The 72,089-nt window shown below is 44.0% G+C and overlaps 1 protein-coding gene across 1 annotated transcript; it reads right to left on the reverse strand.

Annotated features, from left to right (window-relative positions):
• Positions 1 to 23,816: 23,816 nt before the first annotated feature.
• ADRB1 (adrenoceptor beta 1) lies at positions 23,817 to 27,014 on the reverse strand. The gene has a single exon (XM_066622006.1). It carries the CDS (start codon positions 26,831 to 26,833, stop codon positions 25,514 to 25,516), a length of 1,320 nt encoding a protein of 439 aa, XP_066478103.1. The 5' UTR covers positions 26,834 to 27,014; the 3' UTR covers positions 23,817 to 25,513.
• Positions 27,015 to 72,089: the final 45,075 nt, after the last annotated feature.

Consider the following 72,089-nt stretch of genomic DNA (forward strand, 5'->3'; position numbering starts at 1 on the left):
CAACCAACTGCAAAAAGCAGTGTTACTGGGAACAGCTTACATTTTGCAACAGTATTTATAGCAAAAAAACAAAAACACCATGCAATCCAGGTCCTTGGGAAGGACTCGATTTCTGGATTTAAAAAAACAGTCAATAACACTTCATCTGAATATACGAAAATCTCTTAATAATAATAGAAGAGTGAGAAAAATTTCACTTTTTTCACAGAAAAAAAAAATAATAGAAAAGAGTGAGAAAAGTGAGAAGCCCCAAAAATTGGGCTATCCAGAACTCCTCATTCCTCTGTTATTGCTACTTGTGGACTGCTCTGGTACCTTCTGGTGCTGCATCAAACATCAGACCTCCAATCTCGAGACTCAAGAAGGCCACTGGGACCTGAAACATCCCTGCAGGACACATCATGCATGCCCCTGGCATGGCTGCATCAGTGCACGGGGATGTGGGTGGGAATGGGCTGTTAGTGTTTCTTTTCCTTCTTCCTGTGAGTGTTGTGTGTTTTGGAGTCCAGGACTCTCTTATACCATTTAGCGGGGAGGCCTAGATGATATCTCCAGGCTTCCAACATATGGTTCTCCTTAACCAAACCTTCAAGGACTATGTTCTCATAGTCCCTGCCACCACTAGCTTTTCCTTGGTCTTTCGTCCCTGCACATATAGTCAATTTCCCCCTTGTATACATTTTCATGGGTCTTAGAGCTTACCCGGTAACAAGGTGAGCCCTCTGGATATGGGCCCATGCCCCTTGACAAGGACCTGGACTAACTAAACCCTGATGCCCTTTGTGAGGCAAAGCCAAGTCCTTCCCTTGGTGTCATTCACCTCTAGGGCCTTTCCAACTGGACCAACCCAGGGAAGTCAATAGAACCTTACGCTTCCTGAAAAATAGAAACATAAATAGGAACAAAAGCAGAAAATAGTACATGCTGTGCAATTGGGTGTGGCTCTAGAGGGATGTGGTAGGGTTAGACGTAGAATGTGATGAGGGGCTCTCTGTGCCCTTTCCAGAGCTTTCTCAGCCCGGAAAAAAAAATTAAGACAAATAGGCTTTGTTTGGCTGTGGCTAAAGCAATTTTGGCTTCTTTCTAGAAAGAAAAGCTGGATATAAGGTTAATTTAATTATTTATTTAGACAACCAAGTCGCCAAAGGGCTGAATATATGTATTTCTGTTAGTTTTTCCTTTTTTTGGACCAACTAGCAGCACTTCTTTTAGATGTATCTTATTAAATAAAAAATTAATAGAAATCTTGCTCAACACCAGTTTGTACTATTTGCTACTTTTTAAAAAAATACTAATTAAAATTCCAAAATATGAAAGCATATTTATTTATTTATGCATTTTTTATTATGCATATTGCAATACAATGCTCCTGTATTGAACAGGAGCAGGAGAGAAATGAATTGCTAATTCATTTCATCTGTGGGTGTGTGACTTGTAGAAGCAAAATAGACATCCATATGCCGATATCATCTGTCTTTGTCCTATTTGTACAGACAGCCTGATCCTATGGCCTTGCTACTCCAGCAGTTGCTGGGCCAAGACCAGTGCCTGAGGGGAACAAATGGGAGTGGGCTGACTAGCCCCTCTGCTCCAGTGCACTTGCTGACCATGCCCTCAGGTTTCAGGGTATTCTGAACTTGTCTGCAGAGGACAGTACCACTTATCTGAAGAAAGCAGCATCAAAAGTCCACAGAAGCCCCGGTGGTATAGTCTGCAAGCACTTTGGCACAGTGGAGATGCTTCCCTTTCTCATGTGCTGGTTCTATGTGGCGGCACAGCACTGCATATTGCTATGGTTGCGATCCATTCCCCTTCCACCATCAAAGTGTAAAGCAGTGTTCTTCAGCCTTGCAGTCGTGACCCTAACAGGGTCACAAATCCTCAGTAATGGGGACGTGGCAACTTACAGGAACAAAATAGGTTGAAGATCACTGAACCAGAGCACCACCAGGTAAAAGGAAAGGCATCTGGTGTACCCTTTCAGGTACCAGAAGATTGTGTCCCAGTCCTGCGTAGGTTCTTAGCAATTGTGCTAAAATAGTTTTTATGAGAGCCAGGCTTCATAGTAATTTTCCCTGCTCTCTCTGATAAGAATATTTGCTCACAGTGAACAGTGCTGGGAGGGCACGAGGGAATGGGGAGTGGGTGACAATGGGGGTGGGGTGGGTCCCAGGAAGGGGGTAGATCAATGGTGGGTCCCAATCCCATACTTTGTTTGTTTTTGGTTCATAGCATGAAAAGGGCTGAAGACCACCAGTGTAAAGCACAAGAAGATATGTAGAAATCAGCATAACATAGCAACTCCAACAGCTGTTCCTACTGTGTCCCTGAGAAGTTTTCTGCCCACCTGTATTTGGCCACTCTGCTCAGGCTACATTATGCCGATATTTTATTTCTTATTTATGCTAGTGTTTAATTTTATGTATAGTTTAATTTTTAATTGGTTGGAAATTTCTCTCTGTTGTGCTGCTTTAGCAGTTCCTTTTGTTTCCACGCACACACACACACACACCTCTCTTGTTATTAAAAACTTATTGCAAGCAAGCCTCAATTCCTGCAGAGAAGGGTGTATAAAAACGAGAAAAATAAACAAACATGTAGGAACAGTTGTGCACTTACACAATGAGCTTCAAGATGAGGAGAGGTTTACATTGTCAAGCAAGTTGAATTTTGCCACTTAGGGCACAAGCCTAACCAGGTCTACTCAGAATTAAGTCCTATTTTGTTCAATGGGGCTTGCTCTCAGGAAAGTGTGGTTAGGATTGCAGCCTTAGTCCCTTTATCTTCTTTATCAGAGGAGAAAGACACCTCTCTTTCCATATGAGGTTTTTTGTTTTTTTTTTAATCTTGCTTCATATGAATGAAGAAAAATAGTAAAAGTCTGAAATTTTATCAGAAAAATGGCATCTCAAAAAGAGCAGGTATCTAAGAAACAACTGGCTCTCCTTTTTTCCATGGCAAATCTCAACATTGAAAGAAAGAGGTCACAAGAAGTTCAGACCATTATTGTTCTTCTTCCAGAGGTTTTTTTTATCTAAGGAGCCAGGCATTCTGTAGAAGTCAGCAGTAAGATTATCCACAATGAGTGTTGATGACAAGAATGTGACAGCATCAAACCTTTAATTTATGAGGCGCCTCCTAATGCAAAGACAAAGGAATGGCCCAACTTTTGACAGTGAATCTGATGCTTCAAAAATTAAGATGGATATTTGAATCTTTTAGCGTATAGCATAACCTGTATAGAAAATTTAGCTTGGATCACAGTATGTATAAACAAGGGGAAAAGTAAATTTAAGGGGCCCATTCCAGCAAGGGACCATACATACATAAAAACCAGTTTCCACATCCATTTTTCTAAATAGAAGGGAATTACATGCACAGATTCTTGCTGCTTGTTAAATTTCCCAGCCTGGACATTTGTCAGAACTGTGCACGCGTTGCCAAGTTAAAGAAAGGTGGATTCGCACTAAACAACCATTCAAGAGGAGAAGCTGTAGGCTGGATTCAGTCTGCCTCACCACCCCCCCCTTTCCAGATGTTTGGAATAAATGAAGCTCATTTCACTGAGCTTTACACGTGTAGCCACCTCCTAGCTGCTTTTGACAGTGGGATGGCAAGCACACAGCTGGATTGGGGCCACCAAATACAATACTTTTGTTAACATCTAACCCAGAAGCAGCAGTGAATTTAACAAGCCTATGCCTGCTTGGATTATTCTACGTGCTCACTGAACATATATTTTCATTTAAACCAGGAGTGGCAGCTCAATTTCTTGAGTCTCTGGCTGGAAGCTACTGTGGATCAGATGAGGGTAAACAAATGGAAGCATGATCCAAAGTAGAGAGAAGGAAGGAGAAGCCAATTCTCAGTGGTACAGAATGCAGGACATCCCAGGTTGCAGCTTATATGTGGCTGCTGCTACAAGTGATTGGTTACTCTATGTAGCTTTAGCTTCCTGCAAGCCATTAGTCAACATCCTATCCTCCATTCTGTGCATGGACTCTTTTCACTGGCTTGTGATCACCAAGTTTCCCCCTTCCCTTTTATGGTTCTCTAGTGCTTGACTTTATTTTTTTCAAATTATATCCTGCCTTTCTGCATTTCTACTTCTAAGGTGACTAACAAATAATAACAACAGGTAACAGCACACTGGAACAACAAATAATAGATTATAAAAGCAAAAAGACAATACAAGCCCAGCCTTGTTATACACAGATTTTTTATACACGAATTTGACTCAACATGAATGGCCCCTGCAAATAAGAAGAAATGTGCTGATCCCTGGAGAAGGGGAAAAATGCACCTCTTTAAAATCACAGTTTAAAAAATGACTTTTTACTGTTGGAAAGAGACAGTCATACGATGATTACAGGTATATCCTCAGTATCCACAGATTTTTCTGTTTCAAAGCTGATGAGATTATTATCACCTTCTCTGTTCTTTCCCCCTTGCTGGGGCTCCTGGTGAAGGGAGGGATTGCTGCCTCCTAGTGAAGCCTAAGCTCCTGGAGAGAGACTGATTGACTCTGTGTGCATTACAAAGGTCAGCAAGGCTATTTTTAAGTCACCAGAGCAAAGAGACATTGTTTTTTTAAATTGATTTGCTTTAGTGTGTTTTTTTGCCATTCATGTGAGTTCTTGGAATGGGAACCCTTTCCAATAAAGAAACTCAACCTGTAATAGCTGATCAAAGTTGCAGGATACCAGGTGAGATGCCCTGGGGAAAAGCATTTGCCTCACTTTTGAGGCAGGGGCACCTGAAACAGGGCTGCTGAAGAAGACCTCCTGTGTCCTCAGTGCAGGACTTATAGGAGAAGGTTCTTCAGAGTTGCTTGTCTATTAGTTCCACTTTCCTTGTTTTGTGGATATTTTTGGTCCCATGTCCCCAGCAGGTTGCCACAGAAATGTCCTCCTACCCAACCCCCCTTTTTCTGTCCAACACCAAATTCAGGAATAGTTTGTTAGCAACTCATCTCTGCTCATGCCTCACCCATATGTTTTCTCAGTTCCCTTTTTCAGTTCCTTGCCTTATGTAATGTCTCTGTCTCTTTTCAGGCTGTGGGCAGACTGAGTTTCTGTTTCTCTCTCGGCCTTTCTGTCTGACTTCTTTAAAGCACCCACTATTTTTTAAGGCCTAATATAGGGCCTATAGATAGCCAAGGGAACCCCTAGCCTTGTTCTGAGGTGGTAGTAGTTGCCTGTTACTATCACAGCTCCACATCACTGAACTTGTTCAGGTTTATTATCACCACATTCTACACCTATGAGTAGTAGGGTGAGTTTGGTGTCACTGGAGAGATTTGCAATATAGGCAATGTCAACTTCCTGTTTTTCAGTGGTGTGGATCACCCTTATTTCACTCATAGTTGGAGTTAGCTGAGATCCATTTCTCAGCAATGAGCAATTTTCAAATTGTGTGAGTGAGCATGTTTTGTTTTTTTAAATGAATTTTGAGGCAATTAGAAGCTTCGGTGCAAAACTGGAAAGTAAAGATTTTGTGACTGGTGACATTTTTCAAACCTGAGATGTGGCCAACTAGATATGCAATTACCGCACAATCGCTGGAGGACTATAAATTGGTTGTATTGGTTGCATGACCTGAAAGTGATTATGCAAATATGCTGAAGGTTAGCAAATTTGTGTTAACTGATTTCAGTGGCTTAGCCTAATGCCAGAAGTGATGGTTCTTGTGCATATTATGAGGGAACGTGAGAGCAGACTGACTGTGTGTGTATTTATTCCAGAGTAATTCATGTGAAATAATAGAACATGGCAAATTGAATGTCTGTAGGTGATTTGCACACATTATCAGAAGAAGGAAACTGAACCCACTTCTCAAGGCATATGAGCCTGCAATGATTCTGAAAGAGGGGCATGGGGTGAGATGGCCCCCGCTTTAGGAGAGATTAAGTACGTGCAATTGAATACTGACATAGTCCAATGCCGCTTTATGAAGCATTTTAAACATGGATGTCCATCTTTGCAGAATTAGAGCCTGCAAGTTTTCTACCTTTGGAGAACAATGATGACAATATTGTTGGCACATATAAAAAGGTAAGTGGTTCTTGCGCATATGTGATTTCTGTGCGTGTGACAATTCATCCTATATTTTTATTTTCAGAAACTCTAGTGGTATATGCCTGAGATTATGCCTGCAGACTTTTAACTCTCTAATTGCAGAGCATTCCCATTGAGATGAAATGCTGAGGAACTGAATTTTCTACTTGTGACTTAAGTGTCCCCTGGGAAAAGATGTTCAGAGGCTCTTCCCCCACAATACTATAGCACAATCCTCTAGTCTTTTACATTTGAGCATGTGATACAGTTACCACGTTACAGTTCACACATGAATGTTTTTTACACATGGAAATAAACTCCATGTCGGATTAAAACGAGTACATTGTCATTTGTCAAGTGAGATAGCATCAAAGCCACAGATATTGGCAAATTTGTATCGGATAACAAATGTAATCATGTTCATCACCACAATTTTGTCTTTTTGCTGTAGAACTGTTTGGAGCTCGGGGGGCTAATGGCTTTGAGCTTTCTTCATTTCTAGGAGGAATAATAACAAAGACATTGGAAATTCAAACCTGTATAGCTTGCTTCTAACACTGAATTGCATACTTTGTGCTACCTACTTATTATGAGAGTTAGTGTGGGTGAGGTGTTGAGGTTGTGAAGACCATGTTAGCTCATTTTAGGACTGAAATAAATGTTTTAAAGGAAGCTGCATTTGCAAATTCAGGAAAGACATTTGTCAATGGAGAAATAATGGTCATTATCACAATCTGCTGAGGTTCTTGTCCCAGAGAGCTCTAGCAGAAAACTCTTAGGGCAGCTTCATGCAAGCATGTTTTTTAAACATGGAAATGATCTCCATGCAAGAGAACTGAGAGCACCACCATTTGCAAAGTGAGGGCAAATGTTCAATGTGCCACAGGTACCTGGGTCAGAAAAATGATTTGCATAGTGGCTTCCTGACCCTTCTTGTGCAAGATAAACACTTACACACTCTGTGAATGACCATGTCTGCATTTTTTCATGGAGGTTATATCCCTGTAGGAAAAACGTTGTGTGTGAAGTGGTCCTACATGTTACATGGAATTAGTGTATTGGCTATTTTTGGATTGTTGCCCCCCCTCCCTATAATAGACTGCAGGGCACAGTGAAACCACAGTTGGGGAAGGAACCCTTAATACTTTGTCCACACTACAGTTCAAATCAGGACTGCCCATCCCTTGTGTGCTATTTCCAAACACTTCCCTACCCATCCTCACTGTGTTGGGGGGGGGGGGGTTTGCAGTGTCCTGCATGCTATTTTAAGGTACAAGGGAAAACAAAAGTGGCCAAAACATGTGTTACATTTAGACCTAAGGGAAGCTGGTTCCTTTCAAACAAAGAATAACAACTTTTTATAAACTTTTGGAATAGCTCTTTGTAGTAGAGACGCTGTTACTTCTAAGCTTCTTAAGTCCTATTCACTCCTGGTTTTACTAACTCTATTCTGTACTTTTCACTAAATTGTAATACTTGAAAAAGGTTTTTTTTTTTAAAAGCCACTGTTCCATCCATCAACTGATGGATAAGTTCCTTTCACACTGTCTATTAACATAATTTGTTTTGCTCATTTCTCCTAGAGAATACAGATGACTGCTTCCTGAGGGGTATCCTTACTGCAGCAAAACCAAGAGAGTTGCTGTAGGATCTTAGAGATGAACAAATGGATTTCAGCACAAAATTGCATGGACTGTAGTCTATGAAAGCTTATGCTGAAAGAAATGCGTTCGTCTAAGGTGCTACAAGACTCTGTTGTCCCAGATGACAGTGCTGCCAGACCATTCCAATCCAGCTTCCCATGCTGCCCTCCAATCTTTTGAAAGACCTGGCTTGTGTCAATTTCTCTGATTTTAAATGCAGTTGTAGCACCAGCCTGTCCAATATGGATGACAAAATGCTGTTGACCTATCTGGAAGTAGGAAGGTTCTCTTAGGCCCCAATCCTATCCCCTGCCATGTTATAGCATACAGCCACACCATGTTATAGTGGTGGGGACAATTGGACAGCCTGCAGGAGGTAAGTAAAAATATTTTTCACTTACCTCCTGGTTGGCTGCCCAATCAGCTATGGGTTTCTTCAGACATATGCCAGCCATTCTGGTGGCGTATATCCAAGGAGAAAAAAGGGGTGGGGAGGTTTTAAAAAGAGGGGGTAAGAGTCAGTGTGCATGACTCTCTTCCCTCCCCTGCCCTTGGTTCCTCTCTCAACACACCCCATTCCTCTGCCTCCTTACCCACGAACCATCCCCTGCACCAGCCTTCCTGTTCTGGTGCAGGCTGCTGGCCTTGGCAGCAGGTCTCCAATGCTGATACTGCTGTTTTATGGTGGCAGGTCAGAAATGGCTGCTGCTGAAGTGCTTTGCACATTGTCAGCAGCTGATCTACAACAGAAGGAGATTTTCCCACTGACATTCCAGCAATAGGATTAGGCAGTTACACTGCTCTCCTAGGCTCACTTACCTGTGAGTAAGCACCATTGAACCACAAGGGAACTTCCTTCTGAGTAAACATGCATAAGACATGCAAAAACATGCAAAGTTGGTAACATGGTTGATAATGACTGGCAGAGTTTCTTCTGATTTTAAAGTTGCTTCTGCACCTGCCGGCTACCATCCTTTTAATTAGTTGCTTTATACTCCCTATGGAGAAGCTCTTTAATTACTGATTTCCTCTTCCTGTTCATTAAGAAAGTTTTTATTTTGTCTTCACTAAGGTGCAAGTGTATTAAATAAAAAAATGAAAAATAAATGAGCATATGCTCAAGCAAAGAAGAGGAAACAAGTAATTAAGTGTCCATCAACAGGGAACAGGAAAAAAAAATACTAATTTAGGACTAAGTCAACAAAATGTGGTGGTTTGGTGTAAAAAACAGGAAACAACTAATTAAAAGGTTGGTTGTTGGAAGAAGATGTTTCTTTTAAATACGACAAATTAGAAGACATACAGCCCAACCTTATGGTTTGCCCTGCAATAGCATGCAGCCAAAACAGGTAGTTGTGCTGCATTCTATGATGTGGAGGCTGGGGGATAATATTTCCTATACCATCCCTGTTAGCCTCCAGATTGCCGGTGAGTCTCCTCAGACCTATGCCAGCTCTTTAGCAAGACCAAATCTGGCAGCTCGCTCCAGAGGGGATCACATCTGGTGCAAGTTGCTCTCACCAAATGCCACATAGTAAATACAAGCAACTGCACGTTCTGAGACGTAAGTGCATGACCGAAATTGCCCTGAGTGGTGGAAGAGTCGCTGCTTTGACATATTTAGAAACTTGTTGTGAAGATGTTAGAAGTTATTTTCTCTGACCTTGGCAGATACAAAGGTATTTCATTTGCTCAGAAGTAAATGTAAGACTGCATACGTGTTGGGAAAAAGAGGATGTTTATAACACAGTGGACCAGAAGTACGCAGCTCTGTGTACTTCCAGAGCAGAGTTCATAATGTCTTCCCAACACTAGTTCTGGCAGCAGCAGCACAGTTTATTATTAGGTTGTCAATTATACTTCTAATGGACTGTGGAACAGCAGTGACTCGGGGCCCAATCTTATCCAACTTTCCAGCATTGGTGCAACCGCAATGCAGCCCTGAGGTAAGGGAACAAATGTTCCCATACCTTGAAGAGGCCTCTGTGACTGCCTCCCCACCACAGGACGTGGTGCATGCCCCATTGGCACGGCTGTACCGGCACTGGAAAATTGGATAGGACTGGGCTCTCAGCAAGCTAAAGAGCCCACTGTAGAAAGGACCATGATTACTTTTACCCAGTGTATCTTTACAGGTATTTATCTAACTTTTCATAGCTTCCAGTGACAGGTACACAACTCATATCCCAAGGTTCCAGACCCCTGCTGGGATGTGGAGGAGTTACAATTCTCCACAATAGGTCTACCACCCATCCTCAGGGACTATGGTCTTCATTCTTTGTTGCCTTCCGTCATTGACTTCTTGTTGGAATGTCACAAGCTGTACCAGCAGGTGGAGGAGGAAAGTACACAGATGGAGAAATGTAAACCTGCTGTTCTGGCACACCTGTCCCCGTAAAAAACTTCTTGCAACCTTGCTAACTTGTCTCACTGCCCAGTTATTCAGCAAGGATGAAAAGCTTTTCCAAATATTTAGTCTTAAGTTTACTTTTGAGCAAATGAAACACCTTTCCCTGTTGAATCTGCCGTGGACAGAGAAAATAACTGCTTTTTCTCTTCTTTATAATGAATTTCTATATATGTCAAAACACTTATTCTTCCACCACTTAGGGCAATTCTGGACATGCACTTACCATGTCAGAATTTGCAGTTGCTTGTATTGCTGATAACATACCAAAGCATAAAAACAACAAAAAAGAAGCTTGCCTTGCCTTCTCCTCTTCTTAAAGTCAAACCCGTTCAGTGTTCTCACTTTTTCAGTTTACAGTTTTGCTTTTTAAAACCTCGCCTCTTCCATCTGTTTATAGCTGGTTTACTGAAAGCAAGATTGCAAGGCCGGCCCATCCCTGAGGCCAACTGCTGCAGTCATCTCAGACAGCAGGTCGGGGCACCCACCTCTGTCAACCTGCCTCCCTCCACTGCTCTTCCACTCCCTGGATTATAAAAGTAAGGACTGAGAGGAAGAGGAAATGTAGAAGGGAGGGCCGAGCTACACTGAAGTGTAGGAGAAGCAGAGGTATATCATTGGGTAAGGGGGGGAGTATTTGGCATGCCCCCTCAAGCAACAGGAGGTCTTTGACTGTCCACATATGACTGAATCTCCCAAATTTAATGTTACATTGAGAAGAAACTAGGAAGGAGGGGGCAGGTGATGGGGGGGCGGTTTGCTCTGAATTGATTGGAGTAACTATGCAGGAGGTGGGAGGTGGAAAGCAGGTTAACTCTTTCCCCATTTCACTTTCTGAAGCTAAGTTCTTTCCCAAAAGCTATGAGTACCTTACAAGACAGTGTTGAGATTCCTGTATTTGCACTGTATTTCTTGCAGGGGGACTCATTGCAGCTTGAGTAGAATGAATTTGACTTGGAAAACTGCATAGGGGGAAGGGCTACCCCCCACAGCACTGTTTCTCCAATCAAAATCAAAACTCCTGGGGTTGTTTTTAGGGGAAAGAAACAAGTCACTGGGAAATTCATTTGTTGGTCTTTTGCATCACATCTGCTTCAGCCTTAGAGAGAGTTCATAAGTTTGAGGGTCAGGATGATGGACAACTGTTATACTCAGATGAACATATAGGTCTATTAGTAGTTCTGATGTTGGTCTTGTTTTCTTGAAGGGCTGTCCTTCAGCTTTGGCAGCTTCGGTGATCAAAGTAGTTATATTTCCCTACTTCTATTAGGTTCACTCCTTTGGTGTTTGTTGGGCACCAAGGTTATTGAATTAGATGAGTGACTCTGCTGTTGTTACTGTGACTGTTTCCTTTGGAGGGCTAGACAGGGGAGATCTGTTTTAACAAAACCACATTGATTTCTTGTAGAAGGCAATCATAAGAACCCTGCTGTTGATTTTCAAAGAGCCACAAGAATATTTGCACAAAGGCAAGTGTACTTACTTCCTCCTTAGCCCTTTTAGATGTTGGCAGCCTCTGAATGCAAAGCAGTGAGGCGTGCAAACGGTCATTCTGCGGGAAGAAGACACTTAACACCATTTCAGCAGCACACATTATTATATTTCTGATACACTCAGACAGAAGAGACCAGCAACTAAAGCCTTTCTCACAGTGATCCCAGAGTAATAAGAGTGTGTGTGTGTGCGCGTGTGCGTGTGTGTGTGTGCGCGCGCGCGTGCGGGCACTGTGAGAATGAATGAATTTCACTTGTTGGTGTGGCTGTTTCAGGACTATTTTTAGCTGCCTAATCCTTCCAGCAGAACATGTCTTCTCCTTTCTGATTAGTACAAAGCTGGCTGCTAGTCAAATGATAATTACATCCCAACCCATCACCTACCACAGGCCAACAAACAAGATGAGAAGTTATTTTAACCATTGCCTACCAGCTCACATTTGTGTCAACGGTTTGGAATTGAACTATAGCTGTACTTTGGAGATACAAAGAACTATTCAGCTCCCAGTCATTCAGGGATTGTTCTGGCAAGGCCAACTACTTCTCTGACAGAAGACAAAGGTGGGGTACAGTGCTGGCATCCGGTTTCTAGAGACCTGGGGCAAACCCTGCACTGCCTTTCTCATGCTTATTGTTGGTAGTAGAGGACAGCTCCTTCTATCTGCTAGCCAATGGGAGCTTCCCTCAGAATCCTTGTTATGGCCTGTGGAAGACACTGTAGATAGAGCACAAGTCTCTCACCAACTTGTACCATCACTACCATGGGTACTGGTAGGGGAGGGGTCAGTCTGACTCTGTAGGCTCTCCAGTTGGCATGGGATCTTGACTGGTGCCCAGCCTGGGCACCATCAGATGCCTGCTGCTCATGGAGTTAACTGGCAACCTGACTCTTGAGTTCTTTAAGAATAAGCACTGGGTGGGTAAATGTTGGGCAAGTCTGTAGATTCAAGGAACTATGATGTTTCTTGGGTTGGATGCTTTGGAATGATAAACAAATTCCTTTCCCGGGATGTTTACCAATGTGGAATTGCCCCAGCATCATTATCAAAGCTCACCCAATGCTAATGAAGATTTGCATATTTTAGTGCCATTGAAGGCCCAATCCTGTAGAAGGGCCTGTACTGGCAGAATGCGAGTTTCACTGCTGCAAAATTGCGACTCCACCAAGATTGCACAATAAAAACTCAAGGCAGGATTTGTTTGTGTCTGCACAGTTCAGGGCTCTCATCCACGCAATTTGATATATTGCAAGAGAGAGGAAGCTAGCATATTCAATCAGATAGGAAATTACAATAAATTAGGGAAGGGTGCAGAACAAAGCAGGTTTTCACAGTTCATTCTGAAAAGTTATTAATAAATCAGCTACAGATAAGGCTCAAGGAAAGAACAGAAATACTAAAAAAGTTGGCCTTTGTATTTTGAAAATATAGGACAGCCGTTCCTGATGAAAAAGAAGCTTGAAACCCAAATATTGCCTGCTGCTGGAAATAAATGACTGATTGGACTGCATGCCATGGACAACACACAGGCCAGACTGCCAGAACTTCAGATCTCTGTGTGTGGCTTAGCTAAATGCCTTCTCTACTCACTCTGATGAGTTTTGCAGGTACTTGCCCTGTATCTTCTGTGAGTGGGAGACTAGTTAGGGGTGCAGTGCTCTTCTAGTGTTTCAGTGGTCTCTGGTCAGGAAATGCCCTGGAATCTGGCCTCATTGTGCTACCATCTGGAATAAAGCAATGCAATGTTTTCCAAGCCTCTTATCTAAACAGAAGTAACTTTTGGGAAAACTCAAAAACTGTGAGAAAGATGGTATGGGTGGACAAGACATGTGATAATTATGTTCCATTCCAAACAATGCTTTAGATTTCTCCCTTGGAAAGTTGTTTAATTTGCCCCATGTCTTTTTCCACAAAATGTGAATAGTAAATCACTACCACTAATTCATAGTTAGGAAGAACCAGTTCAGGGATGCCTGTCAGATGAGTGGATACTGTGCTTAATAAGCTCTTTAGAAGTCCCTAGTTTGACAAAGTCAATGAGGTACAGCTGGAGGGATTGGATATTGGTGGTCACTGAAATTCAATCCAATAGTATGACATCAGAATCCTAACTTTATGCATTGTGGCATTATGCAGACTGTATTTATTGTATGGGATATTTTCAGTATATGTCCTGCATCAGTGTAATGATTTGGGTTAGAACAGGGATGTCCAAAGTTTTTGGCAGGAGGGCCACATCGTCTCTCTGACACTGTGTCAGGGGCCGGGGAAGAAAATAATTAATTTACATTTAAAATTTGAATAAATTTACATAAGTTTACATAAATAAATATATTAAAGATGAACTTATATGAATGAATGAAAGTCTTGCAATAGCTCAAGGCCTATAAAAGGCCTTGCACAAAGCTAGGCTGGCCTTTCTTTTGCTGCTGCTACTGCATCACAGATGTGAAACAACAAGCAGTGGAGGGAGCCCTCATCCCACAGCTCATGCGAGAGGTCAAACAGTCACCCTCACACTGAGAGCAGTTGCGTCAGGCTAGTGTGGGCTCCAACAAATCTCTGGAGGGCCAGAGGCTCATTGGAGACTGGGGACTCCCTGAGGGCCGCACTGAGAGGCCTTGAGGGCCGCAAGTGGCCCCTGGGCCAGGGTTTGGGCACCCCTGGGTTAGAATCATAGGTTTGCAGAACTGGGGTCTGCAATTAACTCCACTCAGACACATGGGAACTATTTTTATTTTTTTATCATATATGTTGACCTTTCTCCTTTCAAGCTTGTTTTTTCAATCCTGTATCTTTCTCTCTCTGTCTTCCTTTTCCCTCTTAAAAATCAAAAAAATGGTTGGCAACCTTCAGTCTCGAAAGACTATGGTATAAGCCTACAGCACCTGGTATTCGCAGGTGATCTCCCATCCAAGTACTAACCAGGCCTGACCCTGCTTAGCTTCCGAGATCAGACAAGATCAGGCTTCTCGAGAAAACTGTGATGGTGCCACTGTAGTATGACCCACCTTAGGGCAGAATGTGATCCATTTGTGAGCTCCTCTCCATCATTTGAAGACCACAGAACTCAATAATTTTTGACAGGCTTCCAATTGTAAATGTTTCATAAGCTTCAAGCATATAGTACACCTGATGAGTACTGTATATTCAAAGTAGATTTTAAATGTGCTTTCTGGACATGATTAGCACTCAGAAGGTATATGCTAAATGTAACGGGGGGGGGGGTATGATAAGCATTTTAAGTAAGTCCCGAAGTACCTATAAATAGGATAGCCAATGACAGTAGGCCAAGAGATATGGGAGATAAAGGGGGAAAAATTATGTTGAAAATCAGGAGGCAATTCCTAAGCAGTAAAACAAATTCACAAAGCACAGTGTAGAGGTCAGATTGTTAGATTTTCTTACAAAAAGGAAAAAAAAAGATACATTATCAACTCTCCTTCAGCGAATGGAAATGGACAGGATGACCTATTAAGGTCAATATGTCTGCAATATGTCTGCTGCTCCCATCGTAAGTTGTGATTCATGTCTTTGTTCCGTCTCCCCTCCGGTTTCACAAACTTTTCAGCACCAGCATGCCTGATATTTGTGCTCTTTCGACTACAGCTCCTATTGCTAATCCATGTCTGGTTTGCTTCAAAGAAATATCCATCATGTATGTTTGGACTCTCTGCTTGCACTACCTCAGCTGTCCTGTAAGTCTTCCCTCAGTATGCTTTTTCAGTCTTTAAGAACACGCTGTACTGGGAGAATAATCCAGAACAGAGCTCTTGCCAATAGTCTTCCCATTTCCTTCTGTACACATGGGCACCATATGTCTTACAAAATCTATATGTTCATCACTGCACTGTTCTTGCTAATAAAATGCTAAATGGAAGCAGAAGCAGCACTGCATGCATTGCAGCAATTTTATTTTTATTAAGTTGTAACAATTTAAAACCGTAAATCCTTACTCTGACCACAGCAAGTCTTGTCTCATGACTACAGAACAGAGGCTGTAAACTTATGCGCATTTCCCTGGGAGGAAGCTTCACTGAAGACTGGAGGGCTTAGTTCAAAGTAAGCATGCACAGGATTGGAAAGCAAGTTCTCTAAAAAGCAACACTTCCAGTTTCAGTGGCTTGTGGATTGCAATGTTGAGGTGCAATCCTTGGATAGTTTAAGATATTTGTGACCTCAGGAGCATGACTCCAATAACTCTGGTGCTTAGCATTTATATAGCACTTTCTGAGTGTGCATTATTTGATGTTGCCCTTATAAAAACCCATTAAAGTAACTCTGCAATCCTTTGCACACTTACCTGGGAGTAAGTCCCATTGAATTAAATGGGGCTTACTTCTGAGTAGACATGCATAGGCTTGCACTGTAAATATTATAATCCTATATTGCAGCTGAGGCTGAGGGCCCCATCCTATCCAATGTTCCAGCACTGGTGCAGCCGCAATGCAGCCCCAAGGTAATGGAACAAATGTTCCCATACCTTAAGGGGGGCCTCTGTGACTACTGCTCCACCACAAGATGCAGTGCATGCCCCTTTGGCACAGTTGCACTGGCACCGGAAAACTGGATAGAATTGGGCCCTGCAGGGCCTCTAAGAGGAATTTTATCGGGGGGGGGGGGGTACAAAGTTTCTATTGGGCCCCTTTCTTTCTCTATTGGATCATAATTTCATACAATCATTGGATCATAATTTCTACAAATTACGATATATAAAATTGGCTTGTCTAAGGGCCCAATCCTATCCAATTTTCCAGTGCCAGTGCAGCCGTGCCAGTAGGGCACGCACTGAATCCTGTGGTGGGGAGACAGGCACAGAGGCCTCCTCAAGGTCAGAGAGCATTTGTTCCCTCACCTTGGGGCTGCATTGCATCTGCACCAGTGCTGGAAAGTTGGATAGATTGAGCCCTAAGACCACCTAGTGAATTCATAAAGCAGAGGCGAGATTCAAACTGGAGAAGTCCTGATGGTCTTGGTCTTCTAGCCACAGTGCCACACCATCCCTTAAAATTCTCTAGATTAGGTTAATCTGTTTTAGGGCACAATCCTAACTAGGTCTACTCAGAAGTAAGTTCTATTTTGTTCAATGGGGCTTATTCTCAGGAAAGTGTGGTTAGGATTGCAGCCTTAACTGGTAGTATTTGAATATCTATACTGAAGTAGTTCCATACAAAAACAATATGTGTAAGGGCTACTTCTGATGGATAATATTTTTCTCATAGGGGTGAATAGGAATTATGGAGAAATGCACATGGTCAGAGGCCTGTTTGCTCCTAATGTGATGATGGGCAAGTGCATGCATGGTATCACTTGAACCAGTGTGCTATGTTGCACTGGAATGGGAAATGTGAAATTTTCAGGAAAGGTCCATGAACGAGAACTGGTAGGAATCTAGCACCTTGTTTATGGGCATTTCCTAAAAGGATCCACTTGGATATTTTATTCAGTGCAACATCTTCCATGCGCACTCCTGCACAGGAATTCATCATCATCATCACGTTATAATAATTTTTCTAATAAATAAATAGATTTGTATAATTCTGATTTATTTTTGTCAAGTTCAATATTTTAAAGTTTTGTTTTCCTGTTTCCCTCATCATCCTTCACCCCAACCCTTTCCTATTTTTTGGTCTTTCATAACATTCTGATCTACAATTATACATTAATGTTAGCTAGCCTGAGACCCCAGGTAAAATTCAAATCAAAATTTAAAATTAAATATGCAGTCAAAACACTTCAGATATATTCTCTCAGCAACCTGCTCAACAATCTTGTATGGTAAGATGGTTTCATTATTATCTCCTTAATTCAGTTTAGGAGTATTGAGCCTAAGAAAGAATCATGGTAAATTCATGGCCATCAGAGTTGAAGAAAGAACTTCCCAGCGGAGTTCTTAACCATCACTTCACTGTGCTGGCTTGTCAGAGAATCAATGCCAGCAACAACTGCTGTGCTGGAGTGATCATCTGCACCAACTCAGGATGATGCCAATGTATCACCTATTACATCCACACTGTAGTTTTCCACCCATTCCTAAGCATTTATTTGCCAGTGCAGTGACTCATAGCATTGGGTCATAAAAATGCTATGAGGATCATATTCAGGTCCTTCCAAAAATGTCAGCATTTTTATATCAAACAGCAAACATGTTTCTTAACAGTGTCTTATTTCATAGAGCAATTTGTGAAATCCAGTTAGACAGAGGCCAGATGTATCTCTGGCCAGATGGACAGCTGCATAAAAACATCAGTGCCTTAGGTATAATTCTCCAATAATATGGTCAAGGAAGTACCAGTCAGCTGAGCAGGGAGCAGGTTTAAGTCTCTTCTCCACGTTCCACCTTGGCCAAAAAGCTGATCAGTGTAATTGCCACTAATCTGAAATGCTGTGCATGTGCACTATTGAACCCAGGGTATTATGTTTACTAGGGCCGCAGCTTTCAATCAACTAATATGTTAAAATATTTGCTTGATTAGAAAAATAGCCCTGATTGACTGCAGATTTGTTAAAAAGATTATTTTAATACATATAAAGCCATTGTGGCACACCCAGGAGTCATTATCTCATAAGAATTCCCTCATGCTCACATGTGTAAGAGAGCTCTATCACACACAAGGGAACACCTCTCCCAAGGTGATGCCTTCTGTAGCATCTGTGCATCATCTAAAAACAAATAATTACTTTTCCCCCAGGACACTTGTTGTATAATGTCTGCAGACTGAATTGATTAGTTAATCAATGAAAACTTGAGTCATTTGATTAATTGCCTAAGATTTTGTTAACAGAGTAACAGCTCTAATATTTATATTGGTAATTGGGGAGCTACTTCTACCATCCTTGCTATTAGATTTACTTCAGGGAGTTGCAGAATGACAGAATGGAGGAACCTTTGTAGTTAAACAATTTTCCACTATGCCGTAAGACAGAAAGACACATATTTTACTTCAATGACAACCGACCTAGCTTCACCGTTCTGTGTGTCTTATATGGGGGATCTTGTTTGCTCCTGGTAGGAGGGAAAACATTAACTGCAGACAAATAAATCAACAGGAGAATGCAAACTGTTGTCTTCATTTCAAAGAATCACAGCAAAAACTTCTGTGTACCTTGATGTAGCTTGGCCTTGCATATGAAGTAGTTTCCTTTGTTTTCCGCCTTCTTTATGTTAAGCAGACAATATAAAACTATATTGTAGTAAAAGCCCTGTGATATTATATTGATTTTGAAAAGAGATAAATTTGTGCCCTGAAGGATTGTTTTTTTACTATGCATTACTGTACCTCTGGGGTGCACTTTTTCTTTTCTTTTCAAGACCACAAATAGAGTCACAGAAAAGTAGGAGCTGAAAGAAACATGAAGGTCATCCAGTTGAACCCTCTCTCTGCATTCTGGCAGAACGCTCCATACTCTGCATTCCTATTAACATGCTGAGGACAGGCTCAGAGCCAATCCATGTGTAATGGGCCAGCAGCTCTACCTCAAACTGGAGAATTGCTTATTGGAAAGTACTCCCATGCCAAAAAGCCTCTGCACGTGGACAATGTTTGTGTCAAGGAGAGGGCTAGGCTATAAACCACTTCCCTGACATGCACTTCCCATGCAGGAACGCTTTGGTTTGAACATCCTTGCCAACAAGCTTTCCCTCGTATGCATTCCATGACGGTACTCGAGGGCTGAACTGTGTATCCTCCTTGCACATTTGAACTGGCTCTTCAGGAAAATGGATTATTACAGTAAGAAGCAGCAAGAAGCACAATAGGACAGGTGACATAGGTGACAGTAGGACCAGAAACCTTTTACATAAAGCATCTTCAGGTCTGCTTAGGCAGGCACACTATGTACAACGTCACAGAGACTTCAAGTTTTTTGTGCTCACTCAGGCACAATATTTTAGAAAACTATTTCGCCTATGGAAATGTATGTTCACAGACACTCACAGGCCTCTCCGAATTCACCAGGCCTGAGTGGATTATAGCATGCGTCCATAATAAAATGAATCTTTATGAGTGAGCAATACAAAATTACTCTGACTGGATTGAGTTGACTGCCAGAGTTGATACTTTCAAAATGTGGAGCAGGGGAGCTGGTTTTTGCTTCCTTTGTCTAACAATCCTGTGTCTAACAGTCCTGTGATTTGACACTATCCTCCACCTTTCACAGGTTGACCAGAGTCTGCAAAACAAAAGGGAAAAAAACCCCTCCTCCTAAAGTTCATCTTTAGATTTGGGAGTACTTACTAAAATTTCCCCTCCCCTGCCATCTTTTGATTACCACCTGCCTGGTAAAAAATAAAGCTGTTTAATACTTTGTTAATACAAAGTACTTTGTTACTTCTAAATAAAGCACCATTTTATACAGTGGATTTTTCACCTAACGGACTAAGGGCCCAATCTGATCCTACTTTCCAATGCTGATGCAGCCATGCCAATGGGGCATGTGCTGCATCTGCAGTAAATGGGGACAGACATGGAGGCCTCCTCAAGGTAAGGGGTCCTCAGGGGCTGCATTATGGCAGCATTGGTGCTGGAACTGGATGGATAGGACTGGGTTCTAATGTGATCCTCTACAACAATGCCAAATGAAAAGTTTTGCTTTAGTAAAATTCTGTCCTGCAAGCACCTTGCGCAACTCAGTAAGTTCACTAACATGCAATATTTGTATCTAGGACTGGACGTACCTGACCCAGGGTTGACCTGCCCAGCAGGCACAGGGCTGGGTGCAGGCTGGTAGAGGCTAGAAAGGCCTCAATGGGCATGTGCAGGCTGTAAGCAAGGTGTGGCAAGTGTCCACAAGAACTTTCTCGCCTCACAGGTGAGGAAACTGAGGACCCAGAAGGCAACCAGGTGGGCAGAACCATTACTGTGGGATGGACCAGCTGAGGCCATAGCAATACAAAGAAAGGGCCAGGGATGAAAAAGGACTGCCTGAGGGTCAGAGTAGCAGCAAGGGAGGCTCCAGAACTCTGGGCAAGGCCTTGACATAGAGCAGGGGTGTCCATAGTTTTTGGCAGGAGGGCCACATTGTCTCTCTGACACTGTGTCGGGGGCAGGGGGAAAAAAGAATTAATTTACATTTCAAATTTGAATACATTTACATACGTTTACATAAATGAATATATATTAAAGATGAACTTAAGAATGAAGGTCTTGCAATAGCTCAAGGCTATAAAAGGCCTTGCACAAAGCAAGACCAGCCTTTCCTTTGCTGCTGCTACTTTATCACAGACATGAAACAGCAAGCAGTGGAGGGAGCCCTCATCCCACAGCTCACTGAGAGGTCAAACAGTTGCCCTCACACTGAGAGCAGTTGCGTCAGGCCAGTGTAGGCTCCAACAAATCACCGGAGGGCCAGAGGGTCATTGGAGACTGGGATCTCCCTGAGGGCCGCATTGAGAGGCCTCGAGGGCCACAAGTGGCCCCAGGGCCAGGGTTTGGGCACCCCTGACATAGAGGATTATGATGTAGTACCCCCTCCCTCCTCTGTGGGCTGAAGAGGAGGACAGCCCCAAGGAGACAAGCCAGGTGGGCATGGTCTTGGAGGCCTTACCTAGACTGTGGCCCCTAGGAGTGGCAATCCTGGTGATGGACAGGAGCCCAAGGTCTTTCCTTTCTACCCTGACAATTTAATAATAATTACTAACGATATGTATTCTCAGATTATAAGGGAAAGACATTGTACATGCACTAAACAAAATCTCTTCTTTATTTTTATGTCACCTCCTCTGAGGTTGTAGGCAGATACTCTTAATTTATGCATCCAGTACTACTTTATATGCATGGTGCTTCTTGCTATGCAAACAAGCACATGAAACAACCGGCTATCTCCAATTATACATCTACAGATATCACACCAGCACAAAGGCATCCTCATATCTGCATTTTGGTGGGGTGGTCTCCAAAAGCCCAACAAGTGCCCCTGGACTATATTGCACATGCATGTGTTTGCATAACGGGGAGCATCATGCATTCTAAAATTCCATAGACTTTGGTGCATGTGCCTCCAGTCTGAGTTTTGGCTCAGAAGACAAATTCCAGGGCTAAGCATTGATACACATCAAGCCCTGTCCAAGGTATTCTGTCACAACTGTTGCTAAATCTTGTGTGTGAGGGTGAGTAAAGATACTACAGTTGACACAGGCGTGCCACAGAAAACTGTTTCTGCATAGCAAGTCAACCATGCCCTTACTCTTAATTTCAGAACTCCTTTGCAGCATGGATTGCTGCCCTCATGTTGGAAATCTCCACACACCCCATGCATCCCAGCCCTAAGTCTGCCAGAAGGAAGGCATAAATGAAACTCCTTAAGAGATATTGCTGCATAGCAGCGAAAACATCTTGACAAAGCTTCACTGTTACCACAGTAAAATTCACTCAATACCACCGGGCTATTTCCCCTGCTCCACATCCCCAAAATTAATAGCAACACATTTCATCATTGCAGAGGGGAAAGCACTGCTGTAACATGGTGACAGTGCACAAAGAGGCATGACACACAAGCTATTGTTACCCCATAAGATAGATATAATATCACTTGCATACTAATATCACTTGCATACCCAGTACAGTCTGGTCCTCTTACAAAAGAAATTCCTGCCAGAGGAAGGCTCCTTGTGGAAAGAACAGAATGAAAGTACAGTACATAAATAGAAAATAGAGTTATAGCGTGATCTCTTAGAGGAGATGGCTGATATAAGCACAAGCCTTGAATTTGTGGCAAATGAAAATACTGAAAATTTTTCATCTGGTCAAAGCAGGGCTCTGCACAATTCATTTTTATCCACAGCATTTATCCTAACTCTTCTGAACGTTCACTTGTCAGACAACCTGTTTGACAACAGACCTCAATCAAAGCCCAACACAAATTGTAGTTTGCTGAGAGGCACAACCACTTCCTTTGACTTCAACAGGACTGACAGATTGCGGCAATCTAATTACAAGCCTGCAGGGCTGGAAGGAACCTCCAAAGGCATCTAGTCCATCTCCTTGCACTCAGTATTGATCTTCCACATCCCAAATAGATTAGTCCAGGCCATGGATTGAAGATCACATCTAGCTGATAATGGGGTTATTTGTTTTCCTCCTGGCAGAGGTCTCCCCCCCCCCCCCATGTATTGAAGGACAGCATTTTAGGCAGAAATCTAATGGATGAAGTTTCCCAACTGCCAAAATTTCACTTGTTGAATTTCTGCTTCTCGTGCTGCTGTTAATCGCACAGGAATCCTTCCAGATAAAGGTGGCAACCCTAGGTGATAAGATGCTTTGAGGAGGAAAATTAAATAACCAAAATAATTGATTAAGACCTGGTGGGGGGGGGGGGGAATCAAATTGCTGAGTAAGCCCAGTGGCCACAGTCCTGTGAATATTTTTGTTAACTACATAGTGAATGTAGCCTGAAGTTCTGCTTACAATGGTTACAAGTTTCTTCCTCTCATTGTTTCATATCATCATGAGATTACAGATTAAACAACACTTTCTAATTATGATCAATTTCTATAAAATACTGCTGGCATTAAGCCAGGGACACACTAAGGATCTCCATACAGGTCTCGGTGGGTGGTCCCTTTTAACTAAATTATACTCTGTAATACATGATCAGTCATCAGTGATCAGATAGCGAATGGGTCATTTTCGAATGGAATTCTCTCTCTTTAAGAATACTATTCCCACAAAGGTTCATTAGTACGAAGTAGCAGCTGTAAGAGTGGAAACTGTTATTCTGGGTTAATAGGTGAGTAGCCTGACTGCAACAGGGGTCCAAGGAGACTAAACACGTGTAAGAAATGCATGACTATTGCATTCCAATACACAGCTGAGCTTTCCTGCAAAGGCTGCAATTCTCAAAGGCAGTGAAATGCAATTAATTCAGCAACTGTCAGTATTGGGTCTCTGGCTACCTGGTCTCAGATTCTGCCTCAGTAGATCGAACAGATGATAAGAACTGTCAATCCAAGAAAAGTAGCTAATGTATTTATAGCCAGGTTGGAAACAACTTGCCTTTGGCCCTGGAATTTCAAGGGAAGTCAGCAGCCTTCAGTTGAACAGGAATGCTACCTTATTTGGTGCAGCAAGCACATTTTTTCTTAAGTTAATTGTGTCAGGAAAAGTCATTAAGTTGAACTGTATTGGTAACACGATCCACATTTTTAGCAAAACAGACTCTGCTTTTTCCATCAAAGCTGGCTATTGTTTCTTTACCTAGAGAGACACACTGTAAGTAGGTTTGCTTGTGCTGCAGTGGTATTTATTGCACATAGACCGATGACTTATACAGTAGTAAACTGCACCAGAGTATATAAATACATTAGAAAATGCATACACATGTGCAGGCACCCACACTCACGACACACACACAAAAATGTGGGGGGAAAATGGGGAATGACAACGAAGTGCTAATGTTATGAGCAGATTCACACGGGCTCCTAGGCATAAAAAGATTTAACTAATGGAAAAACTCTGAGAACAGATTCATTTATCGAATGAATGCACTTACAGTACCTTAATTAAATAATATAAAAAGGATTTTTTAAAAAAACCAAAATGGCAATATATCAGATGGCAACAGAAATCAGCCTGGGTTTGATGTTTTGTCAAGCTCTGCTTTGTTTTCCAGTGGAGTTGCGAGTGTGTGTGTCTTGTGTGTGTGCACGCACGTGGAACAAACTTTACAACTGATAACACTGTGCAAAAGAGCCCCCCACCCCCATCTCATTCCTGTCAAATGTGCAGTAACATTCCTGGTGCTCCATCCTAGCCAATATTCCCTGCTCATCTTTCAATGTGAACAAACTAGTCTACGGAGGATTGATGCTCCTGCCTCTATTAAAAACAACCCTAACTAACGATACATAAATAAGCTGTTTAATATAAACACATTTTCCCCTGTACAATATGCACAGTTTGAGGTAGATGTCTCTTAGCCTGATTGCTGTCGTCTCATAGGACAAGAAAAATGCACACACATCCTTCCCCCGCAATAAAACAAAAACAAAAATAGACAGTGGGACGAAAGGATCAAAACCAGGAGAGATTTGTTCAAAAGACAAGCATGGCCATTTTCAATATTACCGGTTTACTCTTTCCTCCTAGGAAGGAAAATGTGGCCATTATAAAGGCTGCAAGCTCGTGCTCCCTTACATGGGACAGAGCAAGTTCCACTGAACTCACTGACTTCTGACTGAACATACAGAGGACTAGGCTGCATGGTAAAACTCAGAATATGTTTCCCAATGGCTTATAAAAGAGAGACTTTTGCGCAAGGTTTGCAAAAGTGTTAAGTGCCTGAAATCTCCACTGACTTCAGTGAAGATAGATGGGTGACCAGCACTTCTTCAAAACAAAACAGGCTACTTTTTCTGCTACTGAATCTCCTGGGATTTGTCACAACTACATAAAAAGGTGATCTCCAGCTCTGAAGTCAAACCCATCAAGGGCTTGATCCCGTTTCCTTCAAAATCAGGGGAGGAAATCCTCGTCTTCCCCCCCCCCCCCACTTTCAGGCTGAGCGCCTGTCACAAGTTCAGCTCTTCCTGAAACATGACTTTTGCAAAACTCCTTCAAACTGATTTTCTCTTCCTTCCCAACTTACCAACACCTACCTCCCCTGGGTAAATACCACTAATAATCCCAATGGCCCACATGGATTGTAATCTCTTTTGTTCAATGGTCAGTTGCTCTCTGTTTGCTTTAGATCCTGATGAGTCAGAAGAGGTATGCTGCATACAGGTTCACCACCTTTTCACCTTGAGTAAATAAAATCCTCTCCCCGTTGAGACAGGTCAGTTTGCTGTCTTGCACTTAGCTGGTTTCCCACTGGATATAGCTTTTTTCCTGCCTGCTTTTTGGGGAGCTCCCTTTCTTTATCTGTAATATTCAATACGCCCTCCCACTGCTTTGATACTCCCCACCAACATATACCTTTATACCTTGGATTCTGAATAGGAGGTTTTACTGTTCCTTTCCTCTAAGCTGGATTCACTTCCATTCTGTGCACCACCATTGCAATCAGACCACATACCACCTATGGTGCACTGAGGAGTACTTCCTAGCGTACTGATGAAACCCCCAGGGTACTGAGAGAACTCCCCAATACTGGCATGCAGCCGGCGGTCTGCTTTCCTCAGGCAGCATAACATCCTCTTGAAGGCCTTGCGGAAATCAGGGCTCCTGCAGTAGATGATGGGGTTGAAGGCAGAGTTGGCATAGCCCAACCAGTTGAAGAAGACAAAGAGCTGGTCCGGGACCAGACCTCTGTTAAAGACCTTGACCACGTTCACCAAAAAAAAGGGCAACCAGCAGAGAGTAAAGACACCCATGATGATGCCCAACGTCTTGAGGGCCTTCTGCTCCCTTACTGCTAGAATTCGGGAATTCTTCCTTCTGTTGACTTGGCCATTACCCAAGATGGGCAACTGCTGTTGAGCTGGCTGTGGATGTTGCTGGTGGTGGTTGTTGTGGAACCGGCCCTCGCACTTGTCGATTTTCTTCATTTGCTCCTTTGCCTCTCTGTAGACCCTTATGTAGACAAAAATCATGACAAAGAGGGGTATGTAGAAGGAGATAATAGAGGAGGTGATGGCATAAGCCCTGTTGGTGACAAAATCACAGCAGCCAGGGTTCTCGTAACATTTCCGGGCCTCGTGGCTGTCATCCCTCCACCAGCGCATCATGATGGGCAAGAAGGACACCAAGGCGGAAATTGCCCAGACAATGCAGACAATGCTCTTTGCGCGTCTCTTAGTCATGAGGCTCTGGTAGCGGAAAGGAGACGTGATGGCCAGGTAGCGGTCGATGGCAATGACGCACAGAGTCTCGATGCTGGCCGTCACACACAGGACGTCCACTGATGTCCAGCACTCGCACAAGAAGGAACCCCACAACCACCTGTCCTTCACCACCAGAGTGGCACCAAAGGGCACCACCACGGAGCCCATCACCAAGTCGGCACAGGCCAGGGAGGTGATGAAGACGTTGGTGAGCGTCTGCAGCCGCTGGGTCCGCCCGATGGCCGCGATCACCAGGCCGTTGCCCACCACGATGAGCATCACCATCAGGGACATCAGGACGCTCATGCCCACCACCCACTGCTGGGACAAGGAGATCTCCCTGCTGCTGCCAGGAGGGTAGGACACGGTGGAGGCGTTGCTGCTGCCGCTGCTGCTGCTGCTGGGACTGGCAGGGGACGTGGAGTTGGATCTGTTGTGAGGGCTGTAATCCAGGGAGATCCACCCATCTCCCATGGCTGTCCGGTGAGGGCAGAAGGGTCAGCTTAGGGCAGCCGGGCTGGAGGCATGAAGGCGACGCGGATCTCCCTTCTGTCCAGCACCGGAGGAGCGCAGAGCGACTCTCCGCTGCGGCTGCCAGCGCCGGCACTTGCTCGGAGGCTCCAGCATGTTTGCGAGCGCTCTCTGGCGGGCTTGTGCGCCCAGGACGCCTCCCCGAGCCTTGACGTCAGGCCCCCTCGGCGGCCAATGGGAGCGGCGGCCGGTGCGCCGCTCGCCCGGGAGCAGGAGAGGGACTGGGCGGCTGGCGGCGCGCCGGAGAGGCGGCCCGAGCACGCCTGCTCAGCAGTCAGCCCCGCTGAGTCCCAGGGGGCCACTCCCAGGAAAGTGTGCAGAGCATCGCCTGCTGAAAGTCTGTTCCCTGGCAGGTTCTTTGGCTGGGGGGCTTCTGTCCAACGCCGCCCCCTCCACCGAGGCCGTCAGAGCGTGTTGGGAAGAAGCCCCAAGAGGCCGTTTTCGCTTTCGCGAAACCCCATGGCTAAGAGCGGTGGCGCAGCTAGAGCGGGTGCAAAGCACTCAGTTTTGCAGGGAGCCCCTCCCGCTTTGCACCCACCTCCCGGAATGGCTCCGAAAGGAGGCGGGAGGGGCCCCTTGCACGCCGCGGTGAGGCTCCCTGCAAAACTGAGTGCTTTGCACCCCCTCTAGCTACGCCGCTGGTTAAGAGACTGTCTTTTGGGGAGGGGGGTGTAGGGTGATCAGATCCAATGGAGGACAGGGTGCCTATACCTTTAACCACTGTACAGAAGGGGGAATCTGGGCAGGTGCAGCTCAGCATGGGAGGGTTTAAAGCTGCACCTGCCCAAATTCCCATCTATACAATGCCTAAGTGGAGGACAGAGTATAGGCACTCTGTCCTCCATTGTATCTGGTGGTCAGCTTGTGAGTGAGAGATCTGAGCTTTGGGGAGTGGGATAGAGTCATTTCCCCTTCCCCAGCACGCTGTGGCTCCAATCCTCAACACTCTTCGAGCCCAATCATATGCGTATCTACTCAGAATTAAGTCTCATTATAGTCACTGGGGCTTACTCCCAGGTAAGTGTGGCTAGGATTACAGCCTTAAGCGGCACTCTGAGCTCCAGTTCGTACAATGTATTCTCTTGCCCAGTTTCTGCGCGCAAAAGGCGGTGATCCCATCTCAGAAAGGGGATGTGCAATAGCTGGGTGTTTACAGGACAGGCAGGCTCCGCTCCTCTTGCTCCTGGGTAGGGTTTCTTTCTTCCTTCCTTTCTAACCTGGGAAAGTCACACTTCGTGGACGCCTTCAGTTTTTTTCCCCCTCTGGGTGCGTGTGGTGCTTCCAGGATCCATCCACCTGCATATCTCTCCCCAGGGTGACCAGATCCACTGGAGGACAGAGTGCCTGCACCTTTAACTATTGTCTAGAAGAGGGATTTGGGGCGGGTGTGGCTTTTGAAACCCTTCCTGGAAGAGCTGCACCTGCCAGGAGTCATCCTGCACCAAGTCATCCCATTGATGAACGCAGGCAATTGGAAGGCTTGCAGAAGAGCGGCGCAGCCACGTGGTGACTCCGTGGGCGGCCCTCTTCTGGCCTCTGGAGAGGTGCCTGCTTGCAGATCCCAGCCCAGGAGAGACACAGGAGCGCTAAGTGTGCGGGCGGGTGGGTGTCCGTCTCCTCTGCCCGGAAAACGCGCTCCATCTCGCGCAGTGTGCAACGAATGTGGCATGTGACTGCAAGGGGAAGAGAAGCCACGATTGGCTGGGGCGAGCAGGAGCGCGTCTGCAAGTGCCCTTCCGCCCAGGCGGAGAGGGTGAGTGAGCTGCTGCTGTGCTGTGCAGCTCTCTCCCTCTCTGGCTTGTCTGAGCAGGGAGGGCAGCTCAGGAAGCAGCAGCAACAGCTGACTCAGCTCTCTCTCTCTGTGGATGGCCCAGGGCCTAGTCCTCTCCAACTGTTCAAACCAATGCAGCTGCAATGCAACCCCAAAGTATGGGAACAAATGCTCCTTTACCTTGAGGAGGCTGACATGACTACCCTGCTGCTGGATGCAGTGCACACCCTGTTGGCATATCTGCATCAGGGCTGTAACGTTGACTAGGATTGGGCCCCCAGTGGCCAGTTTTCTCCCTGCACTGCCCAGAGGAAGGAGGGTGAGCAGTGGCCTCTCCTTGCAGCTGCCTCCACAGCTCACTTGCCTAAACAGGCACCCAAGCGGAGAAGACAGCTGCAAAGAGCAGCACCCTTTCTTCTCTTTCTCTGAGTGGTTGCAGGGATGGACTGTAGCAGTAAGTCCAGCACTCCTTGCCACACTGCGGGGGTGGGGGTGGGGTGAGCAAACGAGTGGGTGACGAATGAAGGCCCCTGCAGGGAACAGCTGCTGTTTTTGTAGCGCTGCTGCCTGCGTGCTCTCTTCAGGTGCTGTGTGGGGTTTGGAATTGAACCTCCTGTGCTCAGAAAGGGCAAGCCAATGGAGACACTGTCTGAGCCTTGTCACCTGCTGCATGCTGTGCTCATCTGCCTGAAGATGTGAGGAGCAACCTCTTTGGAGCAGCAGGCCTGGCCCTGCTTTCCACTACCACCTATAGGAAGAGGGCAGGTGAGGGTGTGGAGGTACCTGCTCTGCCATAGGCTTGCCTACTTGTGGTGGCAGTGGGAGAAGGAGCAGAGAAGGAGGTATTGCTGCTGACAAGTGGCACACCATGCAGGAGGGGGAATCGCCCACACAGAGGAGCCCAGTCCTCCTTGGTAACAGTTGGTCAAGTGGTCTGTGCTTTTCTAGGGCACTGAGGCCTGCAGCTGCCTAACAGTGTCAGGGACAAATGGGGGTTGAGGAAACGAATGGAGGCCTCTGTGCCTTCAAACTTAAGCACACCTACTGGAGAGTAAATCCCATTGTACTCAGTGGAACTTTTGACTAAACACGCCTAGGATCACAGTGCATAGTTTATGTGAGAAGACAGATCATGGGGAGAGAGGGGGGGTATACTGTATAGGTACTAGGTTATTGCTGGAATCTTTTTCCCAGAAACAGAATGTTGCAGGAAAGTGTAGGGGTGTTGATTTCATCCTTTCCTCTTTGACTTTGGTGCCAGCTAATGTCAGTCCAGCACTTACATAAATGGGTGAATGATATAACCTGCAGATAATATTACGATATGTAAATATAGTAAGCAAGAGAATGAATCTGTATAGATAGGATTATGAACTAACAGTGCTCGTAAAGAGACGAGGAAAAACAGGGAAACACTGCAAGTTTTAGTCTGGAAAGCAAATGATAGAGTTTGAAAGAGAAAAAGAAAGACGGTTGGATTAGATTTAATTGCTGCTTTTATTTACTTCTAACTGAACAGCAGTGGCTTGAATCAGAATATCAACATCCTCATCATTGTATTTATTTCCCCTTTCTTTGCACGCAAGCAGCGATGTAGTGATATTCCCCTCTGTCAGCTTAACACAAAGAGGACAGATTGTCTTTCCGAATTGATGTCTTTCTTGCATTGGCTTGTTCAAAAACTTCATTGGTGCCAAGTAAAGATTTCTTTCCTGGCTTCAAGGGTTTTAATCTCTTCTATCATTCAACGTTAGATTTGCAGTGTTGGCAACCTTCAGTCTCGAAAGACTATGGTATCGCGCTCTGAATGGTGGTTCTGGAACAGCGTCTAGTGTGGCTGAAAAGGCCAATTCCTTTTCCCTTCCACACTGGGAGCAAGTGCAGTCTGTCCCGGGTTAGATTTGGGAAAGACCAAAAGATCCTTGGTCTATCTAAATGTAGTCTGTCCAAGCACTGTCTTCTAAGATGAACAAATTCACCAAATTCACACCAATATTGCATGCAATTAAAAATTTTGAGCACATGGGGTCGAAATATCCCTTCCATCCAAATAACGACTTGGAATGCAGTTTGTGGCTCTGTTTTGTTTTCAAGTGTTGTAACCCGAGAAATAAATTTTATTGATTTACCAAGTAAAAATTTAGTAGATTTTTTTAGATTTAGAGACCTTTATTGACATTAACTCATCTGTTTCAACAAATAAGTCATTAAAATAAAATATATTTTATTTTCCAGAGGTAAAATAAGTGCACTTTCGATATTTCATTGTGAATTGCAGATGCTCCTGCAGGCTGATCTGGAAATATAGTAAACATGCTCCTGGATAATAGTACTGGATATCCTTGTCACTTACTCTTGGGGAAATGTCCAGAGTTTCCCAAATACAGAGTTTCTGATTTTCATCTAGTTTGTGTTCACGAGTGAGAGGGCATTTGCAGCAAGATGATAATTTGGTGGTACACAGATATGACTTAACTACTTGTCAAAAATCTGGGTTACCCACATCCTTCCTGCACCCTGCTAACACTCTGTTATATTTAGTGCCTATGTGCTGTATTCGCATGGCATGAAATCAGCCCAGCACTGATTGGCTGTCAGAAAGTACCTTTTGCAGCAATTGCTAGGGCCCATCAAGTAGCTAATCTGTGTTTGTCAACTGATAAGCTCTCCCAGATACCATGCCATTGAGCCAAAACTGCTCAGTGTTTATTGAGAAGGGCATTCGTATTGAATATCCATCTCCGAAAGGTGGAAATGGTCAGAGTCTTAGGCAATAGGTTCAGGCAAAAATCTACAGTCTTGGAAATCAATAGGGCCTACCTCTCAGTCAGAAGTCCCAGGTGCACACCATACCTGGATTCTTGCTTCCTTTGGAGATGAGATACAGGTTGAGCACAGGGTGGAGTTAAGCCCAGAACAAACGTGCAAAAACCCAACAGAGAATGGACATTTGCCACAGGATAACTACACATTTGGATGCAAAACCTGCATGCTTTGCTTGATCTGTGAGGTTTTTTTTTTTTTTTCCCCCCACAGAGAATAAGCCAAATACCCTTTTCATGTTTTATTCTGTGATTTCCAAATCTTGCCCTTGGGTTTTGAAAGTATGATAGGAAGACTCATGGATTTTCAATATCTGTGTATTTTGAGTTCTTGAGGGAGGTGAGACGCCACCCTAGACTGTGTGTGTCTATACATAAATGCACACAATGTATAGAGAAAAAGAAGAATTATAAATAGCAGGGTCAGATGGCCATAAAATGCAAGAGGTTAATTTGTCAGTTACTGCAAAGCTTATGTGTGTATAAGGTAAGCACAGTGCTAATTCACAGCATTAATAATTCCAGCTCTATGGCAGAAACTGCCTGAGAGCTCAGTCTGGGTGTACAACATTGCAACTGACTAGTGAATTATTTATCTGTTTATTTAACCCCCACTAAAGGCCAGTGACCTCTTATTGCTTGGTAATTTTTCTCACCCAGTGAGCCTCTGAACTTTGACTTCCTGCATGCTGTCTACCCCTTTGTGAATCTCTGTGGCAGGTTGTACAAGGTATGGCTGTGATGTTGTAAATTTTGAAGTGCAGGAGCTCATCATGACACCTGCGTAAATAGCCACACACCACTAAGACTACACACACACACACAAATCAACTTTAAATTTTTCATTAGGGATTATTTTCTCCTTATTTCTCACTTATTTCTGCTTTAAAACTTACTGCACTTCATTTAAAATCTAGCTCATTTCATCCCAAACTCTTGGAGTAGGTTCCAGTAGTTTTAAAACAAATGTGGAAAATTGACAAATTGAATTAACAAATAGCCAAGATACGTATATATAAAGGTGTATTAAAGTGCTAGACTGTGCATGTTTACTCAGAAGTAAGTCCCATTGTGTTCAGTAGGACTTGCTGAGCCTGATGCTTTTCATCTAAAGAACTTTGGAAAAAGGTTTCAGAGGCAACACCTGAGTGCCCCTGTTGATGACATCACTACTCCTACTCTCCTGTAGAAGAAGTTCTAGAGTTCCACCCCCCCTTCTCCTTGACTGAACCCTTCTTCTCTGCTGCTTCTCCTTGACTGAACCCTTGGTGCATGGAAGAGATTGAGGGAGAATGACATGCTCCAAATCTTCCAGAGACAATCTGTATTAATGTTTGGATTTCTGGGCTCCAAAGCTTGTACTGAGTTATTTGGGGACAGTTTTCAAATCTCTGCTTTCTACTGCATGAAGCTATGTTGTGCTTACTCAGCCTGTACATTTCTCAAACATATTTAGATATACTGTCAGTCTCTAATTGCTTGTTTTCTAAAGGAAGACAATCCTGGAAAAGCCGATTTGCATCATCATCATCTAGTAGACTATAACCAGCCCAGTGTAGGCTGTGATGAATAATAATAATAACAACAAATGTGTTCTGCATGTATATAATCTGTGAGGCTGATTAGGTGCCTTAAAATAAGAAAAATTAAAGGGAGACAAAGAATTAAAATCTGACATAAGTACATGTTTCTTATTCAAAGACAAAGCTAAGCTAGTTTTCCATATTTTAATATAGAATGTAATTTTTTCCAACTCACTCCAATAAGAAACTATAATTTTCAAATAATACAGATTTATTTATATCGGACCATTGTTTTCAGGGAAATATAGACATGGCAAAATGTTGTGATAAGAACTATGCTTATTATTATTAGAAGAGAAACATTTTGATTTTTTTCCCTTGACATTTTTCCATAAATGCCTTGTTTTCACTCTTGGCATTTCTCAGCCAGCGGGATACCACTGTTCTACCAGAAAACAAAATTCTGTTGACATTATTTCTTGGGTAGCCTGGAGATGACACATGATGATATTCCAGGAACTTTCAAGGGTCGTTCTGTGTCAAAGAACGCAATGAGAAGTTAACACAATTATGGACAAGCAATATGAGGAATCTTATGTTTAGAAAGTGATTGCCTGAAGTGATCAGAATTCAGCAGAGGAGCTCACTATTTTCTCTTTTATTTTTTTCAATGAACCAATCCAGTGATGTTAGAAAACTGCCTTTTTTGTTCAATTATAGGTTTAGAAAAGCATATGATGCATGTTGATCACATAAAAACTTTCCTTGCAGGGGATATAGTTAGGTGGAAAGGCAATCGTCTGATACTTCCAGACATGCAATCAATTGTGTCCAGTTTTCTGAATGGTTATAGCAGTATGGTAGTAATCATCTTACTGTGTAGTTGCAAGTTACAGATGATTATCATTTCTCCATGTGTCAAGTTTTTGAGGTGCCTTCATACTGGAAGATATTTGTTGGACAGCACAATCCTAACTTGAGCTGGAACGGGGAGGCCAGCAGGCCTGCCCTGTATCCAGCGCAAGTTTGGGGCTGAAAGCGGCTCAGCCCAGGGCAAGGGAAATTGCTTCCCCTTACCCAGGGTAAAGCCCCAGCGGCCCCAATGGGTCTATTTGGAAGCTGTGGCGCAGATCTGTGCAGCCTGAAGCTGCCCCGGTCTGCCCAGGAATGGGGTCAGGATCTGGCACAAGCACTGGATTCTGGTCCCACCCCCCACTCTCCCGTTGCCCATTCAGGGGCCCGCTAGCCCCAGAACACCTCCTCCCTGTCCTCCCCAGACCCCTGCACCAGCCGAGCCCAGCCAGCATTAACTTATCTGGGACTGTTGGTGCGGAGGCTGAATGCAACCTCCATGGGCTGGTGCACCTTCTTGCACTGGCTCGGCTAATACCCGAGAAGGCGCATACATGCTTTATGGCAAGTTTGTGACTCTCCCGGGCCAGCGCAAGGGACTTGCATTGGCCCAGCACAGATATATGTCAGATCAGTGGGTGGTCAGTGGGCTGAAGCAATATAAGTGTAGATCTGATAGATAATTCCGATAGATAAAATCGGAAGTTGAGTTAAAAGCAGATTGCAGCAGGAAGTTAGTGTGCACCATGATACCACAGATTATGGAACTGCGAAATGCCCTTTAAAATCAGATATTCTGTGCACACCTGTGTAAGTTACCCAGTTATAAGTGGTTCACACATGCACCAAGTGATGACTTGTATTTGTGAATGAGCCATCCGATCACAGATTAATTTCAACTGACACTACTTTCATATCAGCTGATGTCAACTCAAACAATGCTTTTCAGTGCAGAGAGTTCGGTTTCACCCTTGAGTAAGAATTATCAAATGTGTGATTGAGTGATGAACATGAATAATTCTGGAACAAAGGAGTGAAAACTGGAGGTGTACCATTCAGGAGGGGGAAGGTTTGCATCTTTGTGAATAGAACAGCATTTTCTCTAGGGAACATTTTATGACAGTTAAAAAGCAATTAATTGTTCTGACATTAAAAACTCATTTCCAGTTAACTCATAGTGTTTGTCTTTCCTATATTGCACAGGTTTTGGGGTCATAAGTGACTCTGTGTGACTCCATGTGAAACAGATTTGTGTCCCCCCCTCCCCGCCATAAAATCTGTCTTTTTTTTTTTTTTTGGTGAATGAAACAAACATTGTTAATTTCATCAGCAATAATTGCTTGTTAGCATCCATCTGGAAGTCTTTTGTCATTTGAGCTAGACATCAAATGTGCAACATTAGCCTGTCACATCACATAATGAAGTAAAACAGACACCACCCTTTCCAAGTAAAGAACAGAATCAAACAGCTTTGATGTAATGAGAGAGGTTTCTTTCTGTAGAGTATGTGAGAAGGAACATTCTAGATGACTTCTGTCTAATGTACATCATGATAGGTGAAAACAAACCACACAGTAGGTTTCTCAGTTAAAATGAAGGCACTGTTTGAATCTCACTATTAATTGGCAAGTAAAAAAGTGATGAGGTCTCCACTATAACCTCACTTAAACAAGGATTATTCCCACCATGATTGAGGATTCCCACCCTATTGAGGACTGAGCCCTTTGTGACAGAGGAAGATACTTCTGCTGTTGTAAAATGGCTGCAGACAGAGCGCAGATTGCCCCACTGTGTTGGTGACGCATGTGATCTGACCACTGTTTATTCTAGGAAAACATTAATATTGGAAGCAATGGGAGCTGTTTTCCTGGGTTAATGCAGTCAGGGCCCAGATGGATCAGGACCATGGTAGGTGTAGGTTGAAGCCCTTTAATCTAACTATGGTGGTCCTGCTCAACCATAGTTGAGCTGATCTGGTTGCTATTCAATAAAGAGAAATTGAGAGAGCGAATAATGCTTTGAACACCATATACATTTTGACCCTCAGTGGTGGCAAGGAAAACAAATTCCAGGACTTAGCTCTGCTTAGGCCTTGCTCAAAGTAAGCAAGGTCAAGGTCCAGCCTTGTGAAATGAGAAAATCAATCACCCTGATGTACTCAGGATGGTATCAGGAGTTGACTAGATGGAGCACTGGGTGAAGGCCCATGCACATCACAGTTCCCACCTAGACAGGCTAATCCCTTAACTCAGCCATTTTCAACCACTGTGCCGTGGCACACTGGTGTGCCCCAAATGGTCTGCAGGTGTGCCATGGGAGTTTGGGAGAGGGTCATTTATTAGTAGGACCATTGGGCGATATGAACTCCCAGCCAATAGCATGGTCAATTGCCAAAAAAAAAAAAACTGATGGTGTGACTTGATGATTTTAGTACCTTGTCATTGTGCCGTGAAATGAAAAAGGTTGAAAATCTCTGCCTTAACTCTTAGTACTGGTGGCAGTGGTAACACCCAATGCACCACCCGGAAGTACCATGGGAGACCCAGTGCAGGGCTTTGCCCAGGGCCCCCAGCAACATGGTGTTGCTGCTGGATGTTCTTTTCCATTAGAAGTGAATAACAACGATCCATTCCATGCATTTGGTTTTTTGGCCAAAGGATGTGATTAATGTGCAAACACTACTGAGCTCAGGCACTTTAAAAGCTAACCGTTGGTTGCAAGCAATATGGCTCATTAAATCTCTGTCAGTAAACACACACACAGATATGAGAAGCAACAGTATTGTGTGCTATGTGTCTTTCTCAGACTTTCAGCAATAGATGCAGGGGAGAATGTACCAAAAAAGAGTTACCAGCATAAATGAATTCAGTGTGATGATGAAAATTCTGACTGTTGGGCTGATCTGTGGCCAAATAGGTGACTGGGCCAAATGGGGGGGGGGGGGGAAGAATTGTAGGACAGCTGGAACATAAATATGGGTAACCCGATATGTTTAAAATTATGTAATGGTATAATTAAAATAAATTTTAATTCATCCCATTGTGTTTGTACTCATTGGCCAGAATACTACGAAGGCTTAGTAAACAATTTGAAAGAATATTGCTCAATTTCCACAAGTAAAAGGGTTAGGCTCACTTTTTTAAAAAATGAAAGTTGTGAAAATTTAGGTTTGGAAGGAGCCTGGAATCTCTCTCACATTCTGCCTTGTAGCTACTGTCCTGGTACAGGGGTTGGACTCAACCACTAGTAGCATAGCTAAGGGAGTGCAGGGGGTAGCAATTGCACCAGGCAAAAAAATTTAGGGGGCAAGAACCTGAGTTTGACACTAGATGCCAAAATTGTGAAAACCTTGGTATGTACGAATAATACCATCAAGTTATATATCATTAGAAAGGTAATTTAATGCAGAATACAATGAAACAAACCATACTGGCATATCTGTATTCTATCAAACGTTATGGCCAATTAACCAGAAAATGTAAATGCAACTGCCTTATGGAACACAAAGTGTATTTACTTAACTCAATGAGATTATTGTTCTGAGAGTCAATGACATGTTATTATAATACAGCATGAAACTAATAAGGCATTTATATGAGTCAGCTGTCATTTCCATGTATCATAATACAGTTATCCCTGCCAATCGGGTAAAAAGGCACTTTTTCAAGTGGTGCTGATCTTAGCAGGGGGAGAATAACCATCCTTCACCCTAGCACAGTGTTTCTAAGCAATAAGGGGCACACTTTTTATTTACTTAATTAAATTAGATTTTGTCATAGAGGGAGGCTACAAAATCTTCTTTGACCCCAGATAGCAGATAGATGCCTTAGATATGGCTGGGGGAGGTGGCGGAGCAAGTCAGTGGCACACTGCTGGGGGGAAGAGGCGGGTTTTCTCCCGATTTTCACTTTTTTTAAAAGCCCAGGCATTATATCACTTCCGGGGCATCATTTTTAGCTCAGCACTGGGCTACACAATCATTAGCTATGCCACTGCGATGAGCCTAAGTTCAAAACCACCACTGTATGCCTCCACGGCTCTCCCTCATCCCATTCCTTGGTTTTGAAAAGAAAGTGAGAAGGAAGGGGAAGGGAGACGCGCTAACCCACTTCCCTGATGTGGAGCCCACTACTCACCTGTGGCATCAGTAGTTAGATACAGTAACTCAGAAAACCAAGCACATTCTTAAGTCTCTTTAAAAATCTTTTAAATATAGAAAATCATTGCAGAAAATGAGCATCATGGTCTTTAGGCTTACACTAGAATGGAAAGTGTCCAGTGCATGCCAAAACGTACTTCTGCAACAGCTGTAGTCTTGAAGCTGTGTCCCTGAGCTCCTATACACTCCTTCACGGAAAGTGGATCAGAACGCCAAAATAGCAGGCCAGTTTCCTCCCAGATTTGACATCGTGTTAAAGAGTGTCATCCATGCATTCCTCAGCCTGTCACATATGGCTTGAGGCAGTAGCTGATGCCACACACCCACAGTAGCGCCACAGTATTTCACATGGATAGCACCCCCCTCTGGCCCTGGGCTTGGGGTCAGATTTACCCTGCCATAAAGTCACTAGCTCTCAGTCTAATCTACCTAATAGAATTGTTGTAAATATAAAAGTGGGGAAGTGAACACCTTTGCAACAATCTGAACTCTTTGTTTGGGGGAGAAAAAAAGAATACTTGATACACAAATTTAAACTAAGACTTGGAATGCAGAGACTGTTCTGAATAAGAAGACAATATGTTACTGGTAGGTTCCCTTCACAAAAAGTTTTAGAGTCACTGCTTCATTTCATGCTGTTCCCTGCAAGTGTGTTTTAAATCTCTTCAAAATGATGACACATTGTCAGGCTGTCACATGATGCAAGAATTCCAGAGAGATGACACAGACAATCCAGGAAAGGATGGAGAGATTCGTCTCAGCTGGCTAGCAAATTCCAGCCTTCTTCAAGTGAAATCCTGCCTAAACCAGGATGAAAACTTTGAAAACCCAGGTGAAATCTCTTCTAATTGTTCAGCAGCAAAATCTGATCACAATTTTATTGGTTTGTCTGCAGGCTAGCTGAAACCCCTCAGTGAACAGAAAGACCACTTCATAGAGGTGTTTGAAAATGGTGTTATTTACCTTACTCAGATATAAGCCTATTGTATTCAGTAAGGCTTCAGTTGTAAAGCTCTTACTCACCAGAAACACCTCTATAAATCACACAAGCAGAATACTTGCTGCTCAGAGCCAAAACTTACAATGCTAGACATATCTTCTCAGAAGTAAGCCACATTGAGTTCAATGGGACTTACTCCTAGGAAAATGTGTATATAAGATTGCAGCCTTACAGCACAGTCGGAGGTATGTATACTCAGAAGTAAGCCAAATTGACTTTGATGGGACTTATTCCCAGGTAAGTGTATTTAGGATTGCAGATTTAACCCATTTCTGCCCAGCCCACAGGTGTACACATTTGATCCCTGTTGAGTATATGCAACTTTGGGCAGAAATGGCTTGAATTAATTTAGTTTTGCTGCTCTGATAAGCCTTTGCTTTGCCAAAATCTGAAAATGCTGCTTTTTTACATGTGTGTTTTACTTTTGTGTCTTTCCAGAGTGATATGACCTTGATCCAGTAATCCATTATGAGGCCACTTGGCATAAACCAATGAGAAATGGCATCAATCTTTCTCAGTCTGTTTATGTGTTTATAACCATAATAGGCTATTATAAAACCCAGGCTATTGCACAAATGCACGTTTGCAATGCAAATAACATCAATAATAAACACATCCTTTTCTTTGCATATTAGATTAATGACCATAAATAATCAAGGACTCCAAACCTGGGTATTTAAAACCCATACTGGAATATTGACAACAAGCCATTTTTGATGGGTCATGGTTTTGAAAAATGTTGTTTAAGGATGATTATGGTTTCAAGAAAGAGTGGAAGTATTGTTAGATGGGAGGAGGTAACACCTAGTTCAGGACCATTGTTTACAGGGAACATTAAAACTGGAAATGTTTCAGACCACAGTCTTTCAAAAGCTGCATGCAATAAGAATGAGTGCATTCATGAAGACACAATGCAAAGGAAACAAAACTTTCAGAAGGCGTTCGACACGGTCCCTCACCAAAGGCTACTGAAAAAACTCCACTGTCAGGGAATTAGAGGACAGGTCCTCTCATGGATTGAGAACTGGTTGAAGACCAGGAAACAGAGAGTGGGTGTCAATGGGCAATTTTCACAATGGAGAGAGGTGAAAAGTGGTGTGCCCCAAGGATCTGTCCTGGGACTGGTGCTTTTCAACCTCTTTATAAACGACCTGGAGACAGGGTTGAGCAGTGAGGTGGCTAAGTTTGCAGACGACACCAAACTTTTCCGAGTGGTAAAGACCAGAAGTGATATTAGGAGCTCCAGAAGGATCTCTCCAGACTGGCAGAATGGGCAGCAAAATGGCAGATGCGTTTCAATGTCAGTAAGTGTAAGGTCATGCACATTGGGGCAAAAAATCAAAACTTCACATATAGGCTGATGGGTTCTGAGCTGTCTGTGACAGATCAGGAGAGAGATCTTGGGGTGGTGGTGGACAGGTCGATGAAAGTGTCGACCCAATGTGCGGCGGCAGTGAAGAAGGCCAGTTCTATGCTTGGGATCATTAGAAAAGGTATTGGGAACAAAACGGCTAATATTATAATGCCGTTGTACAAATCGATGGTAAGGCCACACCTGGAGTATTGTGTCCAGTTCTGGTCGCCGCATCTCAAAAAAGACATTGTGGAAATGGAAAAGGTGCAAAAGAGAGCGACTAAGATGATTACTGGACTGGGGCACCTTCCTTATGAGGAAAGGCTACAGCGTTTGGGCCTCTTCAGCCAAGAAAAGAGACACCTGAGGGGGGACATGATTGAGACATACAAAATTATGCATGGGAAAGATAAAGTGGATAGAGAGATGGTCTTTACACTCTCACATAACACCAGAACCAGGGGACATCCACTCAAATTGAGTGTTGGGAGAGTTAGGACAGATAAAAGAAAATATTTCTTTACTCAGCATGTGGTTGGTCTGTGGAACTCCTTGCCACAGGATGTGGTGATGGCGTCTGGCCTAGACGCCTTTAAAAGGGGATTGGACAAGTTTCTGTAGGAAAAATTCATTATGGGTTACAAGCCATGATGTGCATGTGCAGCCTCCTGATTTTAGAAATGGGCTATGTCAGAATGCCAGATGCAAGGGAGGGCACCAGGATGAGGTCTCTTGTTATCAGGTGTGCTCCCTGGGGCATTTGGTGGGCCGCTGTGAGATACAGGAAGCTGGACTAGATGGGCCTATGGCCTGATCCAGTGGGGCTGTCCTTATGTTCTTAAAAAACAAGATGTCACACACACACCCCAATCCAGAAACCAGGGGTCATTCATTGAAACTTACTGGTTATGGCCACTAGCTTGGCTTGGACAAATTCATTGAGGAATTCAGGCTCAGTGTCCCAAGGATCATTATCACCATGTGCTACCTCTGGATTTAGTGACACTAGTCTTCTGAATGCCAGTTGCAATGGATCATTGGTGGGAGAAAAGTATGCAGTTTGCTCCTGCTTGTATACTTCCCAGACAGTCTGTGGGCCACAATGGCCAACAGAGGAATGGATGGGCCTTTGGCCTGCTCTAGTGGAACTTTAGTTATCAGTTTAAAAATAATAGGTTATGAATGGTGTAGAACAGTGGTTCTCACACATTTAGCTCTGGGATCCACTTTTTAGAAGGAGAATCTGTCAGAATCTACCAGAAGTGATGTCATGACCAGAAGTGACATCATCAAGCAGAAATTTTTTAACAATCCTAGGCTGCAAAGCTCAGAACAGGGAGCTTGGCAGAACACCATGGTAGCAATAAGTCTAATTTATTAAAAATAAAATATTGAAATGAATGGGGACCACTTGAAATTGGCTTTTTCCCATCTAGTGGGTTCTGATCCACAGTTTGAGAAACACTGATGTAGAATAATGATGCAGAGCTTAAACTGAATATCAGATAGACATGAAAAATACAAAGATAGTAGAATTAATTCATCTACTGCAGTTAAACTGCAAGCTGAACAAAAGGATTCTTTTTACGGATCATTTCACTAACAATCAGGACCTCATTATGAATACAAACTAGAAAGATGAAGACTACAACAATGGCTCTTGCATAGATGTCCTGAACATGTGCTTGGGATCAGTAATAAGCCAGATGGGACTAAAATTAACTAAGGTTCAATGCTGACAATACAGAAGTGTTATTAATATGTCAAATCATAACAGTGATATTCAACCTGTTTGGGACTGGATTGCACCCTCTCCTAAAGATCAGTTTCATAGCCTACGGGTGCTTTAGAATCTTCAGTGAGAGCGCTTTCAGACAGATGTACAAATGGCATACGTAGCTTGTGAATTCCCTAGTCCCACCCCTGACTTCCCCCAATTTTGACCAAATCATGCCCTGACCCCAGCAGCCTTTAAAAAAAAAAATTCATTAGAAGGGCTAGTGCAAAAGGTAAGGGAGTCCTCTCTGGCTTCCCTGTAATTTCAGCATCATACCTTCTGAAGTTAGGCTAGTTCAGTTTCAGGCCAAACTGTGAGCTGTGGCTGTCCAAGGAACCTCAGAAACCAGCCAGGGGAGCCATAGAATCCTTGCAAAAAACCTGCCACCCTATACAATGTATAGGATTGTAGCCCTAATGGGAAGTCACAGCCAAAGGCCCAGTAGGTCAAGGTAGCCACCAGTCAAAAAAGTCTGGGAACTACTGGGCTAGTTAATTCCAGGAAAAGGGCCTTTTGTACGATGGAACCCAAATGAAAGGTCATTTTCCCTGGACACGTTCATCAGACACTATCATCATTATCTTTTAGGTGGCAGGCCGCCCTGTTCTTTCATGTTTTTGACGGTATTTAAGATTCTTTATACCAGACTTTTTACTCTTTCTGAAATTGTCTTTGCTGTTTTTATAGCTTTATTTTATAGTTTTATTGATATTTTTCTTTTTATTGTGTTTTAAATGAATTTGTTGGTGGGCTGCCTTGTCTTAAGTCAGAAGAATACGCATTTCTTAAATAATGTTTTGTATCATGTGATTGCAGAAATTCTGCACTAGTCTCAATGTGCAATCATAGTGGTCCTTTTCAGGCATTCATATGTGGGGCATGAACATGCAAAAGGGAGTGGTGTCACAGTGGCAACATTCTTCACCACATTTATTAGAACATCTGTAGGGAGCCCTTGTGCATATAACTGATGAGCAGATGACTTCTATACACAATTAGTAACCCTGTCTTTGTAGGGTTCCCAGTCACACGTGGTGACATCTCTGTGCATACTGAGGAGTTAGGTTGCAGGGTAGAAGGAACTGAATCTCCTGCTTCTCCATGTGCATTTATTCATGCTAAATCTGTTTCAGCTGCCTAGGCTTGCTTCAAACCCTTTTATATTCTTCCTAAATCTGTTTCAGCTGCCTAGAATGGTTTTGATCTTTTGGATAGCATCACATTGCATGGTTGGTTGCAGATTCAAATACCTGGCTAGAACTATACACGTTACTATAAGCAAATGTTAAATCGATGTCAGCCATTTTCAACCACTGTCATAGTGTGCCGTGAGTGGTCCACAGGTGTGCCACAGGAATTTGGGGGAAGGTAATTTATTAGTAGGGTCAATCGGGGTTGTGAACGTGGTGTGCCTTGTCAATTTTCAAAAACCTGATGATGTGCCTTGACAATTTTAGTGCTTTGTGCCATGAGATGAAAAAGGTTAAAAATTGCTGATCTATGTTCAGTGTACACATGGTTGATCTATGAGTACAAAGTAGCCACAAGCACAGATAGTTGATCTATGAGAACAGTTAGCCACAAGTACAGATGGTTGATCTATGAGAACAGTTAGCCACAAGTACAGATGGTTGATCTATGAGTACAGGTCAGCACACAAGATTTGTTTAGTTTGCATACAGCAGTATATGCAAGTTCACTCTACATTTGCAAGAAGTTCTCTAGTTTCCATGTTGCCTTTTTACATATCACAAAAATAATACAAATGAACATATAAAGAAGCTGCCTTATATTGAATTGAACTATTGGAACATTGGTTATAAACACTGACTTGCAGTAGTGTCTAGGGTGGGGAGGGGGAGCAGATTCTGTTGCCTTTCCATGTACATTTATTCTACAAAAAATAACATAGGTATTTATAGATCAACCATCATATGTACAGTAGACATAGATTGCTAAAACTGACCACATGTGCAGGCATTTGAATCCGTGACCGACCATGAACATAGTGCTATCCACTGGAACAAAACGATTCTAGGCAGCTGATACAGATTTAGGAAGAATATAAAAGGGGTTGAGGCAAGCCTACCAAAGGAAGCTTAGGTCACAATCCTAAGTGCTCCTTCGACCAGCGCAAGTCCCTTGTGCTGGCCGAACAGTGTCTCTTCTGGGAGATACACCTGTCCCTGGGGCCTGTTTGCATTGGCTGAGCTTGACTGGTGTAGGGGTCTGGGAGGGGCATGGGAAGGAGGTGGGAGGGAGGTGATTTGGGGTGGGCGGTGGGTGTTCCTGGTGGCAGGAGGTGGGGCCAGGATCCAACACTTATGACAGATCCTTGCCCCATTCCCAGGTGGCCTGGGGCAGTCCTGGGCTGCTTGGATTTGCGCCACCAATTTCGGTGGCACAGATCTGAGTAGTCCCAATGGAAGGGAAAAGTTTCCCCTTACTCCAAGTTAAGCTTCAGACAGCCCAAAACTTACGTTGGATACAGCACAGGCCCACCGGCCTGTCTGTTTCAGCACAAGTTAGGATTGCACTGGCTGTTTAGTGAATGAAATAATCCTGTCTTTCTCAGTATTTTAGGATATTATTATTATTATTCAAATCCACATTTAATCCAAATTCATATTTATGTTCATTAAATGTGTTCATTAAAGATAGACGATTCTTGCACAGCGGAGAAGATGTGCAGGTTTAGAACCTCCAGTACTTAGTTGTCATTTACGTACATACTGATAAACAAGATCAGAATATGCTTCAGGTTCCATGAGTATCCACAGGTGACACACGGCCCAATCTTATTGAAGGATTACACTGGCGAAACACACATTTCACTGGCGTAACCTCCTTAATGGCTGTCACAAACATGACTAGGTCAGTGCTTGCAGGTTGCATGCCATCTTAAGCTGTGAGCAGCCAGCTCCATGTGCCAACAGACCCCAGACGCCCGCCATAGGAGGTGAGCTGGTGCAGGGGGGTCGCAGAAAGGTGGAGAATAGATTGAACAGGGAAGGGGATGGGCAGAACAAGGGGGGGGGGTGAGTGGAACAGGGCAGTGATGGGGTGGAAAGGAGGGTAGATCAGGATAAGGGGGGGTGGGACCAGCAGTGATAGTGCATGCTGTATCCTGACCCCCTTCCAAGGCCTGATCCACCTTCATGGATCAATGTGGACTTGCACTATTGATTAAGCTGGCACAGATCCAAATAGCAGCTCACCTTGGGCAAGGGGACAAATGTTCCTTATCCTGAGACCTCCAGCAGCCGTTGCTCCCTATCAGATACAGCAGAAGCCATCCTGGTGCTGCGGTATTGGCATGTGGGGAGTTAGGTTGGATTGGACCTACAGGTAGGATTGAGCTATGGGCTCAGTGGGAGTTGCACAGTCTGTATGGCTGGCTTTGCAGTTTGAGATCTGGAGCGTTGATAGGAAAAAGTACCTTTTTTCAGAGGTCATTTCCCCATCTTTCTTTGTGTACTCCAGCACCATCCTGGGAATGCTATTTTGATGGGATATAAAAGAACACTGTGGATGACAATACGCTGATGAGTTAACTACCACGAAAACTAGAAATTACTGTGTAGTGCTAAAATGACATTAGACTTCCAAAGGAGGGAGAAAAACACCCTTCTCAGCTAATAATAATAATAATAATAATAATAATAATAATAATAATAATAATAATAATAATAATAACTTTATTTCTACCCCGCCTTTCTCCCTGAAGGGACTCAAGGCGGCTTACAACATATTAAAAACAAATTAAAAACAAATAAAAACATATTAACACATACTAAAAACAGCAGTCAGAGTAAAAAAAAATAGGTAAAAAGAGCATAGAGCAGCAGCAAGTCATAAAAGAATCAGGCCTGTAAAAAATATTAAAAGGTGTTAAAAAGATGTTAAAAGGCCAAGAACTCAGAAGGCCTGTTTAAACAGAAGGGTCTTCAGGCCTTGCTGAAAGGTCTCAAGAGAGGGAGCCATTCTTAAGTCAAGGGGAAGGGAGTTCCATAGCGTTGGTGCCACTACTGAGAAGGCCCTATTTCTTGCAGCTGCCCCACGTACCTCCCTAGGTGGCGGCACTTGTAAAAAGGCCTTCTCTGATGACCTGAGAGGGCGAGCTGGATTTAGCTAATATAGATAAAAGCATCCACTGTGCCTTACTTTTGCCTGTTCCTTCTTTTTCCTAGTATATACCAAGTTACAGTAAGTCACGAACTTTAAAACAACTGAACCTACAATTACCTACATCACCTACTTAGCAAACACTGAACTCAGGTATTGACATAATGCTTTGCTCCCCATGCCGGAAAAAGGCTCGTGGAAGGAAAATAATCAGGGTGTTTCTGGTTTCAGAATGATATAGTCATGTCCTTAGTGAGTGACCTGCATAGAAAGCCTGCTCAAACTTATAGAGGCTCTTTACGTTGTCACAGCATTCCTTTGCCTCTTTCTTCAACTGATGTTTTAATTTCAGTTCAATTGCCACATTGCTTAAGAAATTAGGTATTCCTGAATTTTTGAGCAGTTTGACTATTCAGTGTGTAATTGCTTAGCTGCCTGTTTGCAGGAACCTTTAAGATTTAATTGGGGTGATAGCTGAAAATTTGATAAGGAAAATTGCAAATTGTGCTCAGCATTGTCGCCTTCTGCAAAATTGTAGGCGTGGGCTATACTGTACATTTCATAATACTACTTCGCATGTATAAAGCACTTGCAGATAGCTGCTTATGACATAGTGGTGAAGTAAAAATGGTGGACGCCCTGCCCTGCCAATATGGTGGCATTTCTTTGGAGTTGGAGATTAGTGACACAGTACACATAACTTCAACTTGCTTAATTGGTGGGCAACTGTTTTTATGCTGTTCAATAATATATGTGGTAGACGTGCACTTTGTAAGGAAAACCATTATAATTTACTTCCAAAATGATTTCTTATGTTGGGATAAAATATGCATTCATATATACATACATATACTATATATATATACAGTGCTTTTTTTGTAAATAAAAAGGTGCAGGAACTCACAACTTGTTAATCTTTTATTTATTTATTTATTTATTTATTTATTTTTAAACCATTTTTTATTGGAGAAATAAAATATTTTTTATGTGCTTCCCCCCTACTTACTTCTGAGTAGACATGCATAGGATTGGGCTGTCAATCTCTACATCCCCTTCCCCCTAGCTATTTTTTCTACACATGGGGAAAAATACTGTACATGTGCACTTGTAGCGTGTAGTATGTAGTATGGCACTACTTTGAGGAGAGGAAGCAGTGAATGGATTCTGAAAAATGGCTTACATGAGTTCCATGTAGTAAAATTACTCTAAGCAACTGTGGGAGTAAGAACAAGAAAGGATTTCTTACACAAGAGGGGTCCTTAGGTGCAAATAGAAACAGCTACGTTTGCAAACAAGCAATTAAATATGGTTTAATTCAGGTATCAGAATACTCTGTGTCTTTGGGAAGGCGCTTGGCATGCAATTGTATGTTCTCTGCTGCCCTGAGCAGCTGCTGTGCATTGCTGGAGAGGAGCTGCAAACGCTGGCTGGCGGAGGGCATGCTTATGGGGGAAGGATGAGGAGGATCTCTGGCAAGGCTGGACAGCATGTTGTACACATGTAGAATTCCTTTTCACCTGCCCTTAGCATGTGAAAACGGGTGCAGATATATATCTGTGCCAGGATTAAGAGCCCAATCCTAGGTTTGTCTACTCTGAAGTAGGTCTAGTCAATGGAGTTTACTCCCAGGAAAGTGCCTAGGATTGCAGCCTAAGAGCCCAATCCTATGCATGGCTACTCAGAAGTCCACTTTAGTGAATGGGGCTTACTTGGATAGGATAGCAGCCTCAGGGCCCAATCCTGTGCCTGTCTACTCAGAAGTCAGTCCCACTAGAGGCAGTGGGGTGTCCTCCCAGGAAAGTGTGGAGAGGACTGCAGCCTCAGAGCTCTTCCTCTGCCTGTCTACTCAGGCTGCAAGGCTATGACAACTTCCTGGGAGTAAGCCCCATTGAACACAATGGAACTTACTTCTGAGTAGACATGCTTGGGCTGTCAGGCTGCAAGGCTATGCACCCTTTCCCAGGAGCAAGCCCCATTGAGCATAATGAGACATACTTCTGAGTAGACACGCCTAGGCTCCTGCTGCAGATTGGCATGGGGCTGCAGCAGCCAGCTTCCTTCCCCTCCTCCTCCTCCACCAAGCCAGTACCTGGGCATTCCATGGGTGCCGCAGCCCGTCTCCCTGGCTGGCTGGCTGGCTGTCCATCCTCCTTGGTGTCCCCTGCACCCTCCACCGGCTTGGAAGCTGAGCTGGAAAGCAGAGCAGGGGGGAGGGGAGGCAGGCTGGGCTCAGGCAAGAGCTTGGAGATGGGGCAGGAGGGGGTCGTTGTGCAGTTGTGCGTTCAGGCAGGGGCCAGGCACCCGTCCACCCTGCACCCCCCAGCACCCACCCAGCAAATGCCTCTATTTTGCTCCCCCCTCCTGGAATGCCTCCAAAGGGGAGGGGCCCCTGCAAAAAGGTGCCGGAACTCCGTCCCCCCGCGTTCCATTAGAAAAAAAGCCCTGTAGATAGATAGATAGATAGATAGATAGATAGATAGATAGATAGATAGATAGATAGATAGATATAATGCTCATGAAAAGTTAAAGTGACATAGCAAATTTCTTGGGTGATGAGTGTGTGATTCAAATGTTATTATAGCTTAACTGATACCTATCCAGATATTCCATTATTTTTGAATGTTCATATCCTGAGAAGATATGGAATCCTGAGATGTTCCTGGAGAGGAGCAAAATAATGTCTTCAGGCACCCAGGCGCCTGTGTAAAGCTGCCCCTCCCCTCCCCTCCCCTTCTGAGCCAGTTGCAGCTATGAAAGCAAAGTGGAGGCATCTCCTCCACTTTGCTCTTGCCTTCCCAAATGGCTTGGAATTGGAGGAGGAGGAGCAGCTTTACAGGTGTTGTGCACCCCTCCAGGAAAACTTCTGATGGAATTCTACCAAAGCTTCATATTTTGCCCTTAATGTTTGACAATGGTAAGTGCAGATATAATCACATCCAAACAATATCTACAGTTTATGTTGAGCAGTATCTGAAATAAGAAAGCTTATTTTACTGGACAACTAGATCAGTATTCACGATATGTATTGCACTTTTTCCTGAAAGTGTTTTCTACTAGAAATTGTTTTGCTGTTGGCTTCTTCATGGGCTATGCAAGATGCTCCAATCAGTGAAGTCTGAGCAGTCTTGCTAATTTGGGTGCAGACACCCACAGTAATTACCATTTGTAATTTAATCTACAGCAGAGATTTTCAACGTTTTTCATCTCACGGCACACTAGCAAGGCACTAGAATGATCAAGGTACACCATCTGTTTTTTGACAGTGACAAGGCACACTGTGCTGACAATGGGGGGCTCACATCCCCCAATGATCCTACTAATAAATGACCCTCTTCCAGATTCCCGTGGCACACCTGGGAACCATTTGCAGCACACCAATATGCCACCTGGGGACCATTTGAGGCACACCAATGTGTCATGGCACAGTGGTTGAAAATGGCTAGTATACAGCAAAAATTCCAAGCAGTCCTAAAAGCTATTTATTGTTTGTGAAATTTGACCAGTTCTTATACTTGCCTCTGGGTGCAAGCAAGTTTTGCTTTTTTGCATCTTTGCAGTTTTGCATCGTGTCTTTATCTCATCATCACATGTCTTGTCTGTCTCGTCCATCTATCTATCTAGTCCAGTCATTTTCAGCCTTTTTCATATCAAGGCACACTGGCAAGGCACTAAAGCAGTCAAGGTACACCATCAGTTTTTTTACCATTGTCAAGGCACACTGTGCTGCCAGTGAGGGGCTCACATCCCCCAACGGCCCTACAAATAAACAACCCTCTCCCAGTTTTCTGCGGCACACCTGGGGACCATTTGTGATGCACCATTGTGCCACGGCACAGTGGTTGAAAATGGCTGATCTAGTCAATAGGTGCAGGAGACAATTACACAATGTGTATAGGCCTAAATCACACAGTTAATAGATTTTTTTTTCAAAGAAATTGGTCTCATGATTTTGGCCTGGATCTTACATACACAGACTATAGTCAGACATTACAGCCCCACATAGACCTCTGGAGATTTGAAAAGTGAGGCCCACATGCTAGATGGTAGGAAGGACAGAGGTGCTGGCATACCCTCCCACATTTTGGGGTTGAATTGGGATGAGGTATAATCTGATCTGGTCTTTGCAGATGTAAAGTTGGAAGGTGGGAGAGTAATTGTTGTTTAATGTCTTCAGTGTGTATGATTTAAAAATCATTGCTCATATGATTTAGCAAGCATTACTCATATCATACATTCATCAAATATATGAGGATGCTAGGAAGTTATACTGATTCTGGTCTTGAGTCACCAATAACAGGGGTACCAACTTTGATTTGTTGGCCACACATGCACATAGCTGATGCTGGATGAGAAGAGGAGGAAAGGACTGATTTTCATGTTTGAAGAGTAACTTAATATATCCCTATCCTGAATCACTATGAAAAGCCTAGAAAACAGTTGAACATCTGTCTTCAGGTACTTCAGGATTGTCTTTTTATTGCTATTTTTCTTGGCTAGAATACTGAACACATACAGACTTAGTTTTTCCTGTGGTTCAGTTCTTGTTAAGAAGGTTTTCCTCAACAAAGGACTTGTAAAGATTTTTACAATCCTCTCTGCAAAAACAATAAATTCTGTAAGTTCTTTGTCCGCAAATATCTTGCTGTCAGTAACTGCAAGGGCACAACCATTTTCATGAATGGCCAAACTTTATGAAGCCATCTCTCATTGTATACATGCTTTGCATAAACTCAAATAGGAATTACTTGCATTGTTCATGGTGATGACAGCAATCTCACTCTGGCCCAAATCCTAACCCACTTTCCAGCACTAGCATAGCAGTGCCAATGGGGTATGTGCTGCATCCTGCAGTTGGGGGGTACTCACGGAGGCCTCCTCAAAGTAAGGGAACATTTGTTTCCTTACCTAGGAGCTGCCCTTATGTGTTGGTGCAGGAAAGTGGGTTAGGATTGTGCCCTCTGTTACTGATTGACAGTTCAGTCCTATTGTGGCGCTGTGCCTTTGCAAGTTGTCACAAATGTGTCATAAAGCATGTTTGCAATGACTTGCAAGTAGGCAGCACTGGTGGGAAGATCTGCACCATCCTGATCCAGCAGGTCACTGGGGAAGGTAAGTACTGCACTAGATGGTGAAGGAGCAGGGGGAGGGCAGAACGGAGGAGAGGAAAGGATGTTTTCGAGTGGGGAAGGGGTGGTTTAGGCTTGGGAGGGAGTATGGTCAATGGAACAGGCCTCTGCCATATCCTAACACCTGTCTTGGGCCTGAAAGCACTACCTGAAAGCACTTTATGGACTTGCGACAGCAATTTTGCTGGTGCAGATCTGAGTAGCCCCATTGGGCAGGCTGGGGCTCGACATGGGGTAAGAGAACAAATATTCCTTTTTCCTGAGTAGGTCTTTGGCCTGCCCAATTTGGCACTGGATACGGTGTGGGCTGCCACTGCACCACCCCAATTTCAGCACTGGATACCCAGATGGCCCCACTGTGCCAGCACTGAATAGGACTGGGCTATTAACGTCACTATCAAACTTTCAATTTGACAGTGGTCAAGAAGTTTCTGGACCACCAGTGAAGGAGGGCTGAATCAGCTCCACCATTGACTTTGAGATGGTAGGCACAGGAGAGAGGAAGGTTGAGGAGCAAACAGAGGAAAGAACAGATGGACACCAGAGAGAGAGAGGGGGGGGGGAAGGAAAATAGTGCAATGGAGAAGGGTGCAAAGCAGAAGGAAAACTGAAAAAGAAGAAAGGTGAAGAACGGCAGTGGTGAGAAATGGGAAAGAAGCAGCACCAGAAGGAAAGAGAGCAACACAAAGGAGATAGAACAGTGCAGAGGAGAAGAGAAAGTGTGGCCACAAGAGAAGGAAGGGAAGGCCCAAAGGGAAAGAACCAGGGTGGCAAGGGAACACCTCAGGGCTTCTTTATACTCCAGTAGCCAGGGATTGGGGGAATTCACATGCCAACACTCCTGACTGGCCTAAGTTGGACCTGCAAGCTCCTGCAGATAGAGGTGAGATCTCCTGAGACTGCCAGCCTTGGTGAAATGTTTACAGGTGATGTGGATGCTTTGGTACAACTGGAGACCCTACCTGGGGATAGTCTGAGGTTAAAGATCCTGCTGCTAATGTCTGGGCAGGGCAACAGCCAAGGACTAGTAGGAAGGAGAGCTGGTGACTTCACTGAAACCAGGGAAAGCAAATGGAGAGGCAGGGACAGAGAGAACCTCCTGACTTTTGTGTTGCAATTTTTGGGCAAGAATTGAGCTGAACCAGCAGTGCTGATTTAGCCATTCTTTCTAGCCATAATTGTTTTCCAGAATCCCCTGGATTTTGAGCTTCCCCCCCCCCACCCCGGGGAGGAGGAGGGGAAAAAATAATGGATACAAAATGGTAGCAAAAATTCTCTGACAATAGGTTAGAAAGAAACATAGAGAATAAATTGTAGCAGGGTCATAGAGTCTCATGAGAAAAGTAGTAGCATTCCAAGAATCTATGTTTGTTTGGTTTTTTCACTAGTAGCACAACAATTTAATTCAAGAAGTATGATGATAAAAAAAAAGAAATAAAAACTTGCACAGGAACTGACAGCTTGGCATATCATACTCCCCACCAATAATTCCCATGCTGCTCTGGCTTTGTTTATTGATCAAAGCAAGTTCTTTTTTAGATGCTTCCTCTACCTGGCATCTGAAAAATCAAGTCATGTTCATTATTTTCTGCTTCATAAACTGTTCCATACAGTAAATCTCTCCCAATCATTTAGAAGACAGCTTACTCTATCATATGTGGTGGACTTGTGGAAAAGCAAAGAAATACTGGAAAATGATACATAAAGTGTTGCAAGAGATATTGCATTGTGTATTACCATTCAAACCAGAAATATTCCTCCTAAATGTGACATCAGAAATTAAAGACCAATCTAAGAAACACCTTATTGTACATATTGTTACAGCGGCAAGAATATTGTTTGCGCAAAAATGGAAATCTATAGATGTGCCAACTAAAGAAAATTTAATAGATAAAATTTATGAAGTAGCAGAAATTGAAGTTTTAACAGAAAGAATGAAAGAGAGAGATTTAGATAGAGTAAGAAAATATTGGAAGTTTTTTATGATTGGGTAGACAAATTTATTTAGACAAGATTGAGTGTTTCGTAAAAGTCATTTTTTATATTGATAAATATGATAGCCTTTGTATTGATGATTATTATCTTTTTTTTAATTAATTGAATCATGTATGTTGGAATCTGGGGCCAAACCTTATGTGTAACCTGTGTTGTACCCACCCAAAGTTAAACCTATTTCCTTTCCTGTATCTGTAATAAATAAATAAATAAATAAATTTTAAAAAAGAAAAAAAAGAAGACAGCTTACTCAAGTGATTGTTGCCACAGCAAAAAAGCAACAACAACAACAACAAAAAAAAAAACAAGAAAAAGAAACTCACAACACAACTTGCTCTTATATCCCTTTTGGTGTCCATAGCCAGTTCATCACAGCAAAATGATAAAACAGAGGCTTGGATGACACTGACTGTCCAATCCTATCACTGGGCACAGCCCAACTTATAGTGTCACAAAACATAGAGCTCTATAGTGCGCTGCTGAAAATTGTGAGCAGCATCAGTCACCCAGCAGGAGCTGGTGGAAGCAGGCGGTGGGAGGGGAGGGGGAGGATCAGAGCATTATGTGCGAGGAACCAGGGGTGGCAAAGGGTAGGAGGAGTGAATCAGGCAGCAATAGTGCACACTGAATCTTTTCCCATTTTTAAAAAATGTTCTCATTCCTTTTCCCTCTTTGGATCATAATATGTGGCATATGTCTGAGGAGACCCTTAAATGGCCCCAGGGCTTACATAGAAGTAAGTACAAAATATTTAAGGTAAGTAAAAAATTTTTACCTTTCTTTTCGGGAAACCCCTCACTACAGGATGCAGCATTTGCAACTGCACTGGCTCTGGTGGTGGGGGATAGGATTAGGGATTAAATCTGATTTTTTGTGTGTGAGAGATTCTCTTATCTGTTACAATGCCAGTGCAGCAGTTGAAAATTGTTAAAAGTACTACAGAATGATGAATGGGGTTTTGATGCATTTATGACCATCATCATATATTTTAAACTGATATCTATCAAAACCGCTCTGGAATTTGCAACAGAAATTAATTCCCTGTGCAGATCAGGTTTCCTTTTTTTTACAAATGTATTGCCACAGCCCAGCCAAAGTGAAGTGCTTATGTGTTTAAGGATCTAATTGAAACTAGTGGGACTTATAGCATAAGTGATCCTAAGGTTACAGAGAAAATGTATGATAGTGGTATCTCGATGTTTCAGCCTAACCACAGCTTAACTCAGTGTGCAGTGGCTGTGGCATGGCTAAAGCAGACGTCCCAGACAAATGGTTCACTGTGCAGGAAGTTCCTGTGCAATGAGATATAAAACCAGCCACCACATAGCAGAAGTGCATCTCTATTCAACCCAAACTTCTGTTTATCTGAATACAGTGGCCCTACCTTATCTTATCTTATGCCAACACAACTGTCAAATATCAATATATCCAAAAGTTCTCGTTTTCTAGATATTTCCAATGTCCACCAAGGAATAGGCAAATGATACTGTGCTGTAGTCAGTTCCCTTTCTGTTTTGTTTCAGCCACCAATGAATAGGCAAATGATACTGTGCTGCAGTCAGTTCCCTTTCTGTTTTGTTTCAGGGCTCAGAGAAGTAGATTTATAGTATATGAATTCATTTTATCTTCAAAACAACCTTGTAAATTAGGTTAGCCTGAGAGATACTGGCCGTGTTCCCACTACTCCCCAAAACAGACCATAACACCTCACCATGTTTGTATGTTTGATTTCAACCTTTTGAGGAGCTTTATTGGGCCACAGGGAGTAAAAGAGGGATCAAGCCCTATGATATGCTTTAGGAGGTTGTTTTTTTTTAAACATGTCCCTTCTCTGTGCAGCAATATGGACAAAACACATTCCAGAAGTCCATTCCAGTGCAATTCAGTCAGTGCATTCATGTTTTTGGTTCTGTATCTATATCTTTTGGTCCTTGTAAAAAATCTGCTTTTTCCACTTGCTAAAATGAAAATTAAAGTACAAAGGACAAGCAGCTTGTAAAATTGGCTTTTTTACTCATGGCTGCTTCCTGTTGCCCCAGACGGCTGCTAGGCTGAATTTCCTTTTATTGAAAGAGCAAATGGAGACTTGAGCTGCATCTGCGATATTTGATTTACTTATCAATATTCAAGCAGAGGTTTTGTGGAGGCAAACAGTCTTCCAAGGCAACAAATTCACTACCCCACAACTGATTTCCAGAGAGAGAATCTCCACCCTGAGGTGCTTCATCTACAATCACTACTAAGTTCTCTCTGTCCCTCTCTATCTCTGTTGCCAACTTCAAAACTATCAAAGCTGTTTTTTCACACACAATCTGGCAATCATGCCTCTCAGATGTCACCCCTGCAGGTGAAGTAGCCATCGAAGATCCTTAGCAGGAACTGCTGCCTAGCAACTACCAGCAGGAAAAGACTTACCTCCATCAAGGAATGCACGGGTTCCAGTTGCTTAGCCCCAAACCCTTTCAGGTCCCAGCATGATCTGGGGAAACCAACGTAACAAAACAGGTTGGTGGTCAGGTTCCAGAGCAGGCACATGCCAGGCTACATGAGGCCAACTGAAGCAGTCACCTTAGGCAGCAGATTATTTGGGGAAACCTCTGTTTCCCTGATTTGCCTCCGCTGGGAAGAAGCTAGCACATCACCCAGTAAGGGCAGGGGCAGCATTTGGCACATTGCCTCAGGCACCAGGAGGTCTTAGGCCCATAACGTGAGTCTATGACCTGGGGGTTGGGTTCCACCAGAGGCAAACAAATACAGGGCTCAGAGGCAGATGATGTGATCAAGGGCAAGCTAGTTGCTAGACTCTGGATCCATTAGACATGATCTAGCTAGTCGCTAGACTCTGGATCCAATGTGGCACCTTCCTTTTCAGACTGGGGAGCCAGGAGCAGGCACGTTCTTAAACAGGGCCAGCAGAGACTCCATTGTCTTTTCAGGTCAGCCTGGATTGGTTGGCAACCATTTTCCTTCTAGCCACTAACAAGGATGGGGAGCACTGTGTAGCAGCAAGGCTCAGCAGTCCCTTTTCCTGTGAGCTGACTTGGTGCCTAAGACCTGCTGTCAGTTTCTGGGCCCTCTGTTCCAGGCACTCTACTTTCCCTTGCCTCAGAGGTCCTCAGCAGGAGCTGTGGCCTGGAAGGCAGTGGCTGATGGATGATAACAAATGCTGACGGGGCAAGACCAAAGATGGGCACGGGAAACTCTGCCTGAATAACCCTGGCTCCGTGTGAAAACTATTTTGGGGCACAATCCAAAGTGTGCCTTATGCTGGCCCAAGTCCCTTGGGCCAGCATAGGAGGGTTGCAAACATGCCGTAAAGCATGTTTGCGCCTCCGTGGCTGGGAGCCGTGTTGGTGCATTCAGATGCGCTGATGCAGCAGAGGCCTCCACAGCGGCTCCCGTGCCGCTGCTTGTGTCGGTGCTCTTGCGCCGACTCAAGTGGCAAAGGTAGGCGTGGGGGGCATGGGGATGGGGTGGGAGGGGGCATTTCTGGGCAGGGGAGGGTGGGGGAGGGCGGGGGAGTGTGTCTCTGGGGGCGGGCGTCCGGGGAGCCGGGGGCAGGGCTGGGACCTGGCAGTTATGCCAGATCCCAACCCCTGTCCTCGAAGTGAACAGAGCGGCTTCCAGCCGCTCTGCTCTCCTCAGACTTGCGCCACCTTCAGAGGTGGTGCAGGTCCGAGGAGACCCATTGGGGCGTGCAGCCCTTACCCAGGGGTAAGAGCTTCCTCTTGCCTGTGGCTGAGCTGCTGCAGCCAACGAACCTGCGCTGGATGCAGCGCAAGCCTCCTGGCTTGCCTGCTCCAGCGCAGGTTAGGATTGCGCCCTTAATTTCTGGACTTTAATGTGAAAGAACTTTAATATGATTTTATTGTCAGGACTGTTTGTAAAATGCTTTGAAGGCTCTTGGAGCCTCTAAAGCAGGAGATACAAACCAACCAACCAGAGGTTCATCCACAGTCATTAAAAGAACATTATCACTCTTTTGGCAAATTAAAAAAAAAAACTTATTAGGAGATATTTTAGGCCAGGGCAACTCATAACAATGGATCCACTTACATCACTCATAAAAGTATTTGTGACTTCTTCCTCTGAAGCTTATAATTCCTTCTGTTTATACGTTACATACATATACACCTACAGTCACATTCTGAAGTAGCTCACCTTGCATGACTGATATTGGTCAGCTGTCATGATCCCCCCCCCCACTATTTTCATATCCATTTGAACTGTCTGCCCTCATTCATGTTCGGAAGCATTAAACACGACCCCGTTGTTTCATGCTGCCCTTTGTCGTCATGACAACAGAGTCATGTTTTGTGGCCTACCACTTTACCACGCCCTTGAAACCGAGGCAGCCGAGCTGTAATTCATGTTATTTCAAATATTACGTGAATGGGAGTCTGGTGTTCTTCTGACCTGAACTATTTGCTGTGATTCAAAGGGCTAACTGGCCCATTTCAGTCCATTTCCCACTTGCTATATTGTGGGAAAGAGGTGAAGTGGTCATCCAGTCAAAATACACCATGCTAGCAAAGGCCAAAGAGGAACCAGAATAAAACAGGAAATGGCAAAGAAGGGACAGAGGTTGGGATTGCCCTCAGAAACAGGGCAGACCTACATAACCTCTTTTTATTTGTCTCTTCTTTCTCTGACCCCAATTTCTTGGTATGTTTTGCTGTTAACTGCCTGTTAACAGTTTAGTTACAGTGTAGCAAGTATTCAGTGCTGGTTTAAGCAGGGGGTCCCAAGAACTCCAGAATTCCTTGCTTTTTTTGGATCTCACAGTTGTGAAGGGCATTTTCCATTTTACAGAGACTTTCCATGTGGAAATCAGATCAAGCCTGGTGAATTCTTTCAATGCTCAGGTATCTAGGACTGATGTTCTGTGCAGCTCTGAGTCACATAATCCTGAATCCCAGAATTGCCAGTTCTACTGGTTTTGCAATAGACTTCTGCTTTGCATGGTTTTCTGCTGGAGATGTTCACACTGTGGCGTTTCTAATGTGGTGTCTCTAATGTCTCTAATGGATGGAAAAGCCCTTCACATGCAAAAGTTCCGTGCAGAAACTTGAGAACATAAAAAAAGTTAGGCTGGATCATTCCGAATGTAGTCCAGCATCCTGTTTCATACAATAGTCTAACAGCTGCCTCTGGGGAGCCCACAAGTAGAAGAAAAAACAACCCTTCTCCTGCCTTTGCTTCCCTGCAACAGGTATTCAGAGACATACTGCCACTGAATTCAGAGGTAGCACATAGCCATCAGAAAACCCAATCCTATGCATGTCTACTCAGAAGTCCCATTATAATCAATGGGGCTTACTTCCTGACAAGGATGCATAAGATTGCAGCAGTGGTTAGTTGCCACTGCTAGACCTGTTCTCCATGAATTTGTCTAATCTTTTTTAAAACCCATCCACAATAGTAGCTATCAACATATCTTATGGTAACGAATACCACAGACTAATTATGCAGTGTGGAGAAGTTCCTCTTTTTGTTAATCTTAAATCTCAGTTTCATTGGATAACCCCTAGCTCTATTATTGTGAGCAAGGGGGGAAAGACTCTCTCTCTCTCTCTCTCTCTCTCTCTCTCTCTCTCTCTCTCTCTCTGTGTGTGTGTGTGTGTGTGTGTATGTATGTGTCCACAACATGTATAAGTGAGGTCTCAATCATGCCTTCCCTTAGAGTCAAACTAGACATCACCTGGAACTCATGAAAGGTACCTTTGTTTTGTTTTTGTTAAATAGTGCACTACAGGGAGTTGAATTGGGGTAAATCTGTGGCAGGGGATGGAAGGATTTAGAATATTGCCTTTGCTGTAGTTCTAATCTCAGTGGCGCCACTCTCTCTCTCTCTCTCTCTCTCTCTCTCTCTCTCTCTCTCTCTCTCTCTCTCTCTCTCTCTCTCTCTCTGAATTGGCAAAAAATGTCCATTAACTTTGAATGGAAGTTAATTATTTCTAATCGAATTAGTTCCACTGAAAGTACAACCAACAGCGAACCTCCCCAGCCCAGCGCCCAAGACAAAGGTCCATGATGGCATCCCTGCTGAGGACTGTCACCACCCCCATGCGAAAATCTGCCCCCCCTACTCATCTGAGGCTCATGGAGCCTCACATGACCTTAGCCCATGTCAGGGAAACCTCTCTCTGAGGTTCCCCAACGCTATAAACTGTGCTTTCGGGAAACCAGAAGCACAATTTCCGACCCTGTTGGGAGCCTCAGAGAGGGTCCTTCTGTGGGGTCCTGTGCATTTGCCCCATCAAACCCAATGGCAGGTCTGTAACTGAGTAACACTAGTTCAAGCAGTTCTACTTGAAAGCATTCTACGGAAAGCCAATGGAAACTTATGTTGTAGGTTTTTTTTGTATAGCTGTTTTTTTTATATTATTAGAAAAATAGTGCATGTGGAGAACCTGGCTGGAACTAGAAATGTGATGGGGCCAGGGCCGGCCTAGCAATGAAGCCAATGAACTTGCTTGTTTTGACTGGCAAATTGAGGGAGAAAGGCAAACTGATGAGAGGTGTCCTGTACCCCGCACCTGCCCATTGCCCCCTCCGGCCCACCACCCACCAAGCTGCTTCAGTAGGCTCTCTAGTCACTGAAAGGGAAGGGAGTGCCCCTGGAGGAAGGAAAAACAAAAGCAGCTACTGCTGCCACCACCATGGTGGCCTCCTTGCCCACTGGCTGCTGGGTAAGGAGAGGTGGAACATGGTGATCTGGAGCCAACCCCCTGCCCACTCTGCGTGGGCTTTGTGTGTGTGGGACAAAGCACAAGCTGATGAATTGTTTAGAAAACACAAGCACCCTCACGATTAAACCACATAACATAGTTTCAGTGATGAAACATCTCACAGATGACAACCTTCTGCAAGATGGTACTATCCCCTCCTACTTTCCTCTGCTCACTTTTGAACATTAGCTTCCTAGCAGGAAGTATAAGCAGGTGGTAGTGGCAAGCAGCAACAAAGGAGCACAAGCAGATGGCCTGGAGTCAGGCTAAGGTAGCCAAGGGAAGTGGTGGGTAGGCTCAGGGATTTGCACAGGGTGCTCTGCACCACCCCATGCCAAATCACCACACAAGGTGGCAGCTTAATCCAGACTCTTTTGTGAGCAATTCCTGATTCTCCCTCCAAATTTTGAAACCGCTAAATCTCCACTTTAGAGAAATCTCCTTTGGTCCTAATTCCAAGAGGGCATTGCACACTTAAACCCCATTGAGATTAATGGGGCAGTTTAATTGTAACCATCTTAAATCCCACTGGTTTCAATGGGATTAGGCATGATTCACTTTCTCTGGATCTGGGCTACAACGTCTACAGATTACTTAAACTAATCCTTGTTTAATTAAACATCCCATCCCACCCCAAAGATCTCCTAATTAAAGTCAAAAGACTGAAATTCCTGTGGCTCAGGCCTTAATCAGGCAAATGCCATCCAGTACTGACAAACACATATTTGCATTGGCTGCTTAACCGGACCAACCAGGTGAACTTGACATATGGTGAAGAGCTTGATTGGAGCCAAACTTCGCGTGGGTAAACCTTGAATATAGTTTTGAATGCAAATAATCAAAACTATAAACTAATAATTGAGAAAGGTGTGTTTATAAGCAGACACGGAGCATATTTCTATCCCAATATATCAACCTAGGCACTCTATCAACCTAGCCATATGTTTGCATGAAGTCACCGTAAGAAGTTGCTTCCAAAACAACAGAGATGCCTTTCTATATTAGGCATCGTGAGTGATTAAATGGGAAAATCAGTGAAGCAACATACAGATTCATTTCCACCTCACCACTGGCAGACAGACAAGACTTGTTCCCCTAATCATTTCCGGCGATCGTTTGCCATAAAACACCATTTGCTCATATGTTCTTACAATTTAAAATTGGCCCTGTCTTGCATGTAGTATCTTTCTTTCAGCATTTTCCAAAGATGTTTTGATGAAGTCAGAATATGTGATTGCAGCAGACTTAATTGAGATGATAGTTATACATCCTTTGGTTAAAAAAAAGAATTCCCAGAATTCACATTTTCCAGAGGAAAAAAATCCCATCAGATTTTTCTTTCCCATAAAAGGCAGGGTCAGCCCATCCATGAAAGTGACAGACTCTGGGTCCAATCCAATACAGTGCGTGCTGGCCTACCACCAACACGTGTTGTTGCAAATGTGCTATAAGGCACGCCTATGGCCCTCAGTGCCTGTCTAGCATTGGAGAGGTTGGTGGGGGCATGGGAGAGGCAGGGAGGTGTTGTTCCAGGGCAGTGAGAGAGGGCAGGTTGGAGGTGTGCTAGGGAAGGGAGTGGGGAGGGAGGTGGGACTCTCTGCTCTGCCAGATCCTAAGCTTCTGTTTCAAGCTGCCTGCCCAACACAGAAGCTCTTGATTCTACTCCGACCCGTGGGTCGCCGTTGAATCAAGTAGCCCCATTGCGGTAACGGATTGGCTACTTCAGGTAACGGATTGGCAGGTCGTATCTGCCTTCATCCATTTATATGCCTCCACTGCTCCCTCTCCCATTTCCTGCAGAAGACAAAGTGTGGAGGAGAGTAGAAAAATGGGCTAGCTGGAGCAACATTCTTGTCTCCCCCAAACTTCCACTTCTGGTTAGGGGAACAGGAGTGGCAGATGTAATGGTTGGCATGCTGTTCAGTAAGAAGGCGCCAGAATTTGGCATGCTACCTTAGTGCTGGATGGCCTTGATAACAGAATAACTGGCCCTGTGTGATGGCATATAATCACTTCAGTCAAGAAAGTGGAACAGACCTTCAAAACCACAGATGTGAAATCAAACCTGAAATAAGATAAGGGCATCAGAAAAGAAGTTACTCCAGTTTTATAATGCTGGAACATTATATAATGTATGAGTACAAGTCCAATGTTATTTTGTTCTTGCCCTATGATGAAGAAACATGACACTCTCCCCATAATAAAGCACTTGAAGCTGGGAAGCAAATATGACATCAACAGGCCCGGGAGATCTTGTCCAGAGATCCTGGAACTTAATGGGCGTGGACTAGCTTTTGTCAACATTCAGGATTGGCATCAATTGATGTAGACAAGAGCTGGGTAACATAAGGCAAGTAAACATGACATTTGAATTTTCCCAACCCATTTGGAAAGATTGACCCAGCAAGTCACAAATATGAGAACTATTAGTCCTTCATGGTCAAGGAATAATGGGCTGCCTGAGTGCACAAGGGCATTGCACATATTAGGCTTTGTGTACCAGGGTAAGGAATTGCTTTATAGATACATTTTAATAAAAACATTAGGAATAATTAATGAGAAAAGGCACAGCCATATAGGAATTAAGATGTTTGGAGTGCGCCAGGAGTGTGCCAGACTGTGAAGATTGTAGTCCTTAACAGCGCACTCCTATCTTGCGCTGGAACAGGCAGGCCAGGAGCCTGCACTGTGTCCAGCTCAAGATAGAGGTAAGGGCTCAAGATTGTGGGTAAGCCACTGCAGCCCCAGTGAACATAAGAACATAAGAACAGCCCCACTGGATCAGGCCATAGGCCCATCTAGTCCAGCTTCCTGTATCTCACAGCGGCCCACCAAATGCCCCAGGGAGCACACCAGATAACAAGAGACCTCATCCTGGTGCTCTCCCCTACATCTGGCATTCTGACTTAACCCATTCCTAAAATCAGGAGGTTGCGCATACACATCATGGCTTGTACCCCATAATGGATTTTTCCTCCAGAAACTCGTCTAATCCCCTTTTAAAGGCGTCTAGGCTAGACGCCAGCACCACATCCTGTGGCAAGGAGTTCCACAGACCGACCACGCGCTGAGTAAAGAAATATTTTCTTTTGTCTGTCCTAACCCGCCCAACACTCAATTTTAGTGGATGTCCCCTGGTTCTGGTATTATGTGAGAGTGTAAAGAGCATCTCCCTATCCACTCTGTCCATCCCCTGCATAATTTTGTATGTCTCAATCATGTCCCCCCTCAAGCGTCTCTTTTCTAGGCTGAAGAGGCCCAAACGCCGTAGCCTTTCCTCATAAGGAAGGTGCCCCAGCCCCGTAATCATCTTAGTCGCTCTCTTTTGCACCTTTTCCATTTCCACTATGTCTTTTTTGAGATGCGGCCACCAGAACTGGACACAATACTCCAGGTGTGGCCTTACCATAGATTTGTACAACGGCATTATAATACTAACCATTTTGTTCTCAATACCCTTCCTAATGATCCCAAGCATAGAATTGGCCTTCTTCACTGCCGCCGCACATTGGGTCGACACTTTCATCGACCTGTCCACCACCACCCCAAGATCTCTCTCCTGATCTGTCACAGACAGCTCAGAACCCATCAGCCTATATCTAAAGTTTTGATTTTTTGCCCCAATGTGCATGACTAAGGAGTGGGTCTCCTTAGACTTGCACCATCTCCAGAGGTGGTATAAGTCTGAGGAGAGTGGAGCAGCTACAGAGTAGCTTGTTAAAAGTAAAGGTCTGTAACATTTCCCCAAATGCAGTTCACATACCGTGGTAGCATCGTCTAATATATTACAAATAAAATATTGAAATGAATGGGGACCTGAAATTGGCTTGTGACCCACCTAGTGGGTCCTGACCCACAGTTTGAGAAGCACTGATTTCTAGACTTCAATTGTGGCCTTAGAACTGGAAAATGAGAAGCCTACAAAGGCTGTCTTCCTTTTTCCATCTAGCCCTTGCAGTTTCTCCATGATGCCTTTTAAATTGCCACCATCCAGTGGCATCCTAGGTGATTATCATAGAGATAAAAATTATATATATGGGCAGAGCCTGACTCAGTGAGGCTTTCAGAAGGAGAAGCCAGGAGCTGGGAATGTTAAGCCTGTGGCTAGTTTGCCTGTGACTGTACAGGTTGTGTCTTGTTATTTGCGAGGGTTCCATTCCCAGAACTCACAGGGATAGCAAAAAAACACACTAAAGCAAATCAATTTAAAAAACAAAGTCCTTTTGCTCTGGTGATTTAAAAACAGCCTTGCTGATCTTTTGAAATGCACACAGAGGCAATCAGTCTCTCTCCAGGCACTTAGGCTTCACCAGGAGGCAGCAATCTCTCCCTTCACCAGGAGCCGCAGTGAGGGGGGAAAGAATGGAGTAGGTGATAATCACTGCCATTTAGCCTTCTTTCACTGCTCAGAAGAAGGGCGGAGTGAAGCCTGCAGAAAGAATGATTGATGGTTTTTCAGCTGGCTGCCCTTTTTGAATTAACAAGGTTATTGTTAAACAACTGTTTTCCTTTAATTTAAAGGACCATTCTCATATGTGTTGAGATAGAATAATCTGTGGATAATTAAGTTATACCTATGATCACTTGCATGATTATCTCTCTACAGCAGTAAAAAGCAGTTTTTTAAACTGTGATTTTAAAGGGATGGATTTTTTCCCCTTCCCCAGGGATCAGCACATTCCGTCTCTTTTGCAGTGGCCATTTGTGTTGAGTCAAATCTGTGTATAAAAAATCCACGTATAACAAGGTAGGATCTGTACTGTGCTTCCAGAAAACAGCCCAACAGTTCCCATTTTCAAAGGCTGATGACTATTTTCTTAAGAGCAACTGAACTGAAAAAGTTGCTGCTTAAGGTGAGTGAGGTAAATGAATGGAAGGTCTCTTCCCCCCCCCTTTTGTCTGCCTAGGAAAGAGGAACTGAAGCTGCAATCAGTTGGCTGAAGTGGGATTTCTGTCTCTGTGTGTATCTGGGAGAATGTGTCAGTGTGCAGCATTACATTGCTGTAATGTGTGAAATTCCCCTAATAGTTAAGCCACAAATGAAGACACTTGAGTTATAGATTTGCCTACAGTTGGATGGTAAGTGTAGGTGTCGTCATCTTAAGGATTCTGGGGAAGAGACCTCAGAAGACTTTAAAAAATCTAGATTTGGTCTATTCTCTTCTGACTGGAGTAGCATTTGAACCCCTGATCTATCATATGATATGTCATACATGAAGGTAACACATGAGCTGAGTTTACTCCACAGCTCTTCATAAGGAAAGCAGTTATGGATTTTCAGGGGGGAAACAAACCCCATTTCCACACTGGGCTTCTGCTACAGACTACAAACTCAGCAGCTGAGCTTTGTGAAAACTTCAGGAAAAACGTACCTTTGACTGAACGGGATGGGTTGTTTGTCCCTGATAACTAGGACCTGGTCTTCTTCTACGTGTCTTGGCTTGGTCAGCATGCCATGTGATCTCCTTTCCAGCATCTCTTGTCTACTTGCTGCTTGTTTTTCCCTTGCATCTCTGTTCTAGCCTGCTTTGGATGCACTTCTTGGGTCAGACGTTTGCCTGTGCTCTCTGGGTCCAGGTTGACCCTCTTATCCTAGGTTTATACAGCCACCCCTCCTGAGGTTTGCTTTGGCCCCTCTGTGACATCTTCCCCTGCTGTCCATCCTGACTCTAGCCCCACTTCTGCATGCCCTCTGTACACTGAACAGTGTGTGCCCCAGTGCTGGCATTTAAGTAGAAGGGGGGAAGGAATATGCCCATTTTCATACACTTTCCCCAATGCACTGAGTGAACATGTGGTGCATGAAACTGTGCTGACCAGCCCTGGCCCCAACATCCGCCTGTCCACTACTAGCTCAGCCCTTGATATTTGTGTGACAGCAGTAAAGCTGTATCCATGTAGGCTCCCATTCCAGATTTACTAGCAGTTATGCAAGATGGACACCTACACGTGTAAGTCTTCTTGTCCAAACATACAGAGGTTGGAGGGTGGAGCAGGTGAACACACTGATATTGGCTGGGTTTGATCCTACTTTCCCCTCCACATATTCACCATGGGGAAGTGAGAACAGATGGAAAGGGTTGCAGAAGCTCCAGGAACTCAGAATATAATGTTATTGTTGGAATAGCAGGTTTTGTGAGCTAAAGAGAAACAATTGCTCAAAATCTGGGGCTGCTGTGAATGCCTGAGAAGGAGCTTGTTACTGTTATAAATGCCATGGCGGATTATTGCAATGCGCCCAATGCAAGCCTGTCATTCAAAACAACTGAAGTTTCCAAACAGACTTGGAATTGCATAATTTGTAGCTGTTGTTGACTGCATGGATCACAGATGTTATGCCAATGCTTAAAGAGTTGCTCTGGCTACCAATTTGTTTTTGGGCTAAATTCAAGGTGTCAATATTGACTTTTCAGCCCTTACATTGCTTCTGACCAGAGTGCCTTAGAGAGTGATTCTCTCCTTATCAACTACCTGAGCCACTTAGGGCACAATCCTAACCAGGCCTACTCAGAAGTAAGTCCTATTTTGTTCAATGGGGCTTACTCTCAGGAAAGTGTGGTTAGGATTGCAGCCTTAGAGCAGCGTTTCTCAACCACTGGTACTCGTATCACTGGTGGTACTTGAGGTGGTATCCAGGGGTTTGCATGAGACCACCAGACACTTGCTGCCTGGAAGCGAGAGCAGTGATGTAACACAACAAACAGTGGTAGGAAGCTTGGCTCAGTGTGCAGAGCTCCAGCGGGCATTTTTTGTGCACTCGAAAAAGTCCTCCTGTCCAACCTGAGCCTCTTACTGGTGTCTGTCCTGTCGCATCTGGCTTCCCAACTCAAAAGTGGTGATGTCATTGTCAGTTACTTACAGTGGTACATCCAATAGGAGTGCACTATGCGAAGTGGTATGGCAGGGGACAAACATTGAGAAACGTAGACTTAGAGCAGAGGTGTCCAAACATTTTGGGAGGAGGGCCACATCATCTCTCTGACACTGTGTCGGGGGCTGAGAAAGAAAAAGAATTAATTTACATTTAAAATTTGAATAAATTTCCATAAATGAATATATTAGAGATGGAACTTATATGAATGAATGAAGGTCTTGCAGTAGCTCAAGGCCTCTAAAAGGCCTTGCACAAAGCAAGGCTGGCCTTTCCTTCGCTGCCACTGCTGCATCACAGATGTGAAACAGCAAGTAGTGGAGGTAGTCCTCATCCCAAAGCTCACGTGAGAGGTTGAACAGTCACCCTCACACTGAGAGCGGTTGCATCGGGCCAGCATGGGCTCCAGCAAGTCTCCAGAGGGCCAGAGGCTCATTGGAGACTAGGGGCTCCCTGAGGGCCAGATTGGGAGTGCCCGAGGGCAGCAGGTGGCCCCCGGGGTGGGGTTTGGGCACCCCTGACTTAGAGGATCCTGCAAGACATTGCGAGGGTGCCTTCCCTGGGTGAAACATAATTGACACTGGCATGGAACAGCACCTTTTCAGTGGTGGCACTCTCCTTTGCTGGCTCTCCCTCTGGCCTTTTGGAGTAAATATTTTTGTTTGCTCCAAGTCTTGGAGATCAAGGTTGGTGGACTTTGTTATATGTATTTGTTTTTTTAAAATGAAGGTAACATGGTGTTTTTCTTGTTAACCACCTTGAAGACCTAGAATTGGATGGAAAAGCCAGCTGGGAATGTACAAGCAAATACTGTTAATGCTCTGCTGTACTGATTTGGATGGAGCACTCTTGCCGAAGCCCTGCATGTTCACAAACTTCAAAGCCATTGTCAATACCTCACAGTCGTAGCTTGAAGATTTATGGAGGAGGAAAGATCAAATTTACATAATCCCCCTGGGAATCTTCCAGTTTTGTGGATGACTTCACAGGCTGTGAACTCCTGGAGTCTAAAATTGAGTGCACAGGTTGGCTGAAGGGCTGTGAGAAATTTGATCTCTTGTGTAACCAAAATGTTACCTTTGGAAACCACTTAATGCTCATTTAACGGAACATTTTCTTTGGAGATTTTTAAGTGGTGTTTCACAAATGTACGCGGTTTGACAGCTACTAAAATGACACCAAACCATTTCCTCATGCATACTTTGACCATAGGGAAATGCTTAAGGTTATAAATAATATTCTGTGAGGCATTGCTAGGAGATAAAAATTCAGGATTGCCATTGTGTCCGGAGGGTCAACTTCTGAAAAACAACAAAGAGATGATTTGTGTGCAGGGTGGCTGGAGCCACACGCAGAAATATCACTGAGCTTTGTCTGCCTAATAGCGGCAAATGTGAACATTTGCCAGAAGTTCATTACTTACAAGAAGGAGTAATCGTACGTCGAGATTTTCACTCTGAGTCAAAATGTCTGCTGGTGTCACACCAGAATCTGAGAAGTCTGAAACTTTTCAGGGCCAAGGGAGTTACATTAGTGGCAAATTTGGCCCTTCATGTTTGTTTTCTTACAGCTGGGTAAGCTTTGCAAAGGTAGGAGCTAATGAAATCGAAGCGCTTCAAACAGATGCGGAGAAATGTAACTTCAGTGCAATGTATTAAATTTGCTCTGTGCAGGAATGATACTTGAGAGGAGATGCTAATGAAGGTTACAAATGCTTCATCTAGCAGAATGACAGCATTGTGTATATCTAGGCTCCAAAACTCTGGCATCCTGAAATTTGTTTCATGAAGGTCATTATAAAGCTATGAAGCAAACAAAAGTCTTAATCTCTCAGTTTGGAGAAAGCTGGAAGCAAAAAAACAGGCGTTGCTGTAGAATTTGTAAGCAGTAGCTTTTGGTGTGTCCTTCCACACACTCAAAACTGTGGTGTCATCATTCCACTGGGGTGTCATCTTAAAGCAGTGGTGAGAATGACCGTTACGAATGATGGGGAAAAAGATGGTTGCCCCCTTATGCTGCCCCCCATTCCTTTTCTTTTTTTTTTAAGTTCATAAATTTATGCATTGTCTTGTGGATGAAGGCAAAACAATTACAGCTTTTGCTACTGACTGAGGGTCTAATCCTATCCAATTTTCCAGCCCTGGTGCAACTACAATACAGCTCCATGGTAAGGGGAACAAATGTTCCCATACCTTAAGGAGACCTCTGTGACTGCTGCCCCACTACAAGATGCAGCACATGCCCCATTATCACAGTTGCACTGGCACTGGAAAATTGGATAGGATTGGGCCCTGAGGCTGCAATCCTAACCACACTTTCCTGAGAGTAAGCCCTATTGAACAAAATAGGACTTACTTCTGAGCAGACCTGGTTAGGATTGTACCCTGAGAGAAGTTTGGTGGACAGAACATACCGGTTCTGCAGATTGTTTCCACACCATATTTATCTGAAAGGATTTAATATCTCGTAATGTAGCTTGTATACAACCCTACAGTACAGCTGGGAAGAACTTTGTCAGCAGAAACATACAGACTAAATGTTTCCTATGTCATTTAATAGGCTAATTGGGGATCAGGCCCCAGAATGGAACTTCTGTACAGACAAGCAACAGAAAAAGATGACCCTGCCTTGGAGATCTAAAAGATTAGGGGTGCAATTCTAACCATTTTTCCAGCATCTAAGGCAGGGGTGTCCAAAGTTTTTGGCAGGAGGGCCACATTGTCTCTCTGACACTGTGTTGGGGGCCAGGGGAAAAAAAGAATTAATTCACATTTTAAATTTGAATAAATTTACATATGTTTACATAAATGAATATATTAAAGATGAACTCATATGAATGAATGAAGGTCTTGCAATAGCTCAAGGCCTATAAAAGGCCTTGCACAAAGCAAGGCTGGCCTTTCCTTTGCTGCCACTGCTGCATCACAGATGTGAAACAGCAAGCAATGGAGGGAGCCCTCGTCCCACAGCTCATGCAAAAGGTCGAACAGTTGGCCGACATGCTGAGAGCAGTTGCATCCAGCCAGTGCGGGCTCCAACAAATCTCTGGAGGGCCAGAGGCTCATTGAAGACTGGGGGTTCCCTGAGGGCCACATTGAGAGGCCTCGAGGGCCGCAAGTGGCTCCAGGGCCGGGGTTTGGGCACCCCTGATCTAAGGTAAGATAACAAATATTGCCTTAACTTGAGGGAGACCTCTGTGACTGCCCTCCAACTGTAGGATGTAGCACATGCCCCACTGGCATAGTTATGCCAGTGTTGGAAAGTTGGTCCATCCATGAGATCAGTCCATCCATGAGATCAACTGAATTCCATTCAGTCCATCCATGACATCAGCTGAAGCAGTTGGAGGGTGCTGATCTCTGTTCCTCTACTTGTCTGCACTGCTGCTTCTTCGCTTCCTAAATTGGAAAAGGAAAATGGGGACAGAGAGGAAGAGGAGGGGAGGAGAGTGCTGAGCCAGAACACTGGACAGCAGAGGCTGGCACATAATCAGGTAAGGGGGCAGCATTCTATAGTTGTTGCCCCCTTGCCAAGGAGCCTGAAATCCCAAAAGATCAGTGCCCTTGATCTGGACCTCTGGACTCACTCCAGACCATGTTTATCATTGTCCCCATATGTCAGGGCCATAGTCCAATAACAGTGCAAAAGTGTTTGCCTGGCAGTTCAAGGCCTACTCAGGTATACTCAGATGTACTCAGGATGACGGCAGGCTCAGACACAGGATTAGGGGTAGAGAGAGCTCAGACATGGATTGGGTTAGTGCTTCTTGAACTCCTTATAAGACCCTTCCCAGTATTGTCTTGTCCTTTCCTGGTGCACCAGGTATCTTTCCAGACCTCCTCCTGAACCAGTTCTTAAGTCTCCTTCTCCATGCCATTGTTCTGTCTCCTTACCTAGGCCTTTAATTCTAGGCTATGCTACAGCCTTTTTTACTCTGCCTCCCCATCTCTTTACCCTGCCTTGCAGTCCTCTCGAGCCTGCAAGTGCCAGCCTGCCCCATTCTCAGAACCACAAGTGACCCTATTTGCTTCCTTCAAGCAACCAGAAGTGAACATTAAGAGGGAAGCTGATTTGTCATGTTTAATGTTTGTTGCTATGTGACATGGCCAAATCTTATCAGCTGCTTGCAACAGAGAAAGTCATGTTCTGCCATCATAGTTTTATTTATTGTTTGTTCACATTTTTATACTGCCCTCCTCTAAGGAGCTCAGGGTGGTGTACCTAGCATTATTTTCACAGTCCTGTGAGATAGGTTAATCTGAGAGATAGTGAATGGCCCAAGGTCACACAGGAAGCTTGATGGCTGTGCAGGGATTTGAACCTGGTTCTTCTAGGTTTAAGTCAAACTCCAGAAACACCATCCTGGCTCATAAAGGGTCCATCTCATAAGTGCTGTGCCATTGCCAAGTGCCAAGGAACCAGCAGTGAAAATGACCAGAGTCCTCCTGCGTAAGCCATTGACCAACCCAGGCTGCACCAGATTGGGTAGCGTGGCAGCAGGAATAGGCCATGGGAGTTCAGGGCAGTGAGTGGCCTGAACCAGGTGGTGGTTTGAGTGTGAGAGGTGTAGGATATTGGCAGCAATCAAGCATAGCAAATCCTATTCCCTTTTCCTGGCCTTGGCCCACCTTCCTCTCCTCGAGCTTCTGCTAGCAGAATAACTGGTGTTCTCCCCATGGTTCTCCGAGGAGACCCACAGAGGACCAGAAAGGCTACTGAGAGGTAAGTAAAAAGTTTTTTTGCTCCCTCTCATTGGTGTTTTGGTTGTGCGCTCCCATCCTAGCATGCCGCCAGTGCTCCATTACGCTGGCTGTATGGTATGGAGTGGTGGGGGACAAGACTGGGCTGTTTTACCATTATCAAACTAGTGGGTGAAGGGTATGCTGGAGTGTGTGTGTGAGAGAAGAAGAGATGTGGGAGTGACTGTGGGGTCAGCCCTTGATTTCTTAACCACAGTTGTCAGATCATCAGTGTAACATCTGCATGAGCCTGAAGAGAATTACCAGTTCAAGCAGACTCCAAGAATAGGCTATCTGACCTCCAGAATGTAGGATACATTATTAGTTAGATTATTTATCAGTGGCGTCACTCGG

The sequence above is a fragment of the Tiliqua scincoides genome, chromosome 3, assembly GCF_035046505.1.
Source record: "Tiliqua scincoides isolate rTilSci1 chromosome 3, rTilSci1.hap2, whole genome shotgun sequence".
Classification (NCBI taxonomy): Eukaryota; Metazoa; Chordata; class Lepidosauria; order Squamata; family Scincidae; genus Tiliqua; species Tiliqua scincoides.

Excerpts from the sequence above, each read along its gene's own strand:
- ADRB1 (XM_066622006.1), bottom strand. The coding sequence starts at position 26,833 with ATGGGAGATGGGTGGATCTCCCTGGATTACAGCCCTCACAACAGATCC.